Source organism: Aegilops tauschii, chromosome 3, assembly GCF_002575655.3.
Source record: "Aegilops tauschii subsp. strangulata cultivar AL8/78 chromosome 3, Aet v6.0, whole genome shotgun sequence".
NCBI classification, from domain to species: domain Eukaryota; kingdom Viridiplantae; phylum Streptophyta; class Magnoliopsida; order Poales; family Poaceae; genus Aegilops; species Aegilops tauschii.
In genome coordinates this window covers 137081899-137152487 of record NC_053037.3, presented here as the reverse complement: position 1 = coordinate 137152487, position 70589 = coordinate 137081899, and the positions used below count along the sequence as shown (strand labels likewise).

At 48.4% G+C, this 70589-nt stretch overlaps 4 protein-coding genes across 23 annotated transcripts; 1 reads left to right on the top strand and 3 right to left on the bottom strand.

Annotated features, from left to right (window-relative positions):
* The first annotated feature begins 41694 nt into the window (after positions 1 to 41694).
* On the top strand, positions 41695 to 52168 carry LOC109738673 (putative E3 ubiquitin-protein ligase LIN-1). The gene is made up of 12 exons (XM_020297764.3): positions 41695 to 42529; positions 42626 to 42880; positions 48002 to 48090; positions 48187 to 49425; positions 49511 to 49655; positions 49749 to 50313; positions 50416 to 50540; positions 50666 to 50782; positions 50868 to 50999; positions 51104 to 51484; positions 51584 to 51832; positions 51921 to 52168. The coding sequence occupies exons 1-12, from the start codon at positions 41708 to 41710 to the stop codon at positions 51936 to 51938; spliced, it is 4137 nt and encodes a 1378-aa protein (XP_020153353.1). The 5' UTR covers positions 41695 to 41707; the 3' UTR covers positions 51939 to 52168.
* A 1525-nt stretch (positions 52169 to 53693) lies between these two features.
* Positions 53694 to 57284, bottom strand: LOC109738674 (uncharacterized). Of its 18 annotated transcripts, none has more exons than XM_045234722.2 (5): positions 55745 to 57284; positions 55133 to 55192; positions 54673 to 54764; positions 54529 to 54588; positions 53694 to 54162 (listed from the first exon to the last, which is right to left on the bottom strand). In XM_045234722.2, exon 1 carries the CDS (start codon positions 57206 to 57208, stop codon positions 56231 to 56233), a length of 978 nt encoding a protein of 325 aa, XP_045090657.1. In that variant the 5' UTR covers positions 57209 to 57284; the 3' UTR covers positions 53694 to 54162; positions 54529 to 54588; positions 54673 to 54764; positions 55133 to 55192; positions 55745 to 56230. The 18 variants fall into 18 exon arrangements, with proteins under 18 accessions (XP_045090657.1, XP_045090660.1, XP_045090661.1 ...); XM_045234725.2 differs by having other exon boundaries at positions 54545 to 54588; XM_045234726.2 differs by having other exon boundaries at positions 54552 to 54588.
* Positions 57285 to 61348: 4064 nt separating this feature from the next.
* LOC109738672 (uncharacterized) lies at positions 61349 to 62348 on the bottom strand. Of its 2 annotated transcripts, none has more exons than XM_073510150.1 (3): positions 62027 to 62348; positions 61728 to 61868; positions 61349 to 61630 (listed from the first exon to the last, which is right to left on the bottom strand). In XM_073510150.1, exons 1-3 carry the CDS (start codon positions 62228 to 62230, stop codon positions 61466 to 61468), a joined length of 510 nt encoding a protein of 169 aa, XP_073366251.1. In that variant the 5' UTR covers positions 62231 to 62348; the 3' UTR covers positions 61349 to 61465. The 2 variants fall into 2 exon arrangements, with proteins under 2 accessions (XP_073366251.1, XP_045090108.2); XM_045234173.2 differs by having other exon boundaries at positions 62009 to 62326.
* Positions 62349 to 63336: 988 nt separating this feature from the next.
* Positions 63337 to 65558, bottom strand: LOC141042306 (uncharacterized). Of its 2 annotated transcripts, none has more exons than XM_073510148.1 (3): positions 65162 to 65558; positions 64914 to 65054; positions 63337 to 63631 (listed from the first exon to the last, which is right to left on the bottom strand). In XM_073510148.1, exons 1-3 carry the CDS (start codon positions 65366 to 65368, stop codon positions 63473 to 63475), a joined length of 507 nt encoding a protein of 168 aa, XP_073366249.1. In that variant the 5' UTR covers positions 65369 to 65558; the 3' UTR covers positions 63337 to 63472. The 2 variants fall into 2 exon arrangements, with proteins under 2 accessions (XP_073366249.1, XP_073366250.1); XM_073510149.1 differs by having other exon boundaries at positions 65168 to 65552.
* Between the last annotated feature and the right edge of the window lie 5031 nt (positions 65559 to 70589).

The window sequence follows — 70589 nt, the reverse complement described above, 5'->3', positions numbered from 1 at the left end:
TGCTTCGACCTCTGGACCCGAAGGTGCGGAGTGTTTCCGAATACCTGAGCGGCAAAATAGACCGGGGCATGCGTGGAAATCAGGCGTAGGGGTCATAGTTGCCTGAACAGACAAGTTGTATCTGGCTAGCTATGTTATATTACATTGTGATTGTAAGAAACATCTTCCAGAGAGAATAGTTCCGTTAAGGGTTCCTTTCCCTGGGTGTACATGTGTTATGCATGTCCGAACTATGATTGAAAAAGTCGCAGTATATGTAACATCTGGGGGTTCATAGTGGAATGAATGTAAAAAGATCTTTAGTCCGCCGACCAAATATTCCCTTAAGAACGCTAGCTTTCGGCTTCACCCAGTCTGAGGTACACATCCGGATGACCTGGCAGTAACAATCGCAAAGGTGCTCCCTTTATGCCCTTGCCGAACTAACAGGAACGTAGAGCATAAGCACAGGAGCCAGGCAACCCAGCTTGGCCAAAACTTAAGTCATATCGATGCATATAATGGCGAAGAAAAGGTACATATGAGGAAAAAACGCATATGTGATGAGCTTGATGCTCGGAAAATAACAATAATAAGCTTCTATGCAAGAAGCCCCCAGGTATATTGGACGTACATATTTGAGGATGTGTACGTCATAGGTGCACGGTTTAGCCGCACGAAAGCTTTAAGGCTAAAAAAATAAAAAGCAAAAAGAGAGGAAAAAATAATGGAAACAATAGGGAGAAGGAGACGAACAAAGAGTTCGGTGCTAGGCATAGAATCTTTGGAGTCTGGCCGCGTTCCAGGGGTTCGGCTCTAGGCGATTGTCTGATGCATCACGTAGGCGGTACGCTCCTCCAGTGAGAGCTTAGTCAATGATGAAGGGACCCTCCCAGTTGGGCTTGAGTTTGTCCTTTTTATTCTCCGGCAAGCGTAGAACGAGTTCGCCAACATTATAAGTCTTCGCCCGCACTTCTCTGCTTTGATATCTGCGGGCCTGCTCTTGATAAAATGCGGAACAGGATTTTGCAACGTCGTGCTCCTCCTCCAGGGCATCTAAGCTGTCCTACTGATCAAGCTCGGCCTCTCTCTCTTCGTACATGTGCACTCGAGGTGAGTCATGAATAATGTCGCAGGGTAACACAGCCTCTACGCCGTACACCATGAAGAAAGGTGTATATCCGGTAGTGCGATTGGGTGTGGTCCGCAGCCCCCAGAGTACGGAATAAAGCTCCTCAACCCAGTGCTTGTCTGATTCTTTCAAAGACCGCACTAGTCTGGGCTTAATGCCACTCATAATAAGACCATTGGCTCGTTCGACTTGACTGTTTGTTTGCGGGTGATAGACAGAGGCGTAATCGAGCTTAATGCCCAGATTAGCACACCAGGTTTTCACCTCATCGGCTGTGAAATTGGAGCCGTTATCGGTGATGATGCTGTGTGGAACACCATAACGGTGCACAACACCGGATATGAAGCCCATCACTGGTCCGGCTTCAGCCATTTTAACTGGTTTGGCCTCTATCCACTTAGTGAATTTATCCACCATGACCAGCAGATACTTTTTCTTATGGCTTCCTCCTTTAAGGGGTCTGACCATATCAAGCCCCCAGACCGCGAAAGGCCAAGTGATGGGGATTGTTTGTAGTGCTGTGGGTGGCATATGGCTTTGGTTGGCGAAAAGCTGGCATCCGACGCAACGTTGGACAAGGTCCTGTGCATCTGCACGGGCCGTCGGCCAATAGAAACCTGTACGGAAGGCCTTGCTTACAAGGGCCCGAGCCGCGGCGTGGTGACCACCGAGACCGACATGAATTTCAGCCAAGAGCTGCCGCCCCTCTTCCTCGGAGATACATCTTTGAAGTACTCCGGTAGCGCTTTTCTTGTAGAGTTCTCCGTCGTGAACCTTGTAGGCTTTCGAGCGTCGGACAATGCGGCGAGCCTCATTCTGATCCTCAGGGGGTTCTCGCCTATTAAGGTAGGCCAAGAAGGGTTCGGTCCATGGGGCAATGACTGCCATGATAAGATGGGTCGACTGTGTTATTTCGATGGCTGAGCCCCCGATGATATCAGTGTGTTCGGAATATGAGGTTATGGTCGGATCCCGACTGGTGTTGCCACTCTCCCCTTGCCACACCATGGATGGCTTGAAAAGCCTTTCCAGAAAGATGTTAGGTGGGACGGGGTCACGCTTGGCGCCGATGCAAGCAAGGACATCCGTCGCTTGATTACTTTCTCGAGCCACATGATGAAACTCGAGCCCCTCGAACCGAGCCGACATTTTGAGAACGGCGTTATGAAGCCGCCATCTTCGGATCTTTGGCATCGAAATCTCAATTTATTTGAGATATTGCGTGGTTTGAGTCCCCACGTACTTCCAGGCGTTGTATGCCCATGGAGACAGCCATCCTAAGACCATGCAATAAGGCCTCATATTTGGCTGCATTGTTGGAGTCTGTATAATATTTGGAGTACGTACTGAACTGCATCTCCAGTGGGGGACGTTAAGACAACGCCCGCCCCTAATCCCGCCAGCATTTTGGAACCATCGAAGTGCATAACCCAGTTGGAATATGGTCGTACTCTTTAGGTAGTTCGGCCTCTGTCCATTCGGCGACGAAGTTAGCCAGTACTTGGGATTTAATGGCTCGGTGCGGTTTGTATGTTATGTCGAATGGAAGGAGCTCAATGGCCCACTTGGCAATCCGGCCCGTGGCATCGCAGTTGTTTATTATGTCGTTGAGTGGTACCTTGGAAGCCACCGTGATCGAGCACTCTTGAAAATACTGTCGCAGCTTCCGGGATGCCATGAAGACCGCGTATGCTATCTTTTGGTAATGAGGGTATCGGGATTTGCATGGTGTGAGAATGGTGAATACGTAGTATACCTGTTTCTGGAGCGGGAACTTGTGTCTATCCTACTCTCGCTCGACGACGAGCACAACACTCACAGCACAGTACAGCACTCACTCACCACCTGACGTTCGGCGTGGCCAGGATTGGGTTGCTCGCTAAAAGGGCCTTTATTTCTTCCAGTCCGGCCATTGTCGCATCCGTCCACTCAAAGTGGTCGGTGCGTCGAAGAAGGCGATAAAGTGGCAATGCTTTTTCTCCTAATCTGGAGATAAAGCGGCTTAAAGCTGCCACGCATCCTGCTAGTTTTTGGACCTGTTTAAGGTCTCTTGGTGTAGCCAATTGTGACAAAGCTCGAATTTTGGCTGGATTTGTCTCAATTCCTCTATTGGAGACGATGAAGCCCAGCAGTTTTCCAGCGGGAACACCGAAAACACACTTTTCCGGATTGAGCTTGATGTCATATGTACGGAGGTTGTCGAATGTGAGACGTAGATCGTCTATCAATGACTCGACGTGCCTAGTTTTGATGACAACGTCATCCACATACGCTTCAACTGTCTTGCCGATCTGTTTCTCCAGGCATGTTTGAATCATGCGTTGGTAGGTGGCCCCGGCGTTTTTGAGCTCGAAGGGCATAGTGTTGAAGCAGAATGGCCCATATGGTGTAATGAATGCCGTTGCGGCTTGGTCGGACTCCTTCATTTTGATTTGATGGTATCCGGAATATGCGTCGAGGAAACACAGTGAGTCGTGTCCTGCGGTAGCATCGATAATCTGGTCGATGCGGGGGAGGGGGAAGGGATCCTTAGGGCAGGCCTTATTAAGGTCTTTGAAATCGACGCACAGGCGCCAGGATTTATCCTTCTTTGGCACCATCACCAGGTTTGCTAGCCAGTCTGGGTGTTTTATTTCTCTAATGAATCCGGCCTCGATTAACTTGGCTAGCTCCTCCCCCATAGCTTCACGTTTGGGTTTGGAAAAGTGCCGCAGTGTTTGCTTGACCGGTTTATATCCCTTCAATATATTGAGGCTGTGTTCGGCCAACCTGCGTGGGATTCCTGGCATATCAGAAGGGTGCCAGGCGAATATGTCCCAGTTCTCGCGCAGGAACTCTCGTAGCGCGGCGTCAACCATTGGGTCTAGCTGTGCCCCGATGGATGCTGTCTTCTTGGGGTCCGTTGGGTGGACTTGAAATTTGACTATTTCATCTGCTGGTTTAAAGGAGGTGGATTTGGGTCGCTTATCCAGGATTACATTGTCCCTATCCACCGTGGAGCATAGTGCGGTTAATTCTTCGACCGCGAGGGCTTCGGACAATGCCTCGAGGGCCAGGGATGCGGTTTTATTTTCGGCGCGGAGTACTATGTCCGGATCACTTGCAAGAGTGACTATACCATTGGGCCCGGGCATCTTGAGCTTCATGTACCCATAATGAGGTATAGCTTGGAAGCGTGTAAATGCATCTCGCCCCAATAGGGCGTGATATCCACTATTGAAAGGGGCCACTTGGAAGGTTATTTCTTCGGACCGATAATTCTCCGGCGTGCCGAATACCACGTCCAGTGTGATTTTTCCCGCGCATCGTGCCTCCCGACTGGGAATAATTCCTCGGAAGGTCGTGCTACTTTGCTCGATGCGGCTCCCGTCCATTTCCATTTTGTTGAGTGTGTTCTCGTAGATGAGGTTTAATCCGCTGCCGCCGTCCATGAGCACTTTGGTAAGCCGAAAGCCGTCCAAGATTGGACTAAGGACCAAGGCGGCTGGTGCCCGGACTGTCCTGAATTTTGGTTCATCACCGGCATTGAAAGTTATGGCCGTGTCGTTCCAGGGGTTTATTGCTGCGACTTGGCAGACTTCGACGAGGTCACGGAGTGCCCTTTTGCGCCTGTTATTTGAAGTGAAGGTTTTGAAGACCGTCAATACTCTGAGGTCATCGTCTTCCGGGGGGTGTTGATCTGAGGTATTTGTGGTGAGGAGTTCCTCGCCGCTCTTGGCCACTTGCCGGAGTATCCAACATGCTCTAAGGCTGTGGGTTGGTATGGTATCCGGTGTTGTGTGTATTTTGCATGGCCTATCGAGCCATCGCTCCAGAACGGTTCTGCACCCCGTAATGGGCTTAGATTTCTTTACTGTTGGGTCGGGCGCCCCATGAGGGTGCATCCTTTTTGTCCGGACGGGGGGTTGAGTGGAAACCGGTGGTTCCCAGCGAGCTGCCTGGGTTTTCCAGGCGCTCTCCATTACGTAGTACTTCTGTACTATGGTTGCCAAGTCAGCGAAGTGTAATATGCGACGACGGTTGATGGCGTTGAGGATTCCTTCGTCCGTGCAATTGTTGCTGAATACTGAGATCGTGTCTTCGTCGTGGCAATCTTCAATCTCTTTGACAAGGAGGAATCTGGCCCAAAAGTGATGGACTGTTTCCTGAGACTGTTGTCGTGTGTGCATGAGATCGTTTATATCTGGGCGGGTGGGTGGCTTTAAATCCGAACCCTGACCCAATTTGGGATCCGAAGTTTGAAAAACTTCTGAACTTAATAGCTCGGGCTCCGGGATATCAACTGATTTTTTAGGCCCATCGTCCGATTCTAGGTTCGGAGGGCAGGGTGTGTCTTTCCGAAGCCAGGTATCCGGCTCTTCGAGCTCGGAGATCCAAACATAGTTCGTCCTCAGTATAGAGGAAGAGTTGTCGTCTTGCGCCTCTACTACCGCTATCTGGTAGGTGATCGGTGGAGGTTTAATTTCTCTCTGGTCGGGTTTAAGCCCAATCCAATCATAGTCTGTAGCGACCCCCAAGGTGGCGATGCGATCTAGGAGCTCGTTCAACGACCACAACTCCGCCGGATCCATCTGCTTGGAGTATTCGGAGTCAACACAGAGGGGATTTTTTATGACTCGAGAAGTCATCGTCGGCTTAACGGAACGAACGGGCGGTCATGGTAAAGCCGCCCGGCCAGAGGGTTTGGCCTGGGGCCAGTGCTCCTCCGGAGGTGACACTGTCCCTGATAACAAGGCGAGCCATCAATCCTGTCTTTGACGTCACAGCGGAACTCTCAATGAAAGCACCAATGTCGGTGTCAAAACCGGCGGATCTCAGGTAGGGGGTCCCGAACTGTGCGTCTAAGGTTGATGGTAACAGGAGACGGGGGACACGATGTTCACCCAGGTTTGGGCCCTCTCTATGGAGGTAATACCCTACTTCCTGCTTGATTGATCTTGATGAATATGAGTATTACAAGAGTTGATCTACCTCGAGATCGTAATGGCTAAAACCCTAAAAGTCTAGCCTGTATGACTATGATTATGATTGCCTCTGCGGACTAAGCCCTCCGGTTTATATAGACACCGGAGGGTTGTATGAAGTCGGTTACAAAGAAAGGAATCTTCATATCAGGGTGCCAAGCTTGCCTTTCACGCAAAGGAGAGTCCCATCCGGACATGGGAGAGAGTCTTCGGTCTTGTATCTTCACAGCCCATCAGTCCGGCCCACGTACCATAGTCCGGACGCCCGAGGACCCCTTAATCCAGGACTCCCTCAGCCCCCCCCCCAATTCGGATTGGGCTTGGGGGGCGCGTGCCTCCCACTTGGCCGCCTCCTCCTCTCTTCCACCATGGCCCATTAAGGCCCATTAACTCCCCGGGGGGTTCCGGTAACCCCCCGGTACTCCGAAAAATGTCTGAACTCATCTGAAACCTTTCTGGTGTCCAAACATAACCTTCCAATATATCAATCTTCATGTCTCGACCATTTCGAGACTCCTCGTCATGTCCGTGATCACATCCGGGACTCCGAACAACCTTCGGTACATCAAAACACATAAACTCATAATACCGATCATCACCGAACGTTAAGCGTGCGGACCCTACGGGTTTGAGAACTATGTAGACATGACCGAGAATCATCTCCGGTCAATAACCAATAGCGGAACCTAGATGCTCATATTGGCTCCCACATATTCTACGAAGATCTTTATCGGTCAAACCGCATAACAACATACGTTGTTCCCTTTGTCATGGGTATGTTACTTGCCCGAGATTCGATCGTCGGTATCTCAATACCTAGTTCAATCTCATTACCGGCAAGTCTCTTTACTCGTTTCGTAATGCATCATCCCACAACTAACTCATTAGTCACATTGCTTGCAAGGCTTATAGTGATGTGCATTACCGAGAGGGCCCAGAGATACCTCTTCGACAATCGGAGTGACAAATCCTAATTTCGATCTATGCCAACTCAACAAACACCATCGGGGACACCTGTAGAGCATCTTTATAATCAACTAGTTACGTTGTGACGTTTGATAGCACACTAAGTGTTCCTCCGGTATTGGGAGTTGCATAATCTCATAGTCAAAGGAACGTGTATAAGTTATGAAGAAAGCAATAGCAACAAACTAAACGATCATCGTGCTAAGCTAACGGATGGGTCTTGTCAATCACATCATTCTCTAATGATGTGATCCCGTTAATCAAATGACAACTCATGTCTATGGCTAGGAAACTTAACCATCTTTGATTAACGAGCTAGTCAAGTAGAGGCATACTAGTGACACTCTGTTTGTCTATGTATTCACACATGTACTAAGTTTCCGGTTAATACAATTCTAGCATGAATAATAAACATTTATCATGATATGAGGAAATATAAATAACAACTTTATTATTGCCTCTAGGGCATATTTCCTTTAGTCCCCCACTTGCACTAGAGTCAATAATCTAGATTACACAGTAATGATTCTAACACCCATGGAGTCTTGGTGATGATCATGTTTTTCGGGTCTGCAACATTCAGATCCTTATGTATCTTGCAAATCTCTATGTCTCCCTCCTTGACTTGATCACGGATGGAATTGAAGCATCTCTTGATGTGCTTGGTTCTCTTGTGAAATCTGGATTCCTTTGTCAAGGCAATTGCACCAGTATTGTCACAACAGATTTTCATTGGACCCGATGCACTAGGTATGACACCTAGATCGGATATGAACTCCTTCGTCCAGACTCCTTCATTTGCTGCTTCCGAAACAGCTATGTACTCCACTTCACACGTAGATCCCGCCACGACGCTTTGCATAGAACTACACCAACTGATAGCTCCACCGTTCAATATAAATATGTATCCGGTTTGTGACTTAGAGTCATCCGGATCAGTGTCAAAGCTTGCATCGATGTAACCATTTACGACGAGCTCTTTGTCACCTCCATAAACGAGAAACATATCCTTGGTCCTTTTCAGGTATTTCAGGATGTTCTTGGCCGTTGTCCAGTGATCCACTCCTGGATTACTTTGGTACCTCCCAGCTAAACTAATAGCAAGGCACACATCAGGTCTGGTACACAGCATTACATACATGATAGAACCTATGGCTGAAGCATAGGGAATGACTTTCATTTTCTCTCTATCTTCTGCGGTGGTCGGGCATTGAGTCTGACTCAACTTCACACCTTGTAACACAGGGAAGAACCCTTTCTTTGCTTGATCCATTTTGAACTTCTTCAAAACTTTATCAAGGTATGTGCTTTGTGAAAGTCCAATTAAGCGTATTGATCTATCTCTATAGATCTTGATGCCCAATATATAACCAACTTCACCGAGGTCTTTCATTGAAAAACTCTTGTTCAAGTATCCTTTTATGCTATCCAGAAATTCTATATCATTTCCAATCAACAATATGTCATCCACATATAATATTAGAAATGCTACAGAGCTCCCACTCACTTTCTTGTAAATACAGGCTTCTCCAAAAGTATGTATAAAACCATATGCCTTGATCACACTATCAAAACGTTTATTCCAACTCCGAGATGCTTGCACCAGTCCATAAATGGATCGCTGGAGCTTGCACACTTTGTTAGCATCCTTTGGATTGATAAAACCTTCTGGTTGCATCATATACAACTCTTCTTCCAGAAATCCATTCAAGAATGCAGTTTTTACATCCATTTGCCAAATTTCATAATCATAAAATGCGGCAATTGCTAACATGATTTAACGGACTTAAGCATCGCTACGGGTGAGAAGGTCTCATTTTAGTCAACTCCTTGAACTTGTCAAAAACCTTTCGCAACATGTCGAGCTTGTAGACGGTAACATTACCGTCAGCGTCAGTCTTCTTCTTGAAGATCCATTTATTCTCTATGGCTTGCCGATCATGGGGCAAGTCAACCAAAGTCCACACTTTGTTCTCATACATGGATCCCATCTCAGATTTCATGGCCTCAAGCCATTTTGGGAATCTGGGCTCATCATCTCTTCCTCATAGTTCGTAGGTTCGTCATGGTCAAGTAACATGACCTCCAGAACAGGATTACCGTACCACTCTGGTGCGGATCTTACTCTGGTTGACCTACGAGGTTCGGTAGTAACTTGATCTGAAGTTACATGATCATCATCATTAGCTTCCTCACTAATTGGTGTAGGAGTCATAGGAACTGATTTTTGTGATGAACTATTTTCCAATAAGGGAGCAGGTACAGTTACCTCGTCAAGTTCTACTTTCCTGCCACTCACTTCTTTTGAGAGAAACTCCTTCTCTAGAAAGGATCCATTCTTAGCAACGAATATCTTGCCTTCGGATGTGTGATAGAAGGTGTACCCAACAGTCTCTTTTGGGTATCCTATGAAGACACATTTCTCCGATTTGGGTTCGAGCTTATCAGGTTGAAGCTTTTTCACATAAGCATCGCAGCCCCAAACTTTAAGAAACGACAACTTGGGTTTCTTGCCAAACCATAGTTCATAAGGTGTTGTCTCAATGGATTTAGATGGTGCCCTATTTAACATGAATGCAGCCATCTCTAAAGCATAACCCCAAAACGATAGCGGTAAATCAGTAAGAGACATCATAGATCGCACCATATCTAATAAAGTGTGGTTACGTCGTTCGGACACACCATTATGTTGTGGTGTTCCGGGTGGCGTGAGTTGCGAAACTATTCCGCATTGTTTCAAATGAAGACCAAAGTCGTAACTCAAATATTCTCATCCACGATCAGATCACAGAAACTTTATTTTCTTATTACGATGATTTTCCACTTCACTCTAAAATTCTTTGAACTTTTCAAATGTTTCAGAATTATGTTTCATCAAGTAGATATACCCATATCTGCTTAAATCATCTGTGAAGGTCGGAAAATAACGATACCCGCCGCGAGCCTCAATATTCATCGGACCGCATACATCAGTATGTATTATTTCCAATAAATCTGTTGCTCGCTCCATTTTTTCGGAGAACGGAGCTTTAGTCATCTTGCCCATGAGGCATGGTTCGCAAGTACCAAGTGATTCATAATCAAGAGATTCCAAAAGTCCATCAGTATGGAGTTTCTTCATGCGCTTTACACCAATATGACCCAAACGGCAGTGCCACAAATAAGTTGCACTATCATTATCAACTCTGCATCTTTTGGCTTCAATATTATGAATATGTGTATCACTACTATTAAGATTCAACAAAAATAGACCACTCTTCAAGGGTGCATGACCATAAAAGATATTACTCATATAAATAGAACAACCATTATTCTCAGATTTAAATGAATAACCGTCTCGCATCAAACAAGATCCAGATATAATGTTCATGCTTAACGCTGGCACCAAATAACAATTATTCAGGTCTAAAACTAATCCCGAAGGTAGATGTAGAGGCAGCGTGCCGACGGCGATCACATCGACTTTGGAACCATTTCCCACGTGCATCGTCACCTCGTCCTTAGCCAATTTTCTCTTAATCCGTAGTCCCTGTTTTGAGTTGCAAATATTAGCAACAGAACCAGTATCAAATACTCAGGCACTACTGCGAGCATTAGTAAGGTACACATCAATAACATTTTTATCACTTTGTTCACTTTGCCATCCTTCTTATCCGCCAAATACTTGGGGCAGTTCTGCTTCCAGTGACCAATCCCTTTGCAGTAGAAGCACTCACTCTCAGGCTTAGGTCTAGACTTGGGCTTCTTCACTTGAGCAGCAACTTGTTTGTCGTTCTTCTTGAAGTTCCCCTTCTTCCCTTTACCCTTTTTCTTGAAACTGGTGGTCTTGTTGACCATCAACACTTGATGCTCCTTATTGATTTCTACCTCCGCAGCCTTTAGAATTGCGAAGAGCTCGGGAATTGTCTTATCCATCCCTTGCATATAATAGTTCATCACAAAGCTTTTGTAGCTTGGTGGCAGTGATTGAAGAACACTGTCAATGACACTATCAACCGGAAGATTAACTCCTAGCTGAGTCAAGTGATTATGATACCCAGACATTTTGAGTATATGTTCACTGACAGAACTATTCTCCTCCATTTTACAGTTGTAGAACTTATTGGAGACTTCATATCTTTCAATCCGGGGATTTGCTTGAAATATTAACTTCAACTCCTGGAACATCTCATATGCTCCATGACGTTCAAAACGTCGTTGAAGTCCCGGTTCTAAGCCGTAAAGCATGGAACACTGAACTATCGAGTAGTCATGGCTTTGCTCTGCTAGGCCTTCGCAACGTTCGGCGTTGCTCCTGCGGCGGGTCTTGCACCTAGCGGTGCTTCCAGGACGTAATTATTCTGTGCAACAATGAGGATAATCCTCAAGTTACGGACCCAGTCCGTGTAGTTGCTACCATCATCTTTCAACTTAGCTTTCTCTAGGAATGCATTAAAATTCAAAGGAACAGTAGCACGGGCCATTGATCTACAACAACATAGACATGCAAAATACTATCGGGTACTAAGTTCATTAAAGTTCAATTAATCATATTACTTAAGAACTCCCACTTAGATAGACATCCCTCCAATCATCTAAGTGATCACGTGATACAAATCAACTAAACCATGTCCGATCATCACGTGAGATGGAGTAGTTTTGAATGGTGAACATCACTATGTTGATCATATCTACTATATGATTCACGCTCGACCTTCCGGTCTTAGTGTTCCGAGGCCATATCTGCATATGCTAGGCTCGTCAAGTTTAACCCGAGTATTCTGCGTGTGCAAAACTGGCTTGCACCCGTTGTATGTGAACGTAGAGCTTATCACACCCGATCAACATGTGGTGTCTCGGCACGACGAACTGTCGCAACGGTGCATACTCAGGGAGAACACATATACCTTGAAATTTAGTGAGAGATCATCTTATAATGCTACCGCCGAACTAAGAAAAATAAGATGCATAAAGGATAAACATCACATGCAATCAATATAAGTGATATGATATGGCCATCATCATCTCCAAATCACCGTCATGATCACCAACGTCATCGACTTGACACCTTGATCTCCATCGAAGCATCATTTCGTCTCGCCAACTATTTCTATCACGACTATCGTTACCGCTTAGTGCTAAAGTAAAGCAATTACATGGCGATTGCATTTCATACAATAAAGCGACAACCATAAGGCTCCTGCCAGTTGCCGAAAATTGTTACAAAATATGATCATCTCATACAACAATTTATATATCATCACGTCATGACCATATCACATCACAACATGCCCTGCAAAAACAAGTTAGACGTCCTCTACTTGTTGTTGCAAATTTTACGTGGCTGCTACGGGCTTAGCAAGAACCGTTCTTACCTACGCATCAAAAACCACAACGATTTTTCGTCAAGTGTGTTGTTTTAACCTTCAACAAGGACCGGGCGTAGTCACACTTGATTCAACTAAAGTTGGAGAAACAGACACCCACGAGCCACCTGTGTGCGAAGCATAGCGGTAGAAACAGTCTCATGAACGCGTTCATGTAATGTCGGTCTGGGCCGCTTCATCCAACAATACCGCCGAATCAAAGCATGACATGCTGGTAAGCAGTATGACTATTATCGCCCATAACTCTTTGTGTTCTACTCGTGCATATAACATCTACGCATAAACCTGGCTCTGATACCACTGCTGGGGAACGTAGTATTTCAAAAAAAATCCTACGATCACGCAAGATCTATCTAGGAGATGCATAGCAAGGAGCGGGAAGAGTGTGTCCACGTACCCTCGTAGACCGAAAGCGGAAGCGTTAAGTAACGCGGTTGATGTAGTCGAACATCTTCGTGATCCAACCGATCAAGTACCGAACGCACGGCACCTCCACGATCTGCACACGTTCAGCTCGGTGACGTCCCTCGAACTCTTGATCCAGCTGAGGTCAAGGGAGAGTTTCATCAGCACGATGGCGTGATGACGGTGATGATGAAGTTACTGACGCAGGGCTTCGCCTAAGCACTACAACGATATGACCGAGGTGGAAATCTGTGGAGGGGGCACCGCACACGGTTAAACAATCAACTTGTGTGTTTATGCGGTGCCCCCCTCCCCCATATACAAAGGAGTGGAGGAGGGGAGGGCCGGCCTCAAGGGGCGCGCCCAAGGGGGGATTCCTACTCCTAGTAGGAGTAGGTTTCCCCCCTTCCCTAGTTGGAGTAGGAGAAGAAGGAAGAGGGAGAGACGGAAAAGCCCCCCCTCCATTCGGATTGGGCTTGGGGGGCGCGCGCCTCCCACTTGGCCGCCTCCTCCTCTCTTCCACCATGGCCCATTAAGGCCCATTAACTCCCCGGGGGGAAATGTCCGAACTCATCCGAAACCTTTCCGGTGTCCAAACATAACCTTCCAATGTATCAATCTTCATGTCTCGACCATTTTGAGACTCCTCGTCATGTCTGTGATCACATCTGGGACTCCGAACAACCTTCGGTACATCAAAACACATAAACTCATAATACCGATCGTCACCGAACGTTAAGCGTGCGGACCCTACGGGTTCGAGAACTATGTAGACATAACCGAGACTCATCTCCGGTCAATAACCAATAGCGGAACCTGGATGCTCATATTAGCTCCCACATATTCTACGAAGATCTTTATCGGTCAAACCGCATAACAACATACGTTGTTCCCTTTGTCATCGGTATGTTACTTGCCCGAGATTCGATCGTCAGTATCTCAATACCTAGTTCAATCTCGTTACCGGCAAGTCTCTTTACTCGTTCCGTAATGCATCGTCCCGCAACTAACTCATTAGTCACACTGCTTGCAAGGCTTATAGTGATGTGCATTACCGAGAGGGCCCAGAGATACCTCTCCGACAATCGGAGTGACAAATCCTAATCTCGATCCATGCCAACTCAACAAACACCATCGGAGACACCTGTAGAGCATCTTTATAATCACCCAGTTACGTTGTGACGTTTGATAGCACACTAAGTGTTCCTCCGGTATTCGGGAGTTGCATAATCTCATAGTCATAGGAACATGTATAAGTTATGAAGAAAGCAATAGCAACAAACTAAACGATCATCGTGCTAAGCTAACAGATGGGTCTTGTCACATCATTCTCTAATGATGTGATCCCATTAATCAAATGACAACTCATGTCTATGGCTAGGAAACTTAACCATCTTTGATTAACGAGCTAGTCAAGTAGAGGCATACTAGTGACACTCTATTTGTATATGTATTCACACATGTACTAAGTTTCCGGTCAATACAATTCTAGCATGAATAATAAACATTTATCATGATATAAGGAAATATAAATAACAACTTTATTATTGCCTCTAGGGCATATTTCCTTCATCCACCATATCCAAATCTGTGTGAGAGAGTTGAGTGTTGGGGAGACTATCATTTGAAGCACAAGAGCAAGGACTTCATCACCAACACACCATATATTGCCTTTTGGAGAGTGGTGTCTCCTAGATTGGTTAGGTGTCGCTTGGGAGCCTCCGTCAAGATTGTGGAGTTGAACCAAGAAGTTTGTACGGGCAAAGAGATCGCCTACTTCATGAAGATCTACCCGAGTGAGGCAAGTCCTTCGTGGGCGATGGCCATGGTGGGATAGACAAGGTTGCTTCTTCATGGACCCTTCGTGGGTGGAGCCGTCCGTGGACTCGCGCTGCCGTTACCCTTCGTGGGTTGAAGTCTCCATCAACATGGATGTACGATAGCACCACCTATCAGAACCACGCCAAAAATCTTCGTGTCTTCAATTGCGTTTGCACACTCCAATCCCATCCCTTACTTTCTTGTAAATTTGCATGCTTTACTCTTTTTGCTGCTAATACTCTTGCCATGCTTGCTTGAAAAGTATCATGAATGCTTAAACTTGTGCTAAAACTCCACCTCAACTTGAAGAACTTAAAAATTGCCACCTTTACTTGTTGAGTGTCTAATCACCCCCCCCCCCCTCTAGACCCCTCTTCTCGTTCCTTTCAAGGCGCTACTACGAGCATTAGTAAGGAACACATCAATAACATGTATATCAAATATACCTTTGTTCACTTTGCCATCCTTCTTATCCGCCAAATACTTGGGGCAGCTCCGCTTCGAGTGACCACTTCCTTTGCAGTAGAAGCACTCAGTTTCAGGCTTAGGTCTAGCTTTGGGTTTCTTCACAGGAGCGACAGCTTGCTTGTTGTTCCACTTGAAGTTCCCTTTCTTTCCCTTGCCCTTTTTCTTGAAACTAGTGGTCTTGTTAACCATCAACACTTGATGCTCCTTCTTGATTTTTACCTTCGTCGATTTCAGCATCGCGAAGAGCTCGGGAATTGTTTTATCCATCCCTTGCATATTATAATTCCTCACGAAGCCTTTGTAGCTTGGTGGCAGTGACTAAAGAACTCTGTCGATAACACTCTCAACTGGAAGATCAATTCCCAATGGAGTCAAGTGGTTATGATACCCAGACACTTTGAGTATGTGTTCACTAACAGAACTGTTCTCCTCCATCTTGCAGCTACAAAACTTGTTGGAGTCTTCATATCTCTTAGCCCGGGCATTAGCTTGAAATATCAATTTCAGCTCCTGGAACATCTCATATGCTCCGTGGCGTTCAAATTTTTTTTTTGAAGTCCTGGTTCTAAGCCGTAAAGCATGGCACACTGAATAATTGAGTAGTTATCATTCTGCGTTTGCCAGGCGTTCATAGCGTCCAGATTAGCGGGAGCGGGTGGGTCACCTAGCGGTGCATCAAGGACATAATTCTTCTGTGCAGCAATGAGGATAATCCTCAAGTTACGGACCGAGTCCGTGTAGTTGCTACCATCATCTTTCAACTTAGCTTTCTCTAGGAACGCAGTAAAATTCAGGGGAACGGTAGCACGGGCCATTGTTCTACAACATAGATATGCAAAAACTATTAAGACTAAGTTCATGATACATTAAGTTCAATTAATCAAATTACTTCCCACTAAAATTAACATCCCTCAAGTTATCTAAGTGATACATGATCCAAATCAGCTAACCCATGTCCGACCATCACGTGAGATGGGGTAGTCATCAATGGTAAACATCTCTATGTTGATCATATCTACTATATGACTCAGGTTCGACCTTTCGGTCTCCAGTGTTCCGAGACCATGTCTGTACATGCTAGGCTCATCAAGTTTAAGCCAAGTCACTACTGCAGGATGGTCCAAACGCGACACTACGATCAGAGACCCTTCGACGAAACTGTGTGTGATGCCATAATCGCAAACGATGGTGTAAAAAGCCGTCAGAAAAGGTGCAAAACGTTTGCGATGATGGATGCATCAAACACGGTTCAGATTTTAGTTGCGTGTGCGATGTAGGGCATACGGTTTAGTTCAATTAACTGTTTGGGATGAGGAGGAACAAAGAAACGGGCAGCCAGATGAAGGCGTGTGCGATATACAGCATATGGTTCACTAGGATGAACTGTGTGTGATTAGGCAACACAATGGAAATGGATCAACTGAACAAGATGTGTGTGATACGGGGCAAACAGGTCCGTAATCAGAAATGTGTGCGAAGACCTAACAGAGACGATTGCTGCTAAGAAGCCGTGTGATTTGCTCTGTCTACAGTAGAATAACATGTATATATATAACTGAAATAAACATCCAATTACATAAGTGACTATACAGATCATTCACACACACCTCAATAAACAATTGCATGCATTCTAAAGTAGGAGAAACGATCGTCTAGTCATCTACTTCTTGTCACGCTCCCGCCACTACTCTGTGGCTTGATCCCTCGTCTGGGGCAGGAAGAAGACACTTCCTCATGTCAACGATCCGCATGTACATCTCGTAGCTTGTGTACGCGTCCATGGCCGCGTACTTGACATGTTGTTCATCCAGTCTCTCATGCCACACACTATGCCAGGCGTTCTTGTCCTTATTGCTCTCATTCTTCATCTTCATGTAGTAGGGGTCGATGATGGCCGAGGCGAGGTCAACCAGGGAGTTCAATTTGTTTTTGTCGCTGCCCCAGACCTTGTAGTGGTGCTGGATGTTGACAAGATTCAGGCATTTCAAGTCCGAAACCTTGAGCGCTTTTAGATCGTTGGTGGTGTCCACCGTAGCGAAACTGTAGTCGGAGCTGTTGATAAACCTGGAGAAACTCTCGCAAGGCCTTGTGGCAAGGTGGTAGTGGTAGACGAGGACGTCATGTCGCACGCACAACTGGGTGACGGCAACCTTCTGATCGTGCCCGGCACGACCGATGGTGTACTCGAGGTCGAAGCCGACCACTCGGTACTTGTCCTCGGCAAGGAACTGCTCCATAGTTTGGATGGAGCTCTCCACTGAGATCGGATCGTTCGTGTACACCACTGAGAGGGCCTTCCCCCTCACGTGGGTGTCCACTACGTGATGCGTGGGGAACTGCCCGCCGTTGCCGTCGTCGGCCACTAGGAGCGCCATTGGAACCGCTGGATGTCCTCTCTGTATGTGTCGTCGTGGGTGTGCTTATTGTGTCGTGTGACGCGAGATATATAAGGTAAATGGCCGCAGGAAAAAATGGGGGCCGGGCGGCCTGGATTCTCTGCGCGTCCGCATGGCAGTTTTTGCAGCGGGTAACTGCATCGACGCGCCGCACCCGGCGCAACCGCATGCACACGAACATGCGTGATCATGCGCCGGCCCCAAACACTGGCAACGCGCGTGGAGGGACGAGGGCAGAGCACCCGGAGGGACGCGAGGGCAGAGCGCGCGTGGCGGGACGCGAGAAGAGCGCGCCGCGGCCGCCTGAACCACAAGCAACAACACACATAGTGCAGTTGAACACGTAGGAAATGGTCACCTACAAGTTGGCCGATAGTTGCGTCGCTGCATAGAGAGCGGTCGTGTGCTACCACCTCCGTCTAGTCTATAGTCCCCTTTATATTTTGTGCCATACTTTGCCCTCAAATTTAACCAACAAAATGTTAATGCATGTTATAAAAATTATATAATTGGAAACTATGTTCAAATACGAATCCAACTATATAATATTTGGCGACTTGCATTCGTATTTTATTAGTTAAACCATACGTATAAACCAGGACGGGGGTATAGTAGGTAATTAAATCGCAAAAAAAATTATTAACTGTATGTGTACGTGGCCTTTCGTCCTCCTCTCGCACGTCTTGTCACTCCGCTACCGCAGACGGCTTACAGCGCGAGCTTGCACAGCGCGCGGGGGCGTTCTTTTGGCCAAACGGTGGCGCTAATGAATCGTTAGTGAGCCCGTTACCGCGCAACCTCGCAGGTTCCCACACAAGCTTCCCGCCTGACTCGGTGAAATCCCCCAAAATCCCAATGCTTACCGGCCTGCTATAAAAACCCTCACGGCCGGCGAGTCCTGCGTCGCATTTTCCCATCCCTCCCTGTAGCTTATCTCGTCTGCTTCTCCCACAATCGCCAATGGCACCGGTCCGTCGTCGTCGCTCGGCCACTCCGCCGCCATCAGAGGACAGCTCCAGCTGGGAGGCTACACCGCGGCGGCGGCGCAGTCCCCGGCGTAGTGTAGTGTGCGTGGTGTCCCTGTTGGGTGTGCGCGGAACACCCACCACACGCTCCGCCGCCGCTGCCCGTCGGCAGCTGTTGCCGTCCGCCGTTGCCGCCACACCACCGCCGAAAGCCAGGGCCATCTCCCGCTCCACCGCTGCAGCCCGAAGGCGGGAGGTGGCCGTCGTGGCCGCCACCCCACTGCCGGCCACCATGGCCATCACCCGCTCCGCCACCACGGCCCGAAGGCGGGAGGTGGTGGTCGTGGCTGCCACCCCATCGTCGGCCGCCATGGCCGCCAACCCACTATCGACCGCCGGGGTCATCACCCGCTCCGCCACCGCCGCCCGAAGGCGGGAGGCGGAGGTGGATGCACGCACGTGCGTCATCGACCTTGGGCGCTACACCGAGTTCTTGCGGGAGGAGGAGGAGCGCCTCGTCAAGCATGCAAAGAGCCTTACCCATGCCGTGGTCGCGGCACACGCCGCCTCAGAGGCGAGGAATCAGGAGATCTACGAGGAGAACCACCGCTTCGAGAGGGGTCGTCTGGAGTGGCAGAGGGCGTTCGAGGTGAGCGTCGCTGAAGCTGCAACAGCGGCTGGCACCGTATTGCGGTTGCCCAGCTCATCGGTAGGCTCCTCCTCGTCCGCCTCTTACTGAGCGTGCTCGGCAGAGGAGAGGCATCCGGAAGTAGTACAAAGCCCCTCCGAAGTAGTAATAGTGGTAGTATTTAGGGGTTATTTTGTTCAGTTCATCTGACTATAGATGTGGTGGAACTGTACAACGTACTTAAAATTAGCTAGTATATATAGTTGAACTAGCTATTTCAGTACGTGGTTGGCAACAATTGGGGAAAAGTTTGGTCGGTTCAGCTGTCGAGTTGAACTGTTTGTATAAATTAAGAAAGACTGCTTAATCTATGAATGAAATCTATGCTTAATTACTGAATTTTAGTTGCAAAAATTAGATACTGGTAGTGATTTTTAGCTTCATATTTTGACAAATCGTAGTGTTACAAGGTTGACAAATGGCAATGTTACTAGATCAACAAATGTCAATCTTTCCAGTTTGGCAAATGGCAACATACCCAATATGACAGATGCAAATCTTACCAAATTGTTTTTAAGTGGTTGCACACGGGTCATCCAAAAGAACCGTTTGTGTTGAAGAGATGCACAAATCCTGCTCTCACTTTACATCATGTCGTCCCGGGATCGACGGGCGGGGCGCGGGAGGACGGCAGCTGGCGGCGCTGAGAGGTAGAGTTCGACGGCGGCGTCCCATGCCGCTGAGGGGGGTGCGCGCACGGAGAGGAAGGCGGGTGGCCATGGAAGTCAAAGGGCTCGCCTCCCAGTGAGCATGCGCAGTGTACAGCTCGCACGCTTCCTGGTGAGCCTACGCATTCGAGGACAGCTTGCATGCCTCTCGGTCAGCCTGCGCACCGGACTGCACTCGCACGCATCCCGTTCAGTCAAGGTCAAGCAGTTGTCCACACGGCACCTCCTACAGCCATTAAAACCAAGACACGCGTTACGTGAATGGTTAACAGAACGCACACGGTTTGAATTATACAAACGTTTGAGATATTAAAGTGGCAGCTATGCTTTCAAAATGCCTTTGTTGGCTGTCATTATTCGAGTGCGCCTTCTCACAAAATGGACACGAAAAATACCATAGCATGTCGGGTGCCATTCCATGATACCATGCCAAGTTTCATGAATTTCAGACGAGTTTTGGATTTACTAGAATTTAAAAATAAAGTATCTCAACATTTTGCCTGCAATCAACGGTGCTCTGGTGTTTGAAATTCATTCCCATTTCTTGCATGGGACCTAAGCATGCACCCAAGGACACAAATTTGATTTTTCAACCAATTTATATGCACTGGAGCATGTGCATGTAGTTCAAATTTGAATTATGCACATAAATGCATTGAAAACTCAGTTAATGCATAAAATGGTTCAAACGAACCCCGAAAAATCACAAAAATTGACACAACACTCCTGTTGTTCTATGTTGACACGAGAAAAAATTTGAAAGCAATAAGAGGCAATGGATATTGTTTCGTCCCCAAAGGTGGGACATTCCCTACCGAAACCATCATTCTTGTTGTGAGAAGCTCTGGTTGTAAGAAGCATATACCCAAACCTGCCCCAAATGGGACAAAAAAATTACCACGGCATGTTGATGCCGCTCCATGATAGCATGCCAAGTTTCATGAATTTCAGACGAGTTTTGGATTTACTAGAATTTAAAAACCAGGTATCTCAATGTTTTGCCGGTAATCAACGGTGCCCTGGTGTTTGAAATTCATTACCATTTCTTGCATGGGACCTAAGCATGCACCAAGGACACATATTTGATTTTTCAACCAATTTATATGCACTGGAGCATGTGCATGTAGTTCAAATTTGAATTATGCACATAAATGCATTGAAAACTCAATTAATGCATCAAATGTCCAAACGAACCCCGAAAAATCACAAAAATTGACACAACACTCCTGTTGTTCTATGTTGACACGAGAAAAAATTTGAAAGCAATAAGCGGCAATGGATATCATTTCGTCCCCAAAGGTGGGACGTTACCTACCGAAACCATCATGCTTGTTGTGAGAAGCTCTGGTTTGTGAGAAGCATATACCCAAACCTGCCCCAAATGGGACAAAAAATTACCACGGCATGTTGATGCCGCTCCATGACAGCATGCCAAGTTTCATGAATTTCAGACGAGTTTTGGATTTACTAGAATTTAAAAACCAGGTACCTCAATGTTTTGCCGGCAATCAAAGTTACCCTGGTGTTTGAAATTCATTACCATTTCTTGCATGGGACCTAAGCATGCACCCAAGGACATAGATTTGATTTTTCAACCAATTTATATGCACTGGAGCATGTGCATGTAGTTCAAATTTGAATTATGCACATAAATGCATTGAAAACTCAGTTAATGCATAAAAATATACAAACGAACCCCAAAAATCACAAAAATTGACACAACACTCCTGTTGTTCTACGCTAACACGAGAATTTTTTTTGAAAGCAATAAGAGGCAATGGATATCGTTTCGTCCCCAAAGGTGGGACGTTCCCTACCGAAACCGTCATGCTTGTTGTGAGAAGCTCTGGTTTGTGAGAAGCATATAACCAAACCTGCCCCAAATGGGACAAAAAATTTACCACGGCATGTTGATGCTGCTCCATGATAGCATGCCAAGTTTCATGAATTTCAGACGATATTTGGATTTACTAGAATTTAAAAACCAGGTATCTCAATGTTTGCGGCCGAGTGACGGTGGCAGGGTGCTTGACATTCATTCTCATTTTGTTGCATAGGACCTAAGCATGCAACCAAGAACACATATTTGAATTTTGAACCAATTTATATGCATTAGAGCATGTGCATGTAGTTCAAATTTGGATTATGCACATGAATGCATTGAAAACTCAATTAATGCATAAAAATGTACAAACGAACCCCGAAAAATCACAAAAATTGACACAACACTCTTGTTGTTCTATGTCAGCACAAGAAAAATTTTGAAAGCAGTAAGAGGCAATGGATATCGTTTCATCCCCAAATGTGGGAAGTTCCCTATCGAAACCATCATGCTTGTTGTGAGAAGCTCTGGTTTGTGAGAAGCATATACCCAAACCTGCCCCGAATGGGACAAAAAATTTACCACGGCATGTTGATGCCGCTCCATGATAGCCTGCCAAGTTTCATGAATTTCAGACGAGTTTTGGATTTAATAGAATTTAAAAACCAGGTATCTCAATGTTTGCGGCCGAGTGGCGGTGGCAGGGTGTTTGACATTCATTCCCAACTCTTGCATGGGACCTAAGCATGCAACCAAGGACACAGATTTGAATTTTCAACCAATTTATATGCATTAAAGCATGTGCATGTAGTTCAAATTTCAATTATGCACATAAATGCATTGAAAACTCAATTAATGCATAAAAATGTCTAAACGAACCCCGAAAAATCCCAAAAATTGACACAGCACTCCTGTTGTTCTATGTTGACACTAGGAAAAAAATTGATATCGAGAAGAGGCAACGGATATCGTTTCGTCCAGAAAGGTGAAACGTTCCCTACCGAAACCATCACACTTGTTGTGAGAAGCTCTGGTTTATGAGAAGCTTATACCCCTGCCCCAAATGGGACAAAAAATTTACCACGGCATGTTGATGCCGCTCCATGATAGCATGCCAAGTTTCATGAATTTCGGACGAATTTTGGACTTACTAGAATTACAAAAGCAAGTACGTCGATGTTTGCCGGAGAGCCACGGTACCGTGGTGTTCGAATTTCATCCCCATTTCTTGCATGGGACATAAGCTTAAACCCATGGACACATATATGATTTTACAACCCATGTTGGTGCACCGGAGCATGTGCATGTAGTTTAATTTTGAATTGTGCACCTGAAATTGCTAGAAAACCAATTTAATGTATAAAATGTTCAAACGAACCCTGAATAATTCCAATTCTTTTACAACACACATATAGTTGCATGTTCAATGCACATAAAAGGTCTAGCAATTCAAACACCGTCCATTGCCGCTGTGACCCCATTATATAATTCAAATCAAGATGAAAAATCAAGTAGATCACACACAGTTTATTATCACCAACCGTGTGAGATGCAGCACAAAATATCCTGCAGCACCGTCGGTGTATAGTACGCCTATGGCTTACGCGAGAAGGTGCGTCGGCTACAGTCCACATCCGGCGTCTCAAGCACACTAGGTCGCTCCCCAAATGTCATTTCACTATTCAATCATCGCCGGTGAAAGATGGGCACGTGGACCCGTGTCGTGAGGGCAACTTTGGTGGCCCACTCCGGCGAGAGCGCGGCCACAGCCGCCATGCGCGTGCTAACAAGGTGCATGAGTGCGGCCGCAATCTGCGACCGGGCGGCCAAGGCAGCCCAAACGGCCGTTGTTGCTTCTCAGGTGGCGGCGGCAACATCTGCCTCGTGGATAGCAACTGGCGAGAGCGGCACAACAGCTGTCCGTTTCGAGGCGGCGGCCTTAGCCCTGATGGAGGCCGCCCACGACCATGTCGAGGCCGCCCACGCCCAGCTCATGGCGGTCACCGCACAAATCGAACGAAGCTTCTCTGACAACGGTCGGCAACCCACGACCGAAGAGTTGGCAATCGTTGAGAGCGTTCGAGTAGTCGTCCGTTCCTCCGCCGCATACCTTGCAACACCGGAGCCTGTCCAAGCACAGATCGCGGCCGCCCATGCCCAGCTTGTGGCGGCCTTTTCCAAAGAGATGGCGGACGTGGATGGCGAGATGCTTGCCGAGTATGGTGCGATGGATACCATGGAGCCCCTTCCCCAGGAGACCGTCGGGCACGAGCTGGACGTGGAGGCGGCGGCGGAGATCGACGAGCACCAGCCGTAGTACTATTACTCTTTGTTTTGTTTAATTAAGAGTGTCGGTCTTTAATTTCTTAGAGTAATGTTTAGGTTAGCTAGCTCTGTTTAATTGCTGAACTTGCTCGATTAAGAAGCGTGGGTGTGCTGTAGTCTCCTTTGTGTACCCAAATTATGCAATGACGTGGATGACCACTGTAACCATGGAAATTCGAACCAAAATTTTTGACGTTCAAACTCATCACACACGGGTTAAGCTATCTGAATCGTTTGTGATGTTCACATATCGTACACAGTTCTGAATAAGGGACCGTGTCTGATGACACTTTGCGCGCCAGTTTTTTGGCTGAAGCGATTCCAAATTTTTGGCTTCCGCAGAAATATCTACCTCCCCGCCCCCTCTCCCTTACCAAAAGCCACATTTCCCCTGTTTTCGCCTTCCTTTCCAAGTTGAAACCTTCACTCCTTGCTTGCAGCGCCGCCTCCTCGCCGGCGACCCTCCTTCACGCTGCTCGGCCTCGTCTATCCAGGAAGGTAATCCACACCCGACACCCATCCTCCTCCTCCTTCCACATCCCACATGCCCCGACCGCCGGCGCGAGCGCGACACCTTCCACCTAAATCACCGACCCCTCCACCAAATAAGTGCCGCCCTTAGCCATGGTGCACGCAGTTTAGCCAGGATCTCAAGGAGCATTTCACAGCGGAGAAGCAAATCGCGGCTGCACGCGTGGATGAGGTCGTGATGGCTGCCATTCGTGCCGACCCCCAGATCTTGGAGGAGCACCTTGCCATTTGCTAGCTACGCCGGTTAAGCATGCTCGGTTTACCCGTTGCGTGTGCTGCTCCTGCCTTTCCTTCACAAATTCTAGTGAATTGTGCTATCTAATTTTACCATGCAATCTGTTGCTCTAGTGTATATGTTCTATATGTCGGTGTGGTGCTCACTTATTAGCAGTTTTGTTAATTAGTTGTCATCTTCAGTTAACTGTTTCGTTCAATTCTGCAAATGTGATGTTCAATTCTTCAGGCTGCAATATTGTATTGTGTTCCATGTGAGAAATAAATCGAATTTATCTTTACAAAATACATGAGAAACGAATACAATTGCTATATTTCTAAGTTGTCAAGCATGCTTGGTTTGGTTATACATTGTGCAATGTGGTGCTCAGTTAACATTTGGTTCATTTGTGTTGTGGTGTCTAGTTAACTGTTTGGTTCAATTTTGCAATGTGATGTTCAATAGTTGTGGGTGCATTATGTTATTGTATACCATGTGAGGAATAAACTGAATTTGGCTGTAGTAAATACATGAGAAACAAATACAATTGGTATATTTCCAAGTTGTTAAGCATGCTTGGTTTAGTTAACTGCTTGATTCAATTCTGCAATGCGATGTCCAATTGGCGTGGGTAGAATTTTGTATTGTTGTGCATGTGAGGAATAAATCAAACTTCACTGCACTTAATACATGAGAAACATATACAAGTGCTAAATTTCCTAGTTCTTAATCATGCTTGGTTTGTATAAATGGGTTTTCCATGTGGCTTGAATTAATCTGATGAATCTGCAATGTGCTTATTTTTCATCAACATATTTTACTGATAGCATGCAAACCCTTACTTAACCTGATGACTAACAACCTTATATGTGTTGCAGGGAAACAATGGGAAGCACTAAGGCTTACAATCGAGGTTAGCACGTGCATGGTCCGTTGTCTAATAGCACATTATTGTGCAATTGCATGAACCATTCTAATATTTAGGTTTTAACAATTTGGTCTTGCACATGTAGGTCCTGCTGTCAGAGGTTTTGACCCACTGTTCGACCCTTTTTGCATATGGGGAAATGAGTTGTCCATGAATATCAGTCAAATCAAGAAACTCAGAAAGATTGTTAGGATAAAGAAATTAGCGAGAAAAAACAACAAGATCTTTGTCTGCACAATGAAGAAGACATCAGTTCACTACAAGATGGTACTAACTATTATACCTTGCCTTTTTTTATTCCTTTGCCCATTTCCAATATAGAGATGATATTTATGCACATCCTTGTGTCGGTGGAAACGACACCTATGGGATCACGGGGAATCCCTTCTACGGTCGGCGGGCACGGGGCTGTGGAAGGAGCTGGTTTAAGAGATCAACACGGGAAATTTATCCAGGTTCGGGCCGCAAATGACGCGTAATACCCAACTCCTGTTGGCTTGTGTTTATCTGGTGTTCTTGGACTAGCTACAAAGCGTGCAAGGTCCAAAAAGTCCGAATCGTCTCTCAGTATGCCGCGGGCCTCCTTTTATAGACAAAGGGGCTGCCACAGTGGCACACAGGAGGTGGAAAGTTGTACAGTAGTTGAGTTTATCTCCGGCATCATAGGACAAAACGCATTAAATGCGCTACTTAGGTGTCCTCCTACTTTATCGGGGACGGTAACGAGGCCCGTCCTGTCCGTCGCCGCTTCGCCTTGCTCCGACACGCGTCCAGGCCAACGAGGCATGCAGCGCCATGTAGGCTGGCAGGCTGTTGAGCTGGTGTGGTGGCGGGGTCTTTACGAAGATCTGCATGCCACCACGTAGGTGCTTGACTAGTTTGCCTAGGAGCCACGTACTACCACGTGGGTACCTTCTTAGTTGGTGGGTCGGCCGCTGAGCTGGGGCAGCGACGGGGCGGCAATGCCTTGCCGCGGTCTTGCTGATATTCCCGGCAAGGGTCTTGTCGGGGCCTTGTGGGCGCCCTCGGCAAGAGTCTTGCCGGGGCCTCGTGGGTATCTTCGGCAGGAGCCTTGCCAGGGCCTCGTGGGCGTCCTCAGCAAGGAGCCTCACTATTGTCTTGTCTTATGGTTCTTATCTAGGCCTTGTAGGCCCTTTGTCTTCACAAAGATCTGCATGCCACCATGGAGGCGCCTCCGAGCCTTGGCACCAATGTGGTTGATGGCGTCGGAACTCTCAGGCTCAAGGGTGGCGGCCTCGTTGGTGTTGCGCAAGTTGCCCCGGCAAGGCTCTTTCCGGGGCCGTGAAGGCCGCCCCGGCAAGGGCCTTGCCGGGGGAGTTCACCTCGCCCTTCTACTCTTCATGCTTCTGGTCTTGAGCGCTACTCTAGTAGTCTAGTGTCTTTGCTTCCTTCCCCTGCCCTGCTAAGTGTGGCCGTAGGTGCGGCTCTAACTGCCCGTGCACATGTAAAAGGGTACAAAGGAGGGCCCCTACTTTTGTACACCGACAGGAGCCCCTGGGCCTGGGCCACACATAAGCGCAGAGCGTTGTTGGGCCAGGCCCAGAACGGTGCGCCGGCACGCGAGGCAGAGTTTTTACTGTAGTAACTCCCTCGCCAGTTGCGCTTCCCCACGACCCGCGTTGAATGCGTGACGTGGGGGTCGTGCATGGGGCGGTTGCTGCACGCGTGCGTCACATCGTCGTAAATGGTAAAGAGGCGGCCCGCGCCTCCCCATAAAAAGGAAAAACCGCAGGCGCGCTGCACATTTACCCTCTACACCTTTTCCAATCTCGGAACCGTCGTTCCCCTCTTCTTCCTCAGGCGAAAGATTCGAAGCTCTTGTCTCTGCTCGCCGCCGCCGCGCCCCCCATTTCTCTCAATTCTTCGCCCTTGCCCAACCGCCATGGCACCCAAAACCAGCAAGCGTAAGGGAGCGGCCAAGGACGCAGGGGAGAAGGAGGCGCCGGGGAGCGAGCTGGCGGTGCTTCGGACGCAGCACGCCTACTTCCCTTCGACGGTCGACGCGGTCCACCTCAGGGACTACTTCAGGCCCCTATGGGGGAGGAAGACGATGGGGCACCCTGCCACGCTCATCATCCCTGCCGATTTTGCCAAGGCCGGCCCAAATCGGTACCCCTCTTCATCGATTACTTTTCTTGCGGGCTCTGCCCCCCTTTCTCTATTTTCTTCAACGACATCATGCACACCTACGGCTTTCACCTCCTCGACTTTACGCCGAATGTCGTGGCGTGCATGGCCTTCTTCGCCCATCTCTGCGAGGGCTTTGCCGGAGTGCTCCCCAGCACGGCACTCTTCCACCACTACTTCTATCCTCGCATCCAGCCAAGGGACGCCATTTCTGGGTGCATCTCCTGGATCCCGAGGACCCAGGAGAAGGGCACGTACCCGGAGGGCGCCCAGAAGGAGAGGTGGGACGAGTGGCAGGGCCGGTGGCTCTGGATCAAGGAGGAGGATCCGCACGAGTTCTGCCGAGTTCACCAGAGCCCGCCGACCCGCCGCAGGGACTGGAGCAACCTCGATGCCAACGACAAGAAGCTCACGGTCACCGCCACAAGGATCCATCGCCTCACCATGGCTGGGCTCACCCTCGAGATGATTGGGGCCGATTTCATCCGTCGCCGAATCGCCCCACTGCATAACAAGGGGAGGCCGGCCTGGGACTTCAGGAATGCGGCCGACGTCATGAGGCTCCGCCCTGGCCTGAAGCATAACTTCACGGTGCTGGGGCATGCCCATTTTTGCCAGAGGCTCTTTCAGCTCAATGTGGGCGATGACAGCAGGGCTGAGAGGACTGGCAGGGCCGTGAAGACCGGCAAGGCCGTCAAGGGGCCCCTATTTGGGTTGCCGTCGGGAGTGGTCCCGCTGAGCAACAACTCTCGCCAGACCGCCATCATCGCCATGATGCCGGACTTCAACGCGCACGGCCTTGATCCGCTCTGGGATGAACCGAAAGTGGAGGAGGTGCAAGCGTTCTTCGATAACTTGTCGGAGGGTTATGTCCGCGACGAGCCGGTGCTCATCCGCGACACCACCAAGGAGGAGCTGGACTACATTGCTGCCAGGGCGACGGAGGCAGTGCTTGCCAATGAGGCCGGCAGCGCCGGCGCCGTGGAGGACGAGGCCGACACGGCTGCGGAGGAGAAAGAGCTCGCCCAGTGGGCGGAGTCTACCGGGGAGGCCAGCGGCGCCGGCGCCGGGCCCCCCTATTGAAGACGCGGGCGACGAGTCACCCGAAGAGGAAGCCGAAGCGGACGACCCTCCGTCCGCAGGGAAGAAACGCGTCCTGCGGCGGGCCAGCTCTGGCGAGCCGATCCGGCCTGGCAGGACCGCGCAGCAGCAACAGGTTCAGGAGCAGTCCATGTGCCAGACGAGGGCCGCGGCGACGAAGGCCGTGGCAGCGAAGAAGGCGGTGAAGGCCGTGGTGGCGAAGAGGACGGCGACTGCCTCCTCCTCGTCCAAGCGGCGCTGGACCCTATCCTCTTCTCCCTCTCCTTCGGACAGCACCCTGGAGGCCGAGTTTGACCTCGGGTCTTTTAGCCCGAAGAGGAAGAGGAAGCCAGTGGAGGTGGAGGTGGAGGACGAGTAAGTACCTTGCCCCCCATCATTTCTTGACCTCACGCCTGTGTTATCCTTGTTTGATTTGATGTTATCTCCACAGGGACACGGAGACGCTGGCCCAGAGGGCCGCGAAGAGGGCCAAGCCCTCGGCGGGTACTTCGTGTACGCCGGTGTTGGTGGGGAGCAGTCCGGACAGCAGCCCCCGACGCAGCCCCCGCTTCAGCCCCTAGCGTGAGCTCATCACTCACTCCTTCATTGATGAACATTGGGGTGTGAATTCTTGATGCTGACCTTGCCGGGTTTGCAGGAGAAGAACGGCAACAGGAGGAGCCGCCGAGGGCCACTCCCAACACGCCGCCCCCCTCGACTACGCCGCCCAGAGGGGCGTCCCCGGCAAGGGCATCCACCACCAAGCGCACGCATATGGAGGAGGAGGAGGCGAGCTTAGGTGCCGGTGGTTCTGCCCCGACAACGAATGCTGGCGGGGAGGGCGCCACTTCTTCCCAGCCCGGTGTGGGTAAGTCGTTTGCTTCCCGTCCCTGTTCTTTCTTCGTGTTCTGAGTTTTCATCTTGGCCTCGCTTCATTCCTTTTCTTGGTATTAGATCCTTCCTCGATGGACCAGGACGACATCGACATTGTCATCGAGGAGGTCGCCAGGGATGCTGAGGCCGAGGCCACCAAGGTTGCGGCCGAGGAGGCCGCCAATTCCGCTACTGAGGAGGCCGCCAAGCGGCCTGCCGGGGAGACCAGCGAGACCGCTGCCGGGGAAGCCGGCAAGGGGCCTGCGGGGGAGTCCGGCAAGGCTGCCACCAAGGAGGCCGCCAAGGAGCCCGCAGAGGAGGAGGCGGCCAACGACCAATCTTCCTCCCCTGCAGCCCCTGCCTTGGACAAGTATCTGAAGGTGGGCGACGACTTGTTCATCCGCCTCCCTGGGACGGCGGGCGGCAGAGCGCCAGCCGAAGGGGAGGTGTTCGACGACGAGACGCTCGCCACCGCTGGGCTCCAGGTTGTTAATGAACCGAGTGTTGGCGGTGACGGTTCTCAGGGGGAGCAGCTTCTTCGGGCCATGAGCGCCAACTTCCAGAAGCTCCAAGCGCTCCACCGTGCCAGCCTTGACAAGGCGAAATCCAAGATGGCGGCGGTGGACAAGGTGGAAGCTGATTTTGAGGTGCGCGTCACTCAGGCGCAGGCCTGGTTCCGCGAGGCCCAGGAAGAACAGAAGGTTGCTCAGGGGGAGCTGGCTGAGCGCAAATGTGAACTCATCCTGAAGCAGGCTGATATCGAGAAGGCCCAGGAGGTAGCGAATGCACAGGCCGCCCAGGACGAGGCTGCCCGGCAACAGCACCAGGCTCTGCTGGACTCCCAGGAGGAGGACCTTGCCACTCGTGAGGAGGCGCTCGCCCCCACACTCCGCGGCAAGGACGAGGAGGTTGAGAAGCTCGTCGCGCAGCGGACCCAGGAGCTGGAGCAGAGGCACAAGGATACACTCGATGCCCTGACCCTGGATCACGCCGGCAAGGTGAAGGAGCTGGAGCTAGAGTGGAATGAGCTGAAGAAAAATGTCTTGGAGCTGACAGAGGAGAAGGACACGGCCAACGGCGCTTTGGCGGATGCGCAGGCCGCGGTCCTCAGCAAGGCCGAGCTACTCTCCAAGGCCAACGACTCCATCAATGACCTGAAGCTGAAGCTGGATGGCTTGGAGGGGACGCTTTCGGAGGTCAGGTCCCGGGAGGAGACCCTAACCAAGGACCTGGAGGAGGAGAAACGGCAGCGGAGGGACGGCGCCACCGAGTACGAGGAGTACGCGAAGGGCATGAACCTCTGGATCGGCTGCCTCGTCGACGTCGCAGGGAAGCTCACTGCCCAGCTAGCCGTCATGGGCGTGCCGGACATCAAGCTCTCCGAGGACAGGAACATAAGCCCCAACGCCAGGCTGACCTTATTCTTCGAGCGCATCCTCGACGCCCTGGATCAGCTCCGCTCCAACCGGGCAACTTATCTGGCCAACGAGGCCCGGTGGCTCTGTCGGGGTGCCCTGACCAAGGTGGCGCTCTAGAACCCCACCGTCAACTTCGCCGACGCGTTGGAGAGCTTGCCGGAGGAGGCGGACCTCGCGGTGCTCAAGGAGCGTATCAAGCGACTGCGTCGACGAAGTCCAGAGGGTGGAGGGCCAGCGCCGGGACTAGGCACCCCGTTTCTCGTTGCCGCTGCGAGTTCAAGACCAAGACAATTTTATCTTAAGTTAGAACCGTAGCAACAATTGATGTAATATAACTCTGCAGTACTTTGAAATGATGCATGCTATTTTCCTGTTCGATCTTTCTTGGTATGTATGCCCTACGCTTAGTTGGACAGGCTTGCCGGCGCGTAAACCCAAGCCGCGGCGCTTTGAGGAGGATCCTTAGCGGCATGCCGGTGTGCTTGCTGCCGGACAAACCACCTTACCGCTCTCAACGCGGCCGCTTGAACTCTTGAGCGGACTCAAAACAGAACAAGGGCGTTGCCAATAGCGGATAGGCCACCCTGCCGATCTCAATGCGGCCGCTCGAACTGTTGAGCAGACTCGAAACACAACAAGGGTGTTACCAATAGCGGGAGGGTCCCATCGCGTGCAGGTTTTCCATACAAAGAGCGAGATCTTTCGAGGAGAATAACTTTATAAAAGAAAAGGGAATTACTCAAGGTTTTGTGCGACTTAGCTTTTTGCGGCCACGCAGATGATGGTTGCTTCTGCGGACGGCACCAGAGTGCGGCTGATTGCTGCCGCCTTCTCTTCTCGGGTCACCGCGACGAGGGAGTCAATAGGTTGGCTCTGAAACCGGACTTTCACAGCTTGCGCCCCCTACCTGGCGCGCCAAAGATGTCAGTGGAAACGACACCTATGGGATCACGGGGAATCCCTTCTACGGTCGGCGGGCGTGGGGCTGTGGAAGGAGCGGGTTTAAGAGATCAACACGGGAAATTTGTCCAGGTTCGGGCCACGAGTGACACGTAATACCCTACTCCTGCTCGCTTGTATTTATCTGGTGTTCTTGGACTAGCTACAAAGCGTGAAGGGTCCAAAAAGTCTGAATCCTCTCTCAGTATGTCGCGGGCCTCCTTTTATAGTCAAAGGGGCTGCCACAGTGGCACACAGGAGGTGGAAAGTTGTACAGTAGTCAAGTTTATCTCTGGCACCATTGGACAAAACGCATTAAATGCGCTACTTAAGTGTCCTCTTACTTTATCGGGGACGGTAACGAGGCCCGTCCCGTCCGCCACCGCTTCTCCTTGCTCCGACACGCGTCCAGGCCAACGAGGCATGCAGCGCCATGTAGGCTGGCTGGCTGCTGAGCTGGTGTGGTGGCAGGGTCTTCACGAAGATCTGCATGCCACCACGTAGGTGCTTGACTAGTTGGCCTAGGAGCCATGTACTGCCACGTGGGTACCTGCTTAGTTGGTGGGTCGGCCGCTGAGCTGGGGCGGCAAGGCCTTGCCGCGGTCTTGCTGATATTCCCGGCAAGGGTCTTGCCGGGGCCTCGTGGGTATCTTCGGTAGGAGCCTTGCCGGGGCTTCGTGGGCGTCCTCAGCAAGGATCCTCGTTGTCGCCTTGTCTTCTGGTTCTTATCTAGGCCTTGTAGGCCCTTTGTCTTCACAAAGATCTGCATGCCACCATGGAGGCGCCTCCCGAGCCTTGGCTCCAATGTAGTTGATGGCGTCGGAACTCTCAGGCTCAAGGGTGGTGGCCTCGTTGGTGTTGGGCAAGTTGCCCCGGCAAGGCTCTTGCGGGGCCATGAAGGCCGCCCCGGCAAGGGCCTTGCCGGGGGAGTTCACCTCGCCCTTCTGCTCTTCATGCTTCTGGTCTTGAGCGCTACTCTGGTAGTCTAGTGTCTTTGCTTCCTTTCCCTGCCCCGCTAAGTGTGGCCGTAGGTGCGGCTCTAACTGCCCGTGCACAAGTAAAGGGGTACAAAGGAGGGCCCCTTACTTTTGTACACCGACAGGAGCCCCCGGGCCTGGACCACACATAAGGGCAGAGCGTTGTTGGGCCAGGCCCAGAACGGTGCGCGGGCACGCGAGGCAGAGTTTTTACTGCAGTAACTCCCTCACCAGTTGCGCTTCCCCACAACCCATGTTGAATGCGTGACGTGGGGTTCGTGCGTGGGGCAGTTGCTGCACGCGTGCGTCACATCGTGGTAAATGGTAAAGAGGCGGCCCGCGCCTTCCCCATAAAAAGGAAAAACCGCAGGCGCGCTGCACATTTACCCTCTACGCCTTTTCCAATCTCGGAACCTCCGTTCCCCTCTTCTTCCTCAGGCAAAAGATTCGAAGCTCTCATCTCTGCTCGCCGCCGCCGTGCCCCCCATCGCTCTCGATTCTTCGCCCTCTCCCAGCCGCCATGGCACCCAAAACCAGCAAGGGCAAGGGAGCGGCCACAACTCCTTTGTGTTCTACTCGTGCATATCATCTACGCGTAGACCTGGCTCATGACGCCACTGTTGGGGAACGTTGCATGGAAAATAAAAAAATTCTATGCACACGCAATATTTATCCATGGAGATGCATAGCTACGAGAGGGGAGAGTGTGTCTACGTACCCTCGTAGACCGTTAAGCAGAAGCATTTATCAACACGGTTGATGTAGTCGTACACCTTCACGATCCGCCCGATCAAGTACCGAACATACGTCACCTCCGCGTTCAGCACACGTTCAACTTGTTGACGTCCACTCCTTGATCCAGCAAGACGGGAGAAGTAGTAGATGAGTTCCGGCAACACGACGGCATGGTGACGGTGGTGATGCAACTATCTCCCTAGGGCTTCGCCAAGCACTAGGAAAATATGACCGGGGATGAACTAGAGGGAGAGGGGCGCCGCACACGGCTTAGGAATCGTGGTGTGTGTTGCACCTCTCCCTCCACACATATATAGAGGTGGGGGAGGAGAGGAGGCAGCCTAGGGTGCCCCAAGGGGGCCTGCGGCTACCCTTGGCCCCTGCCCTAGCCGCGCGTTCCTGCCTTCTTAGGCGCGCGGGGGGAAGGCAGGAGGGGTGGCGCCCCACCCCCCCCCCCCTTTCCTTTCTCCCATGAGGAGGACATGGCAGGAGGGGCTAGCCCTCGCCCCTTTCCTTCCTATAGGATCGGCGGCCAGGTAGAGGGCGTGCCAGCCCCTTGTGGGCTGGTGTGTGCCTCCCCTTGGCCCATTAGGCCCATATACTCCCCGTAGGTCTCCCGGAACCCCTTCTGGTTACCCGATGGATACCCGATGCATTCCGAAACCTTTCCGGAGTCCAAACATCATCATCCTATATATCAATCTTTACCTCTGGACTATTTCGGAGCTCCTCGTCATCTCCGTGATCTCATCCGGGACTCGGAACAACATTCGGTCACCAAATCACATAACTCATATTATACTATATCGTCAACGAACGTTAAGCGTGCGGACCCTACGGGCTCGAGAATGATGTAGACATGACCGAGACACCTCTCCGGTCAATAACCAATAGCAGGACATGGATGCCCATATTGGTTCCTACATATTCTACGAAGATCTTTATCGGTCAAACCTTTATGACAACATACGTAGTTCTCTTTGTCTGTCGGTATGTTACTTGCCCAAGATTCGATCGTCGGTATCTCCATACCTAGTTCAATCTCATTACCAGCAAGTCTCTTTACTTGTTCTGTAATACACCATCTCGTAACTAACTTCTTAGTCACTTTGCTTGCAAGCTTCTTATGATGTGTATTGACGAGTTGGCCCAAAGATACCTCTTCGATACTCAGAGTGATAAATCCCAATCTCAATCCATGCCAACTCAACAGATACCTTTGGAGATACCTGTAGAGCATCTTTATGATCACCCAGTTACATTGTGACGTTTGATAGAACACAAGGCATTCCTCCGGTATCCGGGAGTTGCATGATCTTATGGTTGAAGAAATATGTATTTGACATTAAGAGAGCAATAGCAATAAACTAAATGATCATATGCTAAGCTAACGAATTGGTCTTATCCATCACATCATTCTCCTAATGATGTGATCCCGTTATCAAATGACAACTCATGTCTATGGTTAGGAAACCTTAACCATCTTTTGATCAACGAGCTAGTCTAGTAGAGGCTCACTAGGGACACAGTATTTGTGTATGTATCCACACATGTATTTAAGTTTCCGGTCAATACAATTCTAGCACGAATAATAAACCTTTATCATGAATAAGGAAATATAATAATAACAACTTTATTATTGCCTCTAGGGCATATTTCCATCACTAGCTAGTTCATGAGCTACTTGATTGCTATCTCTTTTACAATGGTCATTGTCGGTACTAAAACCGACAGATATCTGGTAGGGGGTCCCGTGCTGTGGATTTTGGAACGATGGTGAACAAGAGACAAGTGAGACAGTGTTTACCCAGGTTTGGGCCCTCACGGAGAGGTGAAACCCTACGTACTACTTGATAATATTGATGATGGAGTATCGAATACAGGTTGATCTACCTCGAGATCGTATGTTGTGTTCTAAACCCTAAGGCTAGTAATTGTGATTGTTTTTCTACGGACTAAACCCTCTAGTTCATATAGGCACCAGGGGTATCTAGGGTTAGACCTGGTCAGTTGCCAACTACGAGTAAACATGCCGACATCTGAAGCTATCATTGAAGCGTACCCCAAGTCTGAATACATGGTCGGTCTCCTATACGTGTGTCGTCTTTGGACCTTCCTGCAGTAGTGGCTGAATGCCTGCCACTAGGCTGTCCGCGCGGCCATGTAAGCCAGCCGGCACACGAGCCACGAGCTCCGCCCACAAGCATTGTGGATCCCACCAACAGGGTCGCCGCCCTGCATCCAGACACCCAGAGACCGTCCAAAGGAGTAGGCTTTGCATCGACCCACAAACCCCTACCAACGACGGAGGCGCCAGGGACCGGCTTGCCCTGGACAATGCCAGATCGGGGACTAGAAGGACCCAAGCTAGGGGAAAGGATGAGGAGAAGGATCGGAACATTCCACGACCGACGCCCCTGCGCTAGCGATGGGTGACCATCGCAGTCGGGGCCACTCACCCCTCCTACTAACCTCCCCGCCACCCCTGTGATGCCCCACCATGGACCCCGCTCCAGACCCACTAGCGAGGTGCACTGGGCCGGCCACAACCACCTTTGTCAAAGACGCCCTCTAGAAGAGCCAACCACGAGGTCAGCACTAACGACGCATCACAAAAACGCGCCGCCGTCAGGCCTTACTGCCCGCGACATGCCGTTATCCACATCAGGGTGAGCCAGACCTATCCACCGCCGCCTCCCAGCTCAATAGCTCCTGAATCCGCAAGCCCTAGGAGCAGCTAACCCATGCCGCGACATCACAAACAGGGGAGGGGGTGGAGCCCTGTCGTTGCGAGCACTGCAAGAGCTCTGCCCAATGGACACCTTCCAATGGCGGCGAGGAGGGAGAGGAGGCGGTGGTGGGCACGCGCATCGCGCATCGCACCAGCAAGGAGCGAGAGGATGAGTCCCCAAAGAGCCGCTCGATCGCATAGATCAGAAGGTGTACTCCCTCCATATTAATTGTCGTTGAAACAGATGTATCTAGATATATTTCAGTGCTAGATACATTCGTTTAAGCGACAACTAATATGGATTGGAAGAGGAGGATGCTGGAAAATGAACTACTCCATCGGTTTTCCAACCTTCTATGTGCACACATCAAATGATGTTTTCACGCTCCAATAAATATCCTAATCCGAAGTACTAACAAAAATCTTGCATCTGAAGGTATACTATTTTTTCGCGAATACACAAAGCTTGTGTATCATTTCATTGATAGAAGAAGTTAGAATGAGTACATGAGGAACAGCACATGACACGGACGCAACAGGCGTGAACATGGTGCCTTGAGCAGAGATACATGGAATGCTCGGCCCAGAAAAGAGGAAAACAGAGCTAGACTCGCCATCCTGAGAAGTAGTCCAGACCAACAACAAGACGACCAACAACTCCAGATCCCAATCCGAGGACACCACGAGCAAACAAGACACCGCCTTTATGAAAAAGAACGACACCAAGACGTCGTCACCGTCCGATCCGGATAACCGGACCTAGGGTTTGCCTGCTGCTCGAAGAACTAACAAAAATCTTGCAGCTGAAGGTACACTATGGTTGGTGACTTCGTTGTCCCGTTGTTTTCTCCATTTGCTCCAATTGGCGAGTCCTTCCCTTCGAAGGTTTTTGGTGAATGGTGACAATGACTGACAGCCACCCCCATCAAACATTTGTCACAATGATTGTAACAAAAATCCCACGTATTTAAGTAAGAAGATGATCCGATGGATAGGGACTGACTACGGGTCAGTCGATTGAAAATTTAATGTGGGTCAGTCGACTGACCCAAACCTGTTTCAGCCAACGAAACTATCTTTGTGCATCAAGGCTTAACTCGATCGCACGTGAAAAAATCAAGGCGAGCAGGCCGGCCACTGTCACGCGCGATATCAATTCGCTTCCGAGGAATTTGTACGCGCAGCGTTGAGCAGTGCACGTACACAACGTACGTACATATGTATCTGCACCAACACTGCAATTTTTTTATTTTTTTGAGATAAACCAACACTGCTAGCTAGCTACCTTCCTCTTCCTCATTTTCTTTCTTTCTTTTGGATCGGAGGACGGAGCCTTCAAGATGCATTTCACGTACTGTACATGACTAGCTGCAAAAAAGTATCGTACATCACTTTTTTTTGCGGGGATATCGTACATCACTTTAAGTATCTGTACGCACATGCACTTCCTCCCATCGATCGATGGTAGCTAAATTAAGGCATTTCAATCTAGTAACAACCCATGCATGTTAGTCGATTGAAAATAAAATTTGGGTTAGTTGACTGACGCAAATTAAAACAAATAGTGAAAAAACTTCATACAATTTACACATAAATTGTATTTTTAACATGCAAGAAAGCACATATAATAATTGAAAGAAAATAAAATAGAACTAAAACTAAACCAAAATTTGCACACAATTTACAAAGAAATTGCACTTCTTAAATATGCAAGAATAAGCACATAATAGTGTAATTTCTAAAAAAATAGGTTTTCTAATAGGAAACGAATTGGTGGCTTTGGTACTGCCCTTATAGAAATAATACTAAATAAAATAATAAATTTTTCTAAGGAAAAATGAATTAGTGACATTGGTATTACCATTTAAGAAGAAAAAAGAAAAGAAAAAGTAATGACAAAATTTGCACAAAATTTATACAAAAATTGCGTGTTTTATAATATGTAAGAATAAGTGTATAATGGTGCAATTTCCGTGAAAAGGAAGTTTCCTTAGAAGAAATAGATTAGTGGCTCTGTATTACCCTTAAAGAATAAAGAAAATAAAATGAAAAGTAAAACAAAATCAAAATAATGAAGTTTTTCTAAGGAAGAATGAATTAGTGGCATTGTTATTACCCTTCCAGAAGAAAGAAAATGAAAACAATTGCACATAATTTACACATAAATTGCACTTTTCGTAATATGAGAGAATAATCTTATAATAGTGAAATTTTCGCCAAAAGAAAATTTTCTAAGAAAGAATTAAAGAAGAAAGACAATAAACCAAAAACTAAAAACTAAAACTAAATAAGAATGATGATTTTTCACAGTTTATTATAATTTACACTCATTTGTGTAATACTCCATCCGTTCCTAAATATAAGTCTTTATAGAGATTTCACTATGGACTACATACGAAGCAAAATGAGTGAATCTACACTATAAAATGCATCTACATACATCCGTATGTGCTTCATAGTGGAATCTCTCCAAAGACTTATATTTAGGAACGGAGGGAGTACTTGTGTCTATACATTCATATAAAAACAACCCGACCAGAAAAATAAAAAGCAAAATAAAAAACACACACAAATGTCAAAAATTAATTTGAACCATATCTAGTATCAATGGTACATCCCAATCTCACACATATGCATGACACACAACACACGCGCGACATAAAAAACTAACATGCAGAAAAAGAAAAGATAAAAAAAGGTGCAACGTATACATGCATGAAGGCATGGCACCGCATGTAGCCATGCATACAGCTAGTCAAAGGCAATCTTGCATGCATGCATGTTCCGAGTAAAAAGAAAATCGTCTGAACCAAAGCGAAAAAGTCAGGCGACTGTTATGTAGCTAAACTGTTAGCCTTGTGCCTAACCTCAAGCAAGTTGCACCCCTACACCATCAACCGAGCCCACCACCACACCCACTCAGAAACAAAATGAATAATGAAAAAACTTGCACACAATATGTACAGAAATTATTGTTTTTATAATATACAAGAATAAACACATGTTAGTGGAACTTTTACAAAAAAGTTGTTTTCTCAAAAGAAATGAATTAGTGGAGTTGACAATGCCCTTAAAGAAGAAAGAGAAAAATAGAAACAAAAAAATTCATAATAATGAAGTCTTCTAAGCTAAAATGAATCATTGGCATTTAATACTACCCTTGAAGAAGAAAGAAAATAAAAAAAATCTGAACGTTGACAGTACCCTTTAAGAAGAAAGGCAATAAAAAACAAGTAATGGCAATATTTGCACGCAATTTACACAAAAATTGCGCTTTGCTATATTATGCAAAAAATAAATGTATTACTGTTAAAGAAAGAAAATGGAATACAATTAAAATTAAAATGATTTTCTAGGGAAGATTGAAACCCTTTAAGAAGAAAGAAAATAAAAAAACAACAACAAAACAAAAATAATGATGTTTTCTAGGGAAGAATGAAACTATTTAAGAAGAAAGAAAATAAAAAATAAAAATAAAATAATGAAGTTTTCTATGGAAGAATGAAACCCTTTAAGAAAACAAAATACAAAAACTAAAACTAAAACAAAAGAATAAAGTTTTCTATGTAAGAATGAATCCCTTTAAGAAGAAAGAAAATATAAAAAACAAAACGAAATACTGAATAGGGGAAAATGAAACCCCTTAAGAAGAAAGAAAATTAAAAAATAACTTGCACACAAGTATGCCTTGAAATTGCACTTCTGCAATATGCCAAAAATAAGCATATACAGTGCAATTTTTGCTCTCTACTATAATATACACACATGGTGTATACTTGCGTGTATACTTACTTACAAACACAAAATTAAAAGTAAATTTTTCTAAAGAAATGAAGTATAGTGGCATTCGTACCACCCTTTAAGAAGAAAGGAATTCAAAAATAATAATGATGCAATTTGCACACAATTTACACATAAATTGCAGTTTTTTAGTTATCTAAGAATAAACATATAATACTAAATTTTACATAAAAACAAAGTTTTTAAACAAGGAACGAATAAGTGGCATTGGTATTGTCCTTGAAAACAGGAAATGAATTAAAAACTAAACATGGTAAAACAAATAAAGTTTTCTAAGAGGGAATAAATTAGCGACATTGGTATTACTCTTAAGAAGAAAGAAAATAAAGAAAAAACTTGCACACAACTTTGCAATGAAATTGCAACTTTTATAATATGCAGCGAATACACATATAATAATGCAACTTTAGTAGTCTAGTATAATTTACACACATATTGTATAGTTCTTTCATGCATGCATACATACAATAATAGAAAAATGTATTTAATTAGCAAAAAAAATAGCACAAAACAATTAGCATTGGTATTACCTCTAAAGAATAAAGAAAATAAAAAATAAAAAAATCACAAAATTAGCACAAAATTCACTTTTTGTAATACGTAGAATAAATATATAAGTGTGAAGTCTCTGTGCTGTAATGTAATTTGTACATGTAGTACTTGCATGTATACATTTTCACGCACTCAACATCCAAAAATACACGTAAAGGAAAAAACTCAACTGAAAAATAAAAAATCTGCACATGCAAAAAACAAAAGCAAACACATGAAAAAACAGCATGCACGCACGAAATTCAGCCCAAGAACGAAATCGATTGATTCAAAATAGGTGTCAATCAAATCCAAACAGCCCAATACCACCAGCAAAACATGACAGAAAAAGGAAAACCTACACAAAATTTAAAGCACAATCCAAGGGCCAGAAAATCGATTGACCACAAGATAAAAATTCAGCTGACTGAAATCTAGCTAAATTGCTGTCAAAAAGAAGAGAAGATGATTTGACTTTCTCGCTACTGTCAAAGGTTTAGCAACTCCAAAACGGTCCTTTTCGCGCGACAAACGGCCCGTCTCTCTGACTCTCTCCACGCGTCGCGCCGTTGCGCGCTAGCTGCCGACCGCTGCCGGCCGGGAACCGAGCCCGACCCAGTCCTCCTCCCGCCATAATTTAAATCCCACAGGACGCCAAATCCCCATACTACCCCTCCTCCTCTATCCCACCAACAAAGAACACGTGCCCTTTTCGGCCATTTCGTCCTCTCCGTCGCGTGCTTTCGAATCCAAGATTATCGAAACAAAACCATCCCCATCACCGAGTGTCCTGCTCAGCGCGGGCGGCACGGCACGCGACGCGAGAGTAGGCAAGCATGGCAGGGCCTACGCCGACGTACTCCGCCGTCGTGGCGCACGCCTCGGCGTTCCTCGCGGAGCTCATCGCCGACCCGCTCCTCCGGCGCCACCTCCTCTCCGCCGCAGCCGCCGCGGACGGCGGCGGGGGCCAGCACACTGCCGCGACGCTCCAGGCGCTGTCGCTCATATCGGATGCGCTGGACACGGTCCCTTCCGCCTCGCCGTCGCCGTCGTCGCTCCGGGCCGCCGAGCGGCTGCTGCTGTCCCTCCCCGCGGCCACCCCGCTCTCCTGCCTCCTCTCCGCTATCTCGTCGGCAGCGCGACGACGCGGCGGGGCGCCTTCCGCCGCGTCCGCCGTGCTCGACCTCTTCGTCCTCGACCCCGCGCTTGCGCGCCACGAGCTCGCGCCCGCGGCATTCGAGGCGCTCTTCGCGCCGCGCCTCCTCGCCGTCATGCGGCACTTCGCCACGCGCCGCGCGTCGGCCGTCGCCGCGGTGGCTTCCGCGGCGCAGGGCGACGAGGAAAGATCCGACGAGACAGTGGCGCTGTCGGCGATGAGGGTGCTGTCGCTGATGAGCGGCGCCCAGGCGCACGAGATGAGGGGCCTGGAGCGCGAGTACGAGATGGTGCTGGACGTGAACTGCAAGGCCTACGCGCTCTACCTAAAGAAGATCCTCGAAGCCGGCGAGGCGCCAAGGATGACGCCGCCGCCTCCTCCCCCAGAGCTTGTATTCACCGTCGGACAGCACGCCGACGAGTACGAGAACACCGGCTACGAGGAAGCCTCGACGGACGCCGACGATGGGGCCGTCAGTTCGCAGAATGGCGTACGGAATAATGTAAGTCTCGATAGACCGTTCTTTCCATGCATTTCAGCGTGCTCAACGGAGTAGTCCAGACTCCAGAGTCACAGCAGGTTTCCGGTGATTTTGTAGCCGATGTGGGCGGAGGCGGAGGGCGACATGTACCCGCGGCAGGGCAGCGTCAAGGGTCGGAGAGAAATGATGAGGCCGCCGAGCCTGTACCCGCAGCGCGTGGCTCCGCACCTCATAGTTCAGCAGCAGAAGAAGCAGCCGCCACAGGTGGGCAGAGGAAGCCCGGCGTCCAGACTCCGGGCCGGGTACTCGCCTGCCACGGCTTCCGACGAAAGCACGGAAGATTCTTCATCCGAGCTCTACACCGGAAAACAGGTGTGTGTTTGTGTGCTGTATACGTATAGCTGCATCTGCATGTGAACCTTTTTTTAGATGTACCTGTATCTGAACCTTGACACGGACTGAAACTTAAAGAAGTTCTTTTAAGCCCAAACTAGAGAGGTGTTTTATTGGATCCCTAGTCCGAAACCAGAGAAGTTCATTGGTGCTCAGCTCTAGTCATTTTCTTATGAATCGGAGTCCCCAAAAAGATTAGCAGTGCACATCCCAGTTCGTGATTAGTTAGGATATGCGGTGGTTTATAATAATTAAACATGGATGCCGGCTTACAAGTAAAAATATGAACTTTGAATTAGGCAACTTAGACCCGTTTGTAAGTTTATGATAACCCCATTTAAATAACTAGACTAGACTTGGTCTTACTTACTCTAATAAGATGACATTTTTTGTCTACATTCTTACTTACCTTCTTCACAAGTCACAACACATTAGAAACCAAGTTCGTCACAATTTAACAACCTGAAACTAAACAATAAGAGCGATTGGATAAATGGTCTGGATTCTATAGATTAATAAAACTAGTGTTTTCGTAATTAGCACATAGGTACTCCTATCAATGCGCTGAAACCAATTAATTCTTACTACCCCAGTTCGTATATAAAAGGTGTGTTCATATTGGTATTTCTAGGGGTTTTCACTAGAAAATTATGAAATTTAAATATTTATCAATCAAAATGTTTATTTGTATAGAATAAGTTAAGGTTTGACGACACGCTTTCTAGGAATTCATTGAATGGAGGCATTGAAAAACAAGGAGATATGTTGCATATGTTCCTGATGAGTTGTGATGACCCCATTCGCCAAAAATTAATAATTGATAGCCTGGTTTAGATTTAATCGGTTTTACATGTTTAAAAAACTAGATGATACAACACACGTTGTTGCGGGAATATTTTGCAACATATTTCAATGTGATTCGTTGTATGAAACATGAATATTTAAAGTAATAATATAAAAGGCTAAAACTAAAAATACATATAATTTATTATGTCTGAGTACTATATAGTTGTAAAATATTTATTACATACAAATAACATAACAGAACAGAATGAAAATTCTCATGTATGTTTGCATGTTGAGATGAGTCTTTTTCTTCATGCATGTTTCATGATGAAGTGACATGCTTGAATGTTGAGAGACATATGGTAGTGGAGGTGGGCATTTTCTCATGCATGTTGTGCGATGATGTGGCATGCTTGCATGTTGAGAGAAAATAGTTAGTGGGGGCTAGCTATTTTGATACTAGATGATGCCCCGCGCGTTGCTGTGGAACCTTGTTAAAAAATATGGCTAAGTGGTGGAAGACTAAAGTTAATGCAAAAAGAAAATATAAAAATGTCTTACATGACTTAATTCCCTGGAAAAAAAAAGTCATGCATGAGGTGGTATCCTTTGCATGAAGAGAATAAAAAAAAGTAACTTATGACTACATACATGCATGACTTGGTGATGTGGCATTGTTGCATGGAGAGAAAAATTAGGTAGTGGGTTGTAGCTATTTAAGAATAAAAAAGATGGCTGAGTGGTGGAAGACTAAAGTTAATGCAGAAAGCAAATATAAAAATGTCTTACATGACTTAATTCCCCGGAAAAAAGTCATGCATGAGGTGGTATGCTTTGCATGAAGAGATTAACGAAAAAAGTAACTTATGACTAAGTACATGACTTGGTGATGTGGCATTGTTGCATGGAGAGAAAAATTAGGTAGTAGATTGTAGCTATTTAAGAATAGAGGGTACAAGATGAGTTAACCTTTTTATGGTACAATCTGCATTAAAAAAAAGCTTTGCGACAAGTGTTGTGATTTAGTTTTGTAAATTTCAGTAGTAAGTTAGATTGTAGTTTTATTCGCTGAACATTGTGGTAATGTCATGTTGCCAAAATTATCTATATATCAACATAAAAATAAGTTTAGAATAACACAATTCAACAATGTAAATAAGTATAGGAGAACCTAAAGCTAGGATGAATATCTAGATGAAAAACCATAAATATAATGACTGGTTTGCTATTTCTGAGTCGTTTGAGACCGTTACAACTGCCCTTCTTCTTTTGAAACTGAAACTGCAAAAATAGCTACTTATTTTTTGCAAACGAACCAACACTCACAATCACTACGAACCAGCACTCACAGTCATAACTAGAAAAAAAATATTCGTTCACGGATTTTGAAGTACCCCCTCCGTTCCTGAATATAAGACCTTTTGGGAGCTTAATTTCAACAGCCAAAATAGACGGTGGTATGAACGGCTACCATATTGCAATCCTGGAAATTATTGCAGTGGAAACTTCCAGATATCCAATCCTGACTAGTAAAGATGTGTGACTGAGATGTAACAAAATTTAAGATAATTCGTGAACAAATAGTCACTTGGAAACATCCAACCATCCTCATCTTCTTAGGCCATCTACAAACGTGTGCCCTAACACCAGGCGGTGGGATTGTTTTCCTGCTCACTATGTGGGATTCCTATCAAAAACATGATATTGCCTAGCATCGAAGGAAACGGAGTCACCAGGCGCCCCATCCTTTGTCCTTACACAAGTCAAAATTAATTGGTTGCGGGGACTTATCCTTAGCGCCAGAAAAAACTAATTTCCCGATAATATCCGCCGAGGCTTCTTCAACTAACTAGCGGTTTATCTGCATTTTTTCGGATGCTAGGTCGGCTCGGCATTGAATAGAACGAATTTGCAATTTGAGTTTATTTTTATATTTTTTCACAATTGCTATATGTTTAATTGGATTTGCAATTCAGTCTTGCTAAGTCTCAGTCGATGCCACATTTGTGAAATCTTACATTGAGATCCGCGCATTTGTTTTCTCTTTTGTATGCTATGTCACTTGGTTGAGACTGCTTAAATCTCAATCGATTTAGACCTAGCCACTGTTGGAAATATGAGCAAATTACTACGAGATTTAATCCGAATAAACAGAAGATAAATCATGACCGCAATAGCAGAGATTAAACTAATCATACAAACTAGCATAGTAGATGAACAGATCGCATCTAGGGCACATACTAGATACATGAATTCAACCATGATCTCGAACAGGAAGGATAGAATCACATACAGTGCAGCGGGAGCAGCACCGCCGGCGTTGACGTTGTCGCCCATGTCGTCGAGGATGAGGTTGCCGAGGTCGGGGAAAAAGTCGTCGTTGGCGAAGTCGTCGCTGCCAGCAGTCGCGCGAGTGCGCTCCCCAAAAACCTGATCGTCCCTCTCCCGTACAGGATCACGAGAGGCGGGGTTCCGGAGGCCTGTTGTCCCTTCTCCCGGTGCATGCCGAAAGGAGGGATGGAGAAGACTTGCTTGGCGGCGCAGTGATCTGGAACGGTGGTGCGAAACCATACGAAGCGGCTAGGGTAGACGTCTCCCTGACTATATAGTGCGGGTCGGGTAGGTCGTGGGAGTAAACCCCACGTCCGAGTCATCACGATCCAAAAGAATCGGAAACGGTTCAATAATTAACGCATCCGTTAATTATTAATTAATGACTCATTAATTTTTTTCGAGCAGCAAAAATATAGACAACGTGCATAGCTCGGCTCGGCTCAATCCCGCAACCCGCTTCGTGACGAGGCGTGGCGAGGCGAGCGAGGAGAAGGAGCGCACGTGTAGGTCTCCTCTTCTCATGCTCATACAAGTAGTAGAAGAGCTCACCTTATAAAAAGGTGCAACTCTCCCTCAACTTTCATGGTGGGACTAAACTCTAGTCTCACTCACTCCACTCACATGTGTGCATGAATGGGCCAAGAGAATTTTAGAATTTTAGTTGGGCTTTGGGCCAAAGGCCTGCTAGCAAAATTCCAACATCCACACCCTTTGCAATTTGAGTTTTTCTATTCATCATATGTCACTTATTTATCCGTGTAACATTGGAAAGAACAATGCTATGGTAATATTTCAATTTGTTTTGGACGCTGATAACTGCCACATGTGTGGTATATTCGACATGCACCCACACATGGTGTGTGGTGTGAGCCGAAGGCAGCCCACACGGGCTATGTGTGGGTGGACATTAGAATTGCCCACACGTGTGGGCGCGGCTACTTCGTGCCACACGCCCAAGAAATACTACTCATCTCCACCCCGCGCGTGTGGCATGAAGCAAAAATGCCCACACGTCCTGGCGTAGCTACGTTAGATGCCCCGCGGGATGACGTTTTAGTTGCCATCCTGGTTGGCAGATGTAGTTATCCGGGATGGCAAGTGTAGTTGTAAAAGCATGGCAACTCTACCTGTTTTGGTTAACTATAGTTGCCATGTCTAATTTATGGTAATTGCCGCATGTAATCAAACCGTAGTTGCCGTGTGTGATTAACTACTTGCCACATATGGTCAAACAGTAGTTGCCATGTGTGTTTACCTAGTTGTCATGTGTGATCCAACCATAGTTGCCATGTATTGTTAATCACAGTTGCCATGTGTGTTTATCTGGTTGCCACGTACGCGCAACTGCAGTTGCCGTAGCAAAAGAATCACAGTTGCCATATGTGTACCGAGTTGCCACATTCACGTAACTGCAGTTGCCATCCACAACGTAGGAGTGTCGTGTGGGACGAAAAGCAGTTCGCCCACACGCGCATGACCTAGGTGGTGGGTGTGTGGGTAGAAACTAGTTCGCTCACACAGCACAGCTGGCAAACAACGTGGTGCGGGCGTGTGGGCAAACTCTCCAATGCCCACACACCAGCCCCGTCCTACGTGGCACAGAAAATCAACCTTTTCATGCCAAGATTCGTGTAAAAGGCACTGGACGACGATCCAAGCGTGTTGGCGAGTTGGGAAACGCCCACACGTGTGGGCGTTAGTGTTTCCCTTTGTTTTTTCTCTCTCTCTGGTAGTCATTTATGGAAAATTTAAGACAGCTGAGGAACTATCAAAAGCGTAGCCTAAACAATTGGCTCTTTTCAAATTATGGAATTGAGTTCTTAACTTTTCTAAAAGGAGGTTCAATAAAAGAAGGGATGTATAAATTACGGTACTAGCTAGTTTCTACTACTTGGAGCTGGAGGGATGGAAGAACACAACCCTGGTTTGTTTCTCATCGCTCCAAAGCTGAGTTCCCAATGCTGTTGCCTTGTCTCTTAGGAAAAGCAAGCGGCGTCCCCACTGTCGAAGCCACGCAGAGCTCAGCCACGCGCCAACGACGGCGCCCGCCCCTCTCCGGAGCCCTCGAGGTAACCATTTCGATCGCTTCCAGAAACAGCATTCCACCAACCTAGATTGCATCGATGGTATTGATCGAGACATGCGCTGATTTTGAATACATACAGGTCCCCGATGGGCGGCGACGCCGAGCTGTCGCGGCATCAGCAGCAGCAGGCGGCGACGACGCCCAAGGACTTCGTGTGCCCGATCACCAGCCAGGTCTTCGACGACCCCGTCACGCTCGAGACCGGCCAGACGTACGAGCGCCGCGCCATACAGGAGTGGCTCGACCGCGGCAACGCCACCTGCCCCATCACGCGCCAGCACCTCCACGGCGGCAGCCTCCCCAAGACCAACTACGTCCTCAAGCGCCTCATCGCCGGCTGGCGCGAGCAGAGCCCGCCCGCCACGCCGATCACGCCTCCCACGCCCGCCACGCCCGCGGTGCCGAGAACACCGGCGACCGCGAAGATGGAGAGCCCGGCCCCCGCGTTCAAGATCAACTCGCCGTCCCCGGACGCCACCGGCAGCCAGGCGAGCGCGCCGTCGCCGACCAGCGTCATCGTGCAGGCCACCGTGGAGAGCGCCGTCGGCGAGCTCCGCGCTGCGGTGTCCTGCCTCTGCACGTCCGAGGAGCTGGCCGAGTCGGAGAAGTCGGTGCTCAGGATCGAGCGGCTCTGGCGCGAGGCCGGCGCCGCCGAGCAGGCCTTCTTCTCCGCGCTGGCCAAGCCCGCCGTCATCAACGGCTTCGTGGAGATCCTCTTCAACTCCGTCAGCGCGCAGGTGCTGCAGGTGGCCGTCTTCCTCCTCGCCGAGCTCGCCTCCCGCGACGACGGCGTCGTGCAGACGCTCACGCGGGTGGACACCGACGTGGACTGCCTGGTCGCCCTGTTCAAGAAAGGGCTCGTCGAGGCCGTCGTGCTCATCTTCCTCCTGTCTCCTTCCGTGGAGCAGCTCGTCGAGATGGACATGGGCGAAGCGCTGGTGGCCACCATCCGGCGAGCCGATGAGGCAGACGCGCTCAACATGTGCGTCAAGCCCAAGTCCGCGTCTGTGATCCTCCTCAGCCAGATTCTCTCAGAGTCAGGCGTCGGCCGGGAGAGCACGCCGCCGGTGCCGAGGTCCTCTCTGGTGTCTGAGAGGTTCGTGAGGAGCACGGCGCTGGTCTTAGAGGCCGAGCAGGTGGAGGTGAGGGTGGCCGCAATGAGGATCCTGATGCGATGCATCGCGGAAGACGGCCACTGCCGGAGCAGCATCGTGGAGAAGCTGGCGGTGGGCGCCGTCCTAGACGCCTTCCACGTCGTCGGCGACGCCGACAAGTTCGAAATCGTGCGGTTCCTCTCCGAGCTTCTGAAGCTGAAAAAGTAACGAAATCAAACTCCACATTCTTCCCACGCTTTCTAAGTGCTGACTTGTCGACCCCAGGCATAACCGTTATTCGGACTGCAGGCGATCGACCGCGGAACGTGTGCTTCGGGCGATCAAAGAGGGGAGCTCCTTCAGCATGATGCACACGCTCCTCGTGTATCTGCAGTCCACCACGCCGGAGCAGAGCCCCGTCGTCGCCGGGCTTCTTCTTCAGCTCGATCTCTTGGTGAGCTGAGCACAGTATAATTTATTCAGATCAGCCTACAGAACGATTCATATATAGCTCTTCTGAATCCAAATAATTTGATGTGATCGTCAGGTGGAGCCGAGGAAGATAAGCATGTACCGCGAGGAGGCGATGGACAGCCTCGTGCAGTGCCTCAAGAACTCGGATTTCCCGAGGAGCCAGCTCCTGGCCGCCGAGACCATCATGAACCTCCCCGGAAAGTTCTCGTCGTCCGGGCGGCCGCTCGCCAGGTCGGCCCTGCTGAAGCTCGCAAGGGTGAAGGAGAGGTACCGGCAGTCGCAGGAGCTGAGCGTCGTTCGTGGCACCGACGGCGCCGAGGACGACGCGGCCGGGGAGGAGAAAGCGGCGTCGGAGTGGGAGAGGAAGACGGCGTACGCGCTGGTGAGCCACGAGTTCGGGCTGGTGCTGGAGGCCCTGTCCGAGTGCCTGGAAAGCAAGAACGCGGAGCTGTTCGCGGCGAGCCTCGTGTGCGCGGCATGGCTCGTCCACATGCTGTCCTTCCTCCCGGACACTGGCGTGCTCGGCGCCGCGCGGGTCTGCCTGCTCCGGCAGCTCGTGCTCGTTCTCAGGTCCGCCAAGCACGGCAGCGACCGCGCCCTCGCCATGGTCGCGCTGAGGAGCTTCATGAACGACCGCGGTTGGTTACTGGCTGCTCAACTATCATTCTGCCGAGAAGTTGTAAATTAAAATACTTCTCTCGTCTCTGATTTATGCTCCAAAACTTGTGACATTGTTTCAGAGGGAATGCAAGACATCACGACGTACATCAAGGACGTGCTCAGGACCCTGAGGGAGCTGAAGAAATCGTCCGGCCTCGCGTTCGAGATGCTGAAGCTGCTGTCAGATGGCCAGGAGTCCAGCATCGTAAGGCTCAGCATTTACCATCAATCCGAATAAATTCACAAAAAAAATCCAAATTCACAAAAGTTGTACTACTACATACTACAGGATTTATGTTTGCTGAAGAATGTTTCTTGTTCTTGTGGCAGGATATGTGGAACCACAAGGAGCTTAACAATGCCGATTGCAGCTCGAACGGCGAGGTCACGTCGATCGTTTACTACAAGAGCTACATCTTCTCCGGGCACTCTGATGGAACACTAAAGGTTGCTCTTCCAAAATGTTCATGCTTACAGTTACAGGTCATTACTATAAGTTTCATTTTCTGAAGTCTGAAAAATTCACATTCAGGTCTGGGAGGGAAGCGAGAACATCCTTCGCCTCGTCCAGGAGTCCCAGGAGCACACGAAAGCAATCACCAGCCTGTCAATCCTGCCTTCGGAGGAGAAGCTCTACAGCGGATCCATGGACAGAACCATCAGGGTAACAACATACCATGTTCCTTTCTTCGCGTGATCGAGGAAAGTTAATTAATTACAACGTGCAAAGTTCAGAATGAAACCCGTTGGTGGTGCGTACATGGGCAGGTGTGGCAGTTCCGGGACGGCCTCCGGTGCGCGGAGGTGTACGACACGCGGGACCCGGTGCAGAACCTGGCGGTGGCGAGCGCCATGGCCTGCTTCGTGCCGCAGGGCGCCGGCGTGAAGACGCTGAGCTGGAACGGCGGCACGCCCAAGGTGCTGAACCCGAGCAAGTCCGTGCGGTCCATGGCGCTGGTGCACGGCAAGCTCTTCTGCGGCTGCAACGACGGCAGCATCCAGGAGATCGACCTGGCCAGCGGGACGCTGGGCGTCATCCAGCCGGGGAACAAGAGGATCCTCGGCAAGTCCAACCCGGTCTACTCCCTGCAGGTCCACGACGGGCTGCTCTACACCGGGAGCACCCCGCTCGATGGCGCGTCGGTCAAGGTGCTAAATTGCTACATGAATTCGATCGAGAGACGAATCTATCTTGGTGTGATGTTGTGTGAGGATTTTCTGACGACGGTTGTTGCTGGCTGGGTGCAGATATGGAACAGCTCGAACTACAACCTGGTTGGATCGATACCGTCGGCGGCGGAGGTGCGGTCGCTGGTGGTGAGCGCGGACCTGGTGTACCTCGGCTCCAGGAACGGCGCCGTGGAGATCTGGTCCAGGGAAAAGCTCATCAAGATCGGCGCCCTTCAGGCCGGCGGCGCCGGCTGCCGCGTCCAGTGCATGGCGGTGGACGCCGACGGGGACGTCCTCGTCGTCGGAACGTCTGACGGCAAAATTCAGGTCAGGGTCGTGGTCTTACTATTTTTTTAGCCAATAATGCATGAAGGCTGTTCTTATACTGAGAGTTCCGTTCTTTTTCTGTCCACAGGCTTGGGGATTGACTTGAGCAGAGATATGCAGATTGTCGCGTACAGGGTGGGGATGACGGAATAAGTGACCTATCTTTGTGCAGAATGGTGACCAGAAATGGGGATGTACAGATAAAAATGGCATATACCTGTAATTTGAATGTAACTATTTTGGCATGCTTTTGCAAGGACTGCAAAGTGTACATAACTGTCATGCCCTTTTCTGGATTCAGAAGAGAATTTCGTAGTTTGGGTTTGGGAAAGTAAATCATGAAAGCTGGAATTATCACTATAAGATATAGGGTTTATGTTTGCGAAAAAAAAAATAGGGTTTATGTTTGAGATAATTTTCAGCAAATGTGATCCGATCACAATAAGCGGAGCTGTCTTATATCGCCCAGCTGACAACGATAGAAAATGGCGCATCAAGTGAATCAATCCACCGGAGGAGAACGTTACTTGGGAAGACGCAGCCTTCATTCAAAAGGTCTTTCCTGATTTCCAGCCTTAAGGGCAAGTCTGTTCTCAACAGGGGGGAATTGTCAGGACAGCGACAAGATCAGGATAAGACACTGGAGTCAGATTGTCGGAAGCATCACAGTCGTCGATCTGCGATCCGACGAGCTGGCAGCCGTTACCTGATAGCCGCAGATCTCATGATGGACGATCATCTTCAATGCGCGTTTTACTTTAAGATTTACCGCAAACACTGTAGCTTGCTGAACATGTCGTTTTCACTCCGTTTTCACTTTCTGTTACTTTTTAAGCCACTCCGCTTGTGGAGAGGAGGCATCTGGATGTAATTGGGCTTTGGCCCTCTAAGCCGCCGTGTTCCGGCTGGCGAACCCTAGCTCGAGTTCCTCGGACCTGAAATGAAATCCACCTCAAATTCGACCCTGAAATCGAATGCTTTTCCTCTGTTTCTCTGAATTTGAGTGACAGTTATAGTAAGATCCTGTCAAATAGAATACATTCACAGATTTCAATATGAAATCAATTGGCAGCACCAGGCAGAAAGTTTAATACACCACCACATGCTCTTCGCTTCATCCTTAGTATCTAGCTCACATCCATTTTGTTCGAACTTAGATCCAGAATGCCAAAGGCTCCAAAGGCTCCAGTGATGGCTCCGTGAAATCATGAGGCCGCTTAAACATCATGCACGCGTGAGCTTGTCGCAGCATGATCTGCAGGTTTCCTACTTTATTGTACTTGAGGCCAAATGTGGTCATGTGGAGCACGCGGCGGCGCCTAAGCGGGCAGCCGTCACAGAGATCCGGGAGCGACTAGTATAGAATTTGGGGTTGTGGTAGAAAAATAGAAAAATCAATCCGGCCATCAGATAACCATGGATGGTACAGATTCCAGTGGAGGCTTCTCAGTCCCCTTAATGTACATTTTATGAAAACCTCCTTGGTACTAGTTAGATATAAACCTAGACCTTTGCAGTAAACACCTCGACTTTCTTATATTCAATTGTTTTGTCATTGGTAACGAGATTATTTTTCAAACCTCACTACACTGATATCTCCTCTTCACAAATCAACTTATTCTGACCGTGTCCATGCAATATGTTCATGAGTGACCGAATTCCATCTCTTTCTTTGATTAAACGAATACTCTCTCCGTCCAGAATTACTTGTCGCACAAATGGAAAAATGGATGTATCTAGAACTAAAATATGTCTAGATACATCCAATTCTCCGACAAGTATTTCCGGACAGAGGGAGTACATCTTAATCTCATCCGAACTAACACGAGTGAAAAAAAAATAGAAAGTACACATCAACAAGTATTCTCATTTGAATTCTGCATTGTCTAGTTTGCTTGTGCATTTGGAGGTCATCGTTCACAATTTATATCATAAAGGTAATAAAGTTATATTTTTATTTTGCATCCATGAGAGAGCCAGTATCTCTACCTGACACACCAGACAAACAAACCTAAAATCATAACTCAGAACACCCATTACAGAGACAGGTCAAAACAGGAGCTCCGCACAACTCGGAAACGCCCAACTTGAATTGTAAAATGAGGCTATTATGAAGCACTTTTTAAGCGTGAATAGGAACACCAGCTACACTGAAAATCCAGCAGTATGTTTTTTCGCAGACGAAGCTTCCTTCAGTTCGCCGCTTTCGATAAGTCAAAGTACTGAAATGAACAGGAAAGTCAATAGCAGAAGCTATCCAATACATCTGTCCTTCTGCTGCTATGTCATTTGTAACTATTTAAGCCTGGGCATCCATTTGTAAAATCTACCTGCACCAAAATAAAAGCAGATGCTTGAGATAACTTCGCAAAGTAAAAACGAGAGAACAGAAATGTACAACATGGGTTTCTCTCAGGAACATGGGTGCTTTGCATCCAAATGTTCCTCACGACTTAGTATTTTTGCCACAACAAAGCTCTTTGATGAAAACAAAATACTGCTATGGTTTAAGCTGATTTCAGGTTCCTGAGACTACTAGCTTGATGTATTGGAAGATATAAATAGTTGGTTTCTTGCATAATTAGATAAATATGAAATAGATGGTTATCATGGATGAGCTAGCGGCACGGAATTATTTTCCACTACATAAAAAGGAAGCACATTCATGTAAAGAAGCAATGCCTTCTCCAGCCTACATTGGTTAATTATGACCTCTTACAATTCCAAACCTGGATCTTCTTTTCTAGACACCAAACCTGGAACATCGAAGAGCAAACGATTTAGTCAATGGACGAACCTACAGGAGAGCAACATGCATCCAGTGTTTATGAACCTAGTACCTGGTACAAAATATTAAATGGAGTCGCTCAGTGACAAATTGAATTCACAAAAGGCACCAATTAAAAGGTATGTTGCAAGTTGATATGGGTTGCTTCAAATAGTGTCTCGGAGAAGCAGAAGAAGACATGAACTGTATTTAGTATAGGAACTGAAGCTTCATATCAAATACCAGAAAAGCAAAATATGGACAGGAACTGTAGCTTCATATAAACTCCTTGTCTTTAATTTTTTTTTTGTACATTCCTGTTATAGCTTTTTAATTCTAACATTTTTCTAAATTGATACCCTAAGGTAATATTGGAAAAACACTACTTTAACATAGTTGGCCAAACACTACTGTATGTTCGATCAAAAGGTCCACTTGTCAGCCCATAGATCAGCTTTCAATAGAGAGTAATGGACACACTGACAAATGAAAAGGATATACCAAATGATTAGATTGCGAGAAGTGTAGCGTACCAAATATCGTTTCTCTATCCTGGTCTGAACCATCCATCGTGCCAGAGCAGAAAGTGTATTCTACACCAAAAATCCCGATAGCTGAATTTCAGTCGCCTAAAACATAACAAATCATAATAGGTGGTTCGGCATAAAATGCAACCATGGTACCAACCAATGCCAACTGAAAACAACAATGATATGCTCACTCTCAAAGTCCTACTTGTCTTACAACAGCAACTATCTCAGTCAATGAACATAGAAATGAAAAATGGAGACAGGCGAATATCTATTGCTCCTCCATGATTTACTGAACTTGTTCAACAACACATAACCTACAAGTGTATTTATGGAGAATCAGCTAGTATAGTTGCAACAAGTAGAAATTATTTCATCCCATACAGAAAATGAAAGAGAGTTGGATAGGTGCATTGTTGTAATTAGAGATAAAAAAAGTCATGCGAATTATCTAATTAAAGAGGTGAACGCTAATTGAGATTGATGTAAATTTGAGTCTGATGAAAGGGGTTGTGATTGCCTAATAAAGTTCAAGTGGCAACTATGACTCTGGAATTAATATCCAGAAAATAGGAATCCGACGAACTAAACGTCATCCAGGAACGAATCCCTCACCGTCCGGGTCAAGGAAGAAGACCTAGGGCGTGCGGCCGTCGGGATGCGTATTCCCGAACAAGTGCGCGCAGCAGGTCTTCAGCTCGGTCGCGAAGCCGTCGGAGTTCGGCACGAAGAAGGCCATTGGTGCCTCCTGGGCAGTTGCGCGGTTTGGATGCCCGCAGCCACCGGGAAGTACGAGACCATGGTGGCGCCGGCGGGGTCCAGGTCGATGATGTGCAGCGCGACATCGGGGATGTCTGGGAGGAGGCATGGAGCAGCAGCACCGGATCTAGACTGGCCGCCACCGTCGACGCGATAGGGAGATGGACCGCCACCGGATCTGTCTCCAGAAGCAGGGGGTGTCGTCTGAAGGAGAAGGACCTGGGGCAAATTAATGAGGAGCAATGGGACGTTTTAGCACAGAATTGTGTAACTATGAGTACGAAACCCTCCAACGGGATCTGCATCCTTCATTTCTATTCCCACGGTCCAGATTCGGTTTTTCTATTTTTGCAACAGATGCTCAGATTCTATGCTAGTCGCTCCCCAGAGATCCATCTCAGTAGGATCACGGCGCAAATGCTGGTCATCCTTGTGGAACAGGGACTCAATGAGGCAGAACTTGCTGTCACCCATGTAGACAAGCTTGGCGCCCCGATGCAACTCTGAATCCTTGGAGAACATCTTGTCCTGGCCGAGCTTCCAAGACGGAGGGCTCGTTAACTTGGCAGCGACCGGTGGCACATCGCAGGAACAGAGGTAGCCAGAGCTCTCTTTGTCGCGGGCGAGGCCGACCCACGCTTCCAACTCGGCGTCGAAGTAGGCTTGGCCTGCAAAAGGCAATAGCCAGTTACCATGGTGGGCCCACTCGAGGCGCTCGGCGTCGAAGGAGAATGTGCTTGGCAGATTCTTGCGCCGGCTGCCGGCGGACACGAAGAGGGTGCGGCCATCCGGATGCAAGGCATAGCACAAGATTTGCACGTTGTAGAAAGGCAGCGGGGAGTTGATGGTGGACCAAGACCAAGGAGCGTTGCTGTCGTAGGGTGGCGGGTCGGCAAGGTACTCGGTGCGGTCCTCCAGGAACAAGGAGAGCTTGCCGCCGATGGAGGCGAGGAGGGGGGTGACATAGCCCGCACGGCAGGAAGGCCACGGGCTGATGGTCAGGCTCATCGTGTGCGTGTCGAAGGCCGGGATGGCAGGGCTGGCTTCTTTGGCCTTCATGGCGAAGATCTTGGAGGCGTGGGAGATGAAGTTCCAGGACCTCACGTGCGGCGCTTCGATGCGGGCGACCGGCGGCTCGGTGAAGCGCTTGGGCGGGGTGTTGGTGTCGGAGTCGAAAGCTTCGACGTCCACCTTGCGGATGCTGTATCCCCTCTCCCAGTCGTCCAGCAGCAGGTAAAGATGCTGCTTCGGCTCCTGCGCCGGCCGCGGCCGCCTGGCAGTGCGGCAGCCCCGCTCCTCTGAGCGCTTCCGCTTCGTCATACCCTGAATCCCCCACCTGCCGCGACTCGTATGTCCCTGTCCCTGTCCCCGTCCCCTTCAGTATGAAGGTGCGTGCCACGGATCACGAACAAGGACCTGTATTTATGGATCAAAAAGTGTTAAGCCACCCCGAATCGAACTAGTATTGAGCAATAAAAATCGAATTTTTGGGTTTACCTGAACTGTAATCCCCCGATGTGGTTAGGATTCAGATATGCCAAGGGGATGGAAACGTCACCCCGTAACCGGTCCCGTCACCGAGCACCGTCGGGACTCAGGGGGGAGCCGAGGCTAGCTAGGCGAAGCTGCGCCACAAGAGCATCTCAAACAGCCACCTAATACGCGGCGTCCAAAAAATAAGTTTACAGCGCGCAAGTAGTTTTTTTTAGGATGCTAGAAGACGTTTGCTCCAACAAACGCTGTAAAATATGCTGCGCACGCGAGTCCAGCGGTCCCAATCCAAGCGGTCTCATCTGCAGCAGCCCAGAGTTTGCAGCGCACGTGACTGGGCATACTAAATATGTTGCGCGCGATGCCTTTTTAATGCGCGCGCTGCATTAGTTATAGCGCGCACGCGCTTTTCGTGCGGCCGCTGGAGACTCCAAATCAGGTCCGCGCGCGCTAAAAGCAGATTTTATACCGCGCGTCGCTTATATAATGCTTCTGTTGGAGATGCTCTGAGGAGAGAGGAGGGCATGGGGCTGGGATGGCGGCTCTCGGATAGTCAGATGCGAGGAGATGAGGGGAGATTTTTTTTTTGTTTTTTTAGACAAAGGAGACGAGGGGAGAATTTTTTTTTTTGAGTCTTGAGCATCTCCAAATCAGGCTGCAGGTTGATGTGCGGCAGCCCACAAAAAACGCGTTCGTGGACACACATGGCCCACGCTAAGAGTCTAAATAATGTGGGTTGCCCAAAAATATGTGGTATACGTGGGAAAATCCTATTTACCGCAGCATGCGTTAAATGGTCGGAGCTTCGGACAGGGCGCCCACGACTAGGCCGGCCCATTTTGTTTTTTTTTAGTTTTTTTCCTTTCCCCCTTTCTTTCCTGTTTATTTTTCTTTAACAAGCTTATTTTTTTGGCTTCCTTTTTTTCATAAACTACAAATTTCAATAAATTCTCAGAATTTCAAATTTTCATCAAATTTTTAGAAAGGTCCAAAATTTCGAAATGTTGTTCGCATTTTGAAAAAGGTTTTAAACTTTAAATTGCTGCGCTTGTTCAGAAATTTGTTCAAAATTCAAAAAATGTTCATGCATTAAAAACTTGTTTCAGATTTTGAAAAATGCTTGTGTTTTCAAAAAATTCTATTATTAAGAATTTTGTGCAAATTTGAAAAATGTTTGAGTTTTTAAAAAATGTTCATCTTTTCTAGAATTGTTCTGAATGTTCAAAACATATTCTCATTTTCAATAATGCGCAAATTAAAAAAAAATTCTAGTTTCATAAAAAGTTCACATTTTCAAAAAATATTCCCTTTTCTAAAAGAATTGTGTTTTCAAAAAATGCTTGGATGTTTAAAAAAATTGTACACATTTAAGAAAAATGTTTAGAATTTAAAATGTTGTTCACAGATCCAAAAAATTAAGCCCATGGTGGAATGGTCGGTTACTAGGTTTGGACGGGTGAGGTTTCTGGCGAAAGCCGTACTTAGGTTGTGGCATGAGTCGTCTTCGATGGAGCTTAAATGCATCGTTCCCTTATTGGAGGCGTCGATGTAGCAGTTCTTATCCTCCTTCCCGTCATGCTCCGGGGTAAACCCTAATATGGTCTGCTTGATCGGATGATGGCAGCACTAGTAGCTATGCTCGATGTTGCGTTCCCTCTTGGGGGCATCGTCTTGGGTGTGGATCCGTTCGGTGGGAATTGTTGCTCGTGGAAGTTGGCAGTGGCCACGTGGGGCCGAAGATGGTGCATTCATCGATGACAGGGAGCATGAGTACTATTCACATGTGAGGAGCGTTAGATGAGCTGTTGGATCAGAGCGGCATATGTCCACCTCCTTTTGGCATGTCTTTCCTCGCCGGTGTCGACAAGGTTGGCGAATTTGCTCATGGGAGATCAGATCAGGAATGGTGTCGGTGTGCACTTTGGTAGTGGCGAAGACAACGCTCAAGTACCTTGCTAAGTGTCATGTGGTGCTGGCCTTACACGCATCTTGATTTTTTGTAGTGCTTTAGATCTAGTCTAACTAGGTATGGCTCGCCGTTATTCAAGTTTTCACCCGGTTTTCCTTCAATAAATTGAGCAGTCTTTTTTTTCTTTTTTCCTTCCTTTTGCACTAATATTTATGTTGTGCCTTTTTTTCTTTGACACCCTTTCTAACCAATGAATTTGACAGTTCTCCACATTAGAAAAAACATGACCCTCACACAACACTGTCGAAATGACCACATCGAGGTCTCAAGCAATAGTTGACAGAGTGCGTATCAGGTTCTACCGCACCTTTAGATGCTACCATGATACGGGGTCTGGACCATTGGATCGTGGATCAAATGGTCAACATCGGTCAGTGCAAGTTTTGCAGAAAACCCCTCAACATTCCCAAAATGATGTTTTGGTTCACATCCGACGATGTTGTCCGTTGGATCACATATCTAATGGCCTTGGGTGCCCCTGTAGCACAGTAGCATGTAATGAGTTGTAGCTCCAGATGGAAATCACGCTGTGGTCGGTGAAATACACCTGTAAAATCAATACGGGTGTAAAAGTTTACACCGATGCCAAGCGGGGCTTAAAGATGTCTTATAAAAAGTTACCGAGGTATTACGTCTTAGTCGCTGCCGTGCCGAAAGGTGCAACTGTAGCGTGGTGAGAAGTGTATTTGACGCTTTTTTCTCTCAGTTGAAAGTGCAAGTTGCATTTTCTTTGGTCGCTTATAGACGCCGGCGCGCCCGGCCGAACTGTTCGGCTGGTCCAGCCCCAGCCACCCGATAGCACGATTAAGGGCCGTTAGATCTGATTCTCGTCTTCCTCCTAGTTATTCCCTTGGAAAAAATGTACAACGCCCACAGCGATGTTCGACACCCCGCCACCCCCCAGCGACCAAGCTTGAAGAACCACCGCGGCGTCCCCGTCGCCGGTTGGCGCCCTCTCCGGCCGTCCTCGTCGTCGGCGCAACTCGCCAGATGCATCTCAATGTGTCTCGCACCCCCTGGATGCAGCTCCGCCGCCCGCACTTGCGATGCAACTTCGCCGCCCCCCGCGCTCGCCATGGATGGATCCCGCCCTCGTCGCCCGCACGCCATGGATGCAGCTCCGGCGATTGACTGGTTCCAGCAAATAGAATTGCCCGTTGTAGCATTTTTCGTTGTCGGTCGTAGCAAAATGGAGACACAGTTGTAGCATCTTGCTGGACGCCTGACGGTCGTAGTCGACAGTTAACTGGTTCCATCAAACAACGATGCCTATTGTAGCAAAAAATGATGCCGGATGTAGCAAAAAAACCGGGGTGCATTTGAGGCGCTGGCTCCAGCAAAAATGCCTCGTCGCTGGCTCCAGCAAAAATCATGGATGAATGTAGCAAAACTCGTTGGTGCTTGTAGCAAAAAGAAAAAGACCTCATCAATTTCTCATGAACGATGAAAAGAAAAGGCAGTGGTAGCAAAAAAACTCGCCGGTCGTAGCAAAATTTAATGATGATTGCAGCTAAAAAAGACCAGCCAATTCTCATGAACGATGAAGAAAAAGATGGTGGTAGCAAAAAAACTCATCGGTTGTAGCAAAAATTGATATCGGTTCCAGCAACCACGGTGCCTGGTTCCAGCATGGGTGGGCGTTGGTTCCAGCATGCGGCGACAACGGCCATGGCGGACCTCGCCAGAGCTGCGGCTGCAACCAGATGCATGGTGGCTCCTCCGTCGCACATCACCGAGGTCGCGGCGGCTCGCAGTCGCCATGAAGCAAAAAGAAGAGATGGGATCGAGAGACGGAGATAGGAGAGACACCCGCGTGGAGGATAAGGCTAGCGGGACACAGACGTGGGCCAGCCAGCCCACGTGGGCCGTGGTCGTGGCACCCCCGCGTGAAAGGATCCAGCGCGATCTGAATGCACGCGCTCGACTCACACGCGACCGGCCGAAACGTTCGGCCGGCGCAACGTAGGAAAACGTTTTCCATTTTCTTTTCTGAACTAGACTTCAAAGAAAGAATCACTCACCCAAGGATTAATAAAATGGATTTTCATTTGTTCCGCTCTATTGAACGGAGATGCCCAAATCTGAAATCATCCGATCGGACGACATTTTAACTTCTGTCAGAGGTTGCTCCTGCTTTTGTTGCTCTTTGTTGGCCAAGCAGGTGTCATCCACTGCCTCCCTATCGCCACCAGCTCGCCGGATCCCATCTTCCGCACCCGCACCACGGCGGCCGTCAGCTTCCCTTTCCGGCCCACCACCCGCCCGTCCAATTGAACCTCATCCTGCACACGATTCGCATGTTTCAATTTGCTCGCCGGCCGCCGCAACAGCTAGCCATCAATCATCATGGTACAGTATTATCATAGGAAATGCACATACGTTGCACGCGACAGGCGAGAAGTAGGACAAGCCGTAGTGGACGGTGGCCGTGGGCGCGCCCACCACAGTGAAGACCACCGCCGAGCACATGTTGTCCACCGCCGCCGCCAGCGCACCCGCGTGCCACGTCCCGTCCGAGTCCTGCAACGCGGGAACAGACAACGACACGCCGCGCTGAGATCTCCAACCCGGACACGGCGGCACATGCGCTTGACGCGCTAGCCATAGTAGGCATGAGCCGAGGAGAACCCAATATATGCGAGGGAGCTGGGCGCACGTACGGTGAGCGGCGGCGGCACCTGGAACGAGCAGACGACGCGGCCGTGCTCGGAGAGGGAGATGCGTGCGCCGGCCAGCACCAGCGAGTTGAGCGCGTGCCCCTTTTGGCTGGCCGCGTGGGTGATGTTGCCGGCGGAGTCCGCGCGCGGGTCCTCCAGCCACTTCCTGGCGACGGCGGCCAGCCGGAGCCGCAGCGCTTCGGCCTCCGCCGCCGCGTCGTCCATGTGTGTGTGTTGCGTGTGCTTGATTTGGTTGGGCCTTGGACGCTTCCTAACGACTCCATTAGGCAGCTATAGCCTATAGCCTTGTTGTACCCGTAGGAGCACGATAAGAGCACTTAATTAACCCCATGACAGTGACTAGCAATAATGCACGATTCTTCAACAGTAACGCCTTCAGAAAGGGAACGACGCTCAGTCGCCGCTATCATCGGATTCAACCACTTATGGTCAGAATCGAGCTTTTCACCCTGAAAAATCAGTCCGAGCATATTCGAGCAATGCCTTCAACAAGGTAACGACATAAAAATATCGCCATTGCTAGGCATAACCAACTCGGTCACCTAGGTTTTCACCCCGGAACTCGAGACCCGGTGCTTGAGTAGCACCACCACATTTCCCCGATCTCAACAGCTACATGCGATGTGTAATCGGCACCGATGCACCACCATCCCTTTGCGCCAAGTCATCATTCTTAGTTTGCATCCCACCGTCGAAGTCAACCACCGAAATTGAAGTGATAAAACCTCGCGAAGATGTATCGATGGCCACCGCAATCCACATCAAGGTTGCTGTCGGGACGAGATGACCAATCGTCGGCGTGGGCCCAGCAAACAGCGATGCATTGGATAAACATAGCAGCCACACTGACGATGGGCGCCGCATCTCATCCAGAACGCCATCTTCATGACCCGGAGGGGCCAGCCGGCAGCACTGATCGGTGTCTTGAAAGTCGAATCTGGCCCTTGGGCAACGGCCGCCGCCATGGCGCCTCATCTGCCAGGCCAGATCTGGACGCGAGCAGCGCATGGGGGCGCTTGTCCTGTCATCCGGACATAATTGTTGCGGATATGGTCATTGTTGTAGTTTGCCTATTATGAATTTGGTTGCTCTGATTTTTTTTTTCATCGTCTACGCACGGCTTTGGTCTTATATGACTTTGCTATTTGTTGACGTGTTGTTGTGTGCGTGTGTTAGTGTTGGCTGTGTGCATCCTAGCTATGCAGAGGCCGGGTGTGCTCATTATGTGTGTATCCTCTTGATGCCTCATTTTGAGCCAATAAAATACACTCTTTGTCAAAAAGCAATAATGCACGATGTAGGCATATATCTGAAACTCAAGTCAACCGACGAAATGCCCAACGCAGCTTCCTTGAAATCCCTTTGGACTGGAGGTGATCTCCACTCACTTAAGATTGTCAGTTAATCAATGAATTTTGGACAGATAGTGTCCTCATCGTTGCTGTATCATAGCTTGCTTCCTTGATATCCCTTTGGTCTGGAGGTGGTCATCCACTGCCGGCCGATCGCCACCAGCTCGCCGGACTCCTTCTTCCGGACCTCCGTCGTCACCGCCGTCATCCTCCCTTTCCGGTCGACCACCCGCCCGTCCATCTCCACTTCCTCCTGAAAACATTTCAGCAGAATTTATTTTACTTCAGCCTTGTTCTTGATTAAACTTGCACGCGAGGATGCAAAATGCAGCTGAAATCGTACGGCTTCAGACAATGTGACTTACGACTTGAAACTGTGCAATAAAATGGAAAGCGTCTGAAATGGCATATGCTGACCGGAAATTAGACCCTGTTCGGAGACCCGCCACTCCACTACTCCGCTCCCGGAGCTGGAGTTAAAAAGCACAGAGCTAGAAAACACATGCTCCGCAGCTCCTCGTATTTTTAGAAGCTAGAGTGACTCAGAATAGGGCCTTAAAGCTCATTGTGCTGAGGCTGAAAATGTGCAGCCTTGGCGTCTCTTGCCTTATAACTACACGAAGAAGAAATGGTTGAAGAGTTTTGCTTTGATACTCTAACTTTATTTACTCTACAAAGCTCACGTTCAGAAGGAATAATCAGCCAAATTCTTTGAGCTCAGAAAGCAGCTTTCCAGGAAAGATCAAGCTCACCTAATTGGACTATCCTTTATAATCTGTCTACCGAACAAACCACGCCTGATCGCCGCCTCAATAGTGTAAGGCATTAATTTACCTCTGCATATTTTACTCATGGTCGTGTTTGGTGCTGGTGCTCCATTTGGATCGGTTTTTTCTATTCTTTCTTATTTTGCGTGGTATTCGCCCTAGGTTCTCATATAAACCAAGCCACTCTGCATTCTTGTGCCTTTTCTTATTTTAATGAATTCAACACAGCTTTTGCCTTGCAAGTCGTTTTTTTTTTCTTCTCTTTTTCCTTGTTTCATGTGGCATATGCCCTAGATTCTCATATAGTAAACCGAGGCACTATACTTGTGCTTTTTCCTATCTTATTGAAATATGCGTAGCTTTTGCCTTGCAAGTAAAAAAAAAATGACTTGAGGTCGTCAAAATATGGAAGTACGCATAAAGACTCCACATAATCCAAGTGTTTTCTAGTCCTTTACCAACGAAGATTATCCTATTTATTTATTTTGTCTATTTTTTTTTTGCATGGTTATTTATTTTGTCTATACACATGTGAGAAATACAACATGAAATTCAGTATACGCGGCCACAGGAAATCATTTTTTCCCTGGGAGTGTGGCTACCCAGCAACTGATCAAGTAACACAAGGATTTCAACTGATCAAGCAACACAACGATTGCAAGAAGCAAACACTGAGATTAATTTCCATTTCACCCAATAAACGAGTTTATGCTGGCATTTGGAGGAGGAACAGAGCACAGCAGAGAGTACAGTAGGTAGGGTACGCACATGGTGCTTGGCCGGCGCGAAGTAGGAGATGTCGTAGTGGACGGAGACCTTGATGATGCCCTCCACCGACATGATCGCCGCCGCGCACACGTCGTCCACCGCCGCCGCGATAGCCCCCGCGTGCCAGCTCCCGTCCGCGTCCTGCACGCGCGCGCGCCCAAACTAAGCACAAATTGGAATCGGAAACCAATCACAGGAAGAAGCCAACCTCGCAGAGCGCCAGGGCTCGAGATACTCTGCGGGCGCACATGTACCGTGAGGTGGGCGGGCACGCGGAGCGAGCAGACGGCGCGGCCGCGCTCGGCGAGGGACACGCGCACGCCGAACAGCGGCAGCGCGTTAAAAGCCCTGCGGCCGTCGCCGGCGCCGGCGCCGTCCTCCGCGATGGCGCCGGCGTCCTCGAGCCACTTGCGGGCCGCGGCGGCCATCCACGCGGGCGGCGCCGGGTCGCCCATGCACGCGCCGTGCGGGCGCGGGGTGCCTCGCCGGCGTGCGCGGTGGACGGGGATCGAGTTTGACGCGATGACCGGCAGACCTACTCCTACTCTTTCTTTTCCTACTTGACAGGGGTGTGTCTGCTTCCTTTTCGTCTCCTCTAACTTGCTTAAAGTGAGAAGCCAGGGTGTGAGCGCATGCTCGTCAGTTCAACGCTTCAAACGATCGTCTCCTGTGTCAATGTGTCTTGGGCACGGTGGCTCCCGGTCCTTGCCGGAGAGAGGTCTTCGTTTTTTAATTTTTTTTTTAAATTTTTATAGAGTTTGTGTCCTACTCAGAGATGTGAAGCGACGACAGCTTTCTGTAGATGGAATAAGGTCCTTCTTGTCTAGCCTTCGTTCCGGTGGTGTTTCTAGCATTGTCAGAGGGCGTGTGAAGCTGTGTCTCGAGCGGATATCATGGGATTCGGTTGGTGTTTGTTTTCGGTGGATTCACGTGGATCGGTCTTCGTTCGTCTGTGTTCGTGCGTCTACAGGTTGGATCCTTCCGATCTACGCTTCTCTTCATCGGCGACGGTTGCTGTTTTGGTGCGCCAGTTCTATGAGGGCCTTAGCACAACGACTTCCCAACTGTCTACTACAATAATGTTTGCCCGGCTCCAATAAGGAAGGGGGGATGAAGGCAGGGCGCCTTCGGCTCGCTCCAGTGCTTGTAGTCGTCGATCGGTGGTCTACAGACTTGGATCTACTTTTTTTACTTCTGGTGATTTTTTACTACCTTAACAGTTGATGAATAGATCAATAAAATTTCTCGCAAAAAAGGAAAACAAATAAAAATGAACCATTCTATATGTACATTTCAGTCTCTTTGAGGGAAAAAGAGGTTCTAGCAACTCCGATGTGGTTTATTTGGCTGCTCATATTTTGAACCAAAGTATGACCATATATTAACATAATAAAATACGAGTTTTATGCAATAATAATGGTATCACTGAAAATATATTTTAAATACAAATCCAACAATATAATTTTATGGCATATCGCTTGTATTTTACAAATCAAGTTTGCGGTCAAAGAACTTAAAATACAAGGAATCTAAGGGCATCTCCAAAGCGGACTCTTAAATCGCCCACAAACGCTTCGACCACGCTGTATGGATGCAGTTTGTCATTAAATTTCATCCCATATCGGTCCACAGATCAGTCCGTTTCCCGCAAACTAAGGCGGAGGGGGGCTTTGCGGGAGTTCAGACCACCACCACGTAGGATTTCGACACCCCCGGCCCACCCAAAGCCACACCCGGACCACGCGTCTCCATCCCTTCCCTCTATCTCTTCATCCGCTTCATCCCTTGTCAACACTAGCACTCTACCACCCCATTCGCCCGCTAAGTCCTTCTCACATCTTCGCGACCTCCGCCGCTCCACCCGGTCGGCACGCCGCTTTGCCTACGCTGGCAGTCCACACCTCCCGTTTGTCCGCTGGGCATGTACCGTACCATCTGCCCCGACGGGGTTCACAATGCCCGACAAGTGTTTGGTAAAATGCACATGCTAATATGTTTGCCCTTCTTTGAAATAATGGATTCAGACATGGAGTACATGTACGAGCACTACATTGAGTCGTCTGGCGAGGAGGATTTTGCGGAAACAACAATGATGCAAGTGGTCCTTTCTGACGTGGAGCATGCGGAAGAGCATGTTCTCAATTTCAAGGGATCGATCAAGAGTCATCGAGTGCTGGGTTGGAACAGGGTATGGGGGCATTGGACGTTGATGGACAACTACTTTGTCCCGGAAGAGGTGCACTAGGCCCCTTGTGGGCTGGTCTGTCCCCCCCCCCTTGACCCATAAGGCCATTACACTTGCCGGGGGTGCCCGGAACCCCTTCCGGTGACTCGATGAGTACCCGATGCACTCCGAAACTATTCCAGTGTCCGAATACCATCATCCTATATATCAATATTTACCTCTCGACCATTTCAAGACTCCTCATCATGTCTGTGATCTCATCCGGGACTCCGAACAACATTCGGTCACCAAATCATATAACTCATATAACACTATATCGTCAACGAACATTAAGCGTGCGGACCCTACGGGTTCGAGAACTATGTAGACATGACCAAGACACCTCTCCGGTCAATAACCAATAGCGGAACCTGGATGCCCATATTGGCTCCTACATATTCTACGAGGATCTTTTATCGGTCGAACCTTCTGACAACATACGTAATTCCCTTTGTCCATGGGTATGTTACTTGCCCGAGATTCGATTGTCGGTATCTTCATACCTAGTTCAATCGCGTTACTGGCAAGTCTCTTTACTCGTTCTGTAATACATCACCTTGTAACTAACTCCTTCGTTATTTGCTTGCAAGCTTATGATGTGTATTACCGAGAGGGCCCAGAGATACCTCTCTGATACTCGGAGTGACAAATCCTAATCTTGACCTATGCCAACTCAACAAACACCTTCGGAGATACCAGAGCATCTTTATGATCACCCAATTACGTTGTGACGTTTGATAGCACACAAGGTATTCCTCCGGTATCCGGGAGTTGCATAATCTCATAGTTAAAGGAATATGTATTTGACATGAAGAAAGCAACAGCAATAAACTGAACGATCATTATGATAAGCTAACGGATGGGTCTTGTCCATCACATCATTCTCCTAATGATGTGATGCCGTTATCAAATGATAACACATGTCTATGGTTAGGAAACCTTAACCATCTTTGATCAACGAGCTAGTCTAGTAGAGGCTTACTAGGGACACGGTATTTGTTTATGTATTCACACATGTATCTAAGTTTCCGATCAATACAATTCTACCATCAATAATAAACCTTTATCATGAATAAGGAAATATAATAATAACCATTTTATTATTGCCTCTAGGACATATTTCCATCAGTCTCCTGTTGGGAAACGTAGCATGCAATTTCAAAAAAATTCCTACACTCACGCAACATCTATCTAGGAGATGCATAACAACGAGAGGGGGTGAGTGTTTCTACGTACCCTCATAGATCGAAAGCGGAAGCGTTTGACAACGCGGTTGATGTAGTTGAACTTCTTCTCGTTCCGACCGATCAAGTACCGAACGTATGGTACCTCCAGTTCTGCACACGTTCAGCTCGATGATGTCCCTCGAACTCTTGATCCAGCAAAGTGTCGAGGAAGTAGATGAGTTCGGTCAGCATGATGGCATGGTGACGGTGATGATGAAGTGATCCACGCAGGGCTTCGCCTAAGCACCGCGAGAATATGACCGAGGGTGTAATCTGTGGAGGGGAGCGCCGCACACGGCTAACAGATGTTGTTGTGTGTTCTAGGCGCCCCCTCCCCACGTATATATAGGTGGGAGGGGGAGGGGAACAGCTTTGGGGCGCCCCAAGTAGGAGGAATCCTACTTGGGGGCCCAGTCCAATTCGGCCCCTGCTACCTCTTGAGCATGCGTTGGTTTTCCCTTGAAGAGAAATGGTGATGCAGCAAAGTAGCGTAAGTATTTTCCTCAGTTTTTGAGAACCAATGCATCAATCCAGTAGGAGGCCACACGCAAGTCCCTCGTACCTACACAAACAAATAAGAACCTGGCAACCAACGCGATAAAGGGGTTGTCAATCCCTTCACGGCCACTTGCAAAAGTGAGATCTGATAGAGATGATAATATTTTTGGTATTTTTATGATAAAGATTGAAAGTAAAGATTGCAAAGTAAAAATAGATTGGAAACTTATATGATGGAAAATAGACCCGGGGGCCATAGGTTTCACTAGTGGCTTCTCTCAAGATAGCATAAGTATTACGGTGGGTGAACAAATTACTGTCGAGCAATTGATAGAAAAGTGCATAATTATGAGAATATCTAGGCATGATCATGTATATAGGCATCACGTCCACAACAAGTAGACCGACTCCTGCCTGCATCTACTACTATTACTCCACACATCGACCGCTATCCAGCATGCATCTAGAGTATTAAGTTCATAAGAACAGAGTAACGCATTAGGCAAGATGACATGATGTAGAGGGATAAACTCAAGCAATTTGATATAAACCCCATCTTTTTATCCTCGATGGCAACAATACAATACGTGTCGTTTCCCCTTCCGTCACTGGGATCGAGCAACGCAAGATTGAACCCAAAGCTAAGCATTTCTCCCATTGCAAGAAAGATCAATCTAGTAGGCCAAACCAAACTGATAATTCGAAGAGACTTGCAAAGATAACCAATCATACATAAAAGAATTCAGAGAAGATTCAAATATTGTTCATAGATAATCTTGATCATAAACCCACAATTCATCGGATCTCGACAAACACACCGCAAAAAGAGTTACATCGAATAGATCTCCAAGAAGATCGAGGAGAACTTTGTATTGAGATCCAAAGAGAGAGAAGAAGCCATCTAGTTAATAACTATGGACCCAAAGGTCTGAGGTAAACTACGCACACATCATCGGAGAGGCTATGGTGTTGATGTAGAAGCCCTCCGTGATCGATTTCCCCTCCGGCGGAGCACCGGAAAAGGCCCCAAGATGGGATCTCACGGGTACAGAAGGTTGCGGCGGTGGAAATAGGGTTTCGTGGTGCTCCTGAATGTTTTCGGGGTGGTATATATTGGGGGAAGAAGTAGGTCGGTGGAGCTACGAGGGGCCCACGAGGGTGGGGGGCGCGCCGAGGGGGCATGCGCGCCTCCCTGCCTCGTGGCCTCCTCGGTTGTTTCTTGACGTCCATCCAAGTCCTCTGGATCACGTTTGTTCCAAAAATCATGCTCCCGAAGGTTTCATTCCGTTTGGACTCCGTTTGGTATTCCTTTCCTGCGAAACAGTGAAATAGGCAAAAAAAAACAGCAATTTGCACTGGGCCTTGGGTTAATAGGTTAGTCCCAAAAATAATATAAAAGTGTATAGTAAAGCCCATTAAACATCCAAAACGGATAATATAATAGCATGGAACAATCAAAAATTATAGATACATTGGAGACGTATCAGCCCCCCTACCATATTTTTCGGAGGGGAGAGGAAGGAGGAGGGAGAAGGGAAGGAAGGGGGAGGCCGAATCCCTCCCCTTCCTTCTCTCTTCTCCTCTGGTTCGGTCCATACGGGGGGTGCAGCAGCCCCTGCTGGCTGCTATGTTTCCCCTCCTGGCCAGTTAGGCCCATATCTTTTGCCGGGGGTGCCCGGAACCCCTTCCGGTGTCCCGATATGTACCAGGTATCTTTCGAAACACTTC

Coding starts and splice junctions, on each gene's coding strand:
- LOC109738673 (XM_020297764.3), top strand. CDS start 41,708: ATGGCAGGGCCTACGCCGACGTACTCCGCCGTCGTGGCGCACGCCTCG. Junction 49,426..49,510: donor GAGCTTCTGAAGCTGAAAAA/GTAACGAAATCA, acceptor TTCGGACTGCAG/GCGATCGACCGCGGAACGTG. Junction 51,000..51,103: donor CCATGGACAGAACCATCAGG/GTAACAACATAC, acceptor GTACATGGGCAG/GTGTGGCAGTTCCGGGACGG.
- LOC109738674 (XM_040403658.3), bottom strand. CDS start 57,208: ATGACGAAGCGGAAGCGCTCAGAGGAGCGGGGCTGCCGCACTGCCAGG.
- LOC109738672 (XM_045234173.2), bottom strand. CDS start 62,230: ATGGACGACGCGGCGGCGGAGGCCGAAGCGCTGCGGCTCCGGCTGGCC. Junction 61,869..62,008: donor AGGTGCCGCCGCCGCTCACC/GTACGTGCGCCC, acceptor CCCGCGTTGCAG/GACTCGGACGGGACGTGGCA. Junction 61,631..61,727: donor TCTCGCCTGTCGCGTGCAAC/GTATGTGCATTT, acceptor AATCGTGTGCAG/GATGAGGTTCAATTGGACGG.
- LOC141042306 (XM_073510148.1), bottom strand. CDS start 65,368: ATGGGCGACCCGGCGCCGCCCGCGTGGATGGCCGCCGCGGCCCGCAAG. Junction 65,055..65,161: donor CCGCCCACCTCACGGTACAT/GTGCGCCCGCAG, acceptor GCGCGCGTGCAG/GACGCGGACGGGAGCTGGCA. Junction 63,632..64,913: donor TCGCGCCGGCCAAGCACCAT/GTGCGTACCCTA, acceptor AAATGTTTTCAG/GAGGAAGTGGAGATGGACGG.